The 65,721-nt window shown below is 51.5% G+C and overlaps 3 protein-coding genes and 1 long non-coding RNA gene across 17 annotated transcripts; 2 read left to right on the top strand and 2 right to left on the bottom strand.

Annotated features, from left to right (window-relative positions):
* Window positions 1–4,478: 4,478 nt before the first annotated feature.
* Stoml1 (stomatin like 1) lies at window positions 4,479–13,419 on the bottom strand. Its single transcript, XM_021647657.2, has 7 exons — window positions 13,181–13,419; window positions 11,744–11,850; window positions 10,073–10,222; window positions 9,642–9,845; window positions 6,453–6,660; window positions 5,831–6,043; window positions 4,479–5,358 (listed from the first exon to the last, which is right to left on the bottom strand). Exons 1-7 carry the CDS (start codon window positions 13,311–13,313, stop codon window positions 5,165–5,167), a joined length of 1,209 nt encoding a protein of 402 aa, XP_021503332.1. The 5' UTR covers window positions 13,314–13,419; the 3' UTR covers window positions 4,479–5,164.
* Window positions 13,420–15,812: 2,393 nt separating this feature from the next.
* Pml (PML nuclear body scaffold) lies at window positions 15,813–45,598 on the top strand. 5 transcript variants are annotated; one of them, XM_021647702.2, is made up of 10 exons: window positions 15,814–16,076; window positions 17,599–18,062; window positions 28,048–28,628; window positions 29,698–29,762; window positions 32,345–32,482; window positions 32,821–33,079; window positions 33,459–33,511; window positions 41,702–41,852; window positions 42,818–43,577; window positions 44,092–45,598. In XM_021647702.2, the coding sequence occupies exons 1-9, from the start codon at window positions 15,948–15,950 to the stop codon at window positions 43,573–43,575; spliced, it is 2,598 nt and encodes an 865-aa protein (XP_021503377.1). In that variant the 5' UTR covers window positions 15,814–15,947; the 3' UTR covers window positions 43,576–43,577; window positions 44,092–45,598. The 5 variants fall into 5 exon arrangements, with proteins under 5 accessions (XP_021503379.1, XP_021503378.1, XP_021503377.1 ...); XM_021647705.2 differs by having other exon boundaries at window positions 42,818–45,598; XM_060374902.1 differs by lacking the exon at window positions 44,092–45,598 and having other exon boundaries at window positions 15,815–16,076; window positions 42,823–42,965.
* LOC132650054 (uncharacterized) lies at window positions 33,505–37,169 on the bottom strand. Its single transcript, XR_009588411.1, has 3 exons — window positions 37,047–37,169; window positions 36,073–36,178; window positions 33,505–33,995 (listed from the first exon to the last, which is right to left on the bottom strand). It is a non-coding gene; the product is annotated as an uncharacterized LOC132650054 (long non-coding RNA).
* An 11,623-nt stretch (window positions 45,599–57,221) lies between the features above and the next one.
* Islr2 (immunoglobulin superfamily containing leucine rich repeat 2) lies at window positions 57,222–65,097 on the top strand. Of its 10 annotated transcripts, XM_060374941.1 has the most exons (4): window positions 59,061–59,620; window positions 60,271–60,362; window positions 61,216–61,331; window positions 61,604–65,097. In XM_060374941.1, exon 4 carries the CDS (start codon window positions 61,612–61,614, stop codon window positions 63,853–63,855), a length of 2,244 nt encoding a protein of 747 aa, XP_060230924.1. In that variant the 5' UTR covers window positions 59,061–59,620; window positions 60,271–60,362; window positions 61,216–61,331; window positions 61,604–61,611; the 3' UTR covers window positions 63,856–65,097. The 10 variants fall into 10 exon arrangements, with proteins under 10 accessions (XP_060230951.1, XP_060230941.1, XP_060230924.1 ...); XM_021647673.2 differs by lacking the exon at window positions 61,216–61,331; XM_021647675.2 differs by lacking the exons at window positions 59,061–59,620; window positions 61,216–61,331 and adding an exon at window positions 59,685–59,734.
* The last annotated feature ends 624 nt before the right edge of the window (window positions 65,098–65,721 follow it).

Below are 65,721 nucleotides of genomic sequence, written 5' to 3'. Positions count from 1 at the left end.
ATGGGTTTGGGGCTTGGATTACACGTATGTCTGTGGATCACGTGCATCCTTGGTGCCCAGGCCAGAAGAGAGTGTCAGATCCACTGGAACTGGAGTTGCAGTTGGGAACTGCCGTGTGGGTATTTGGATCCTCTGGAATTGCAGCCAGGCTCTTAACCTCTGAGCCATCCCTCTAGCCCCGCCCCCCCTTTAACACCATGTGGATATATTAGCTATTGTGGTGGTTTAAGTGAGATGGGATACCTCCATAGGCTCGTGTATTTAAATACTTGGTCCCCAGTTGGTAGAATTGTTTGAGAAGGATTAGGAGGTGTGGACTTATTGGGCGGAGGATGTGTGTCACTGGAGGTGGGCCAGCATGCCCAGTGTCTCTCTCGGCCTCCTACTTGCTAAGATGCTCGGCTACTGCTCCAGCAACATGCCTGCCTGCCTGCAGTTATGCTCCCCACTGTGATGGCCATGGACGCACCATCTGAAATTATAACTTCCAATTAAATCTTTCTTTTATAAGTCAGTCATGGTGTCTCTTCACAGCAATAGAAAAATAACTGAGACTCCTATTCAAAATGTAAAGACTGACATGCATGTTGACATATGCCCAAGATCCCAGCACGGGCTGAGACAGTAGGGGGAAAGCTGGGGCTCAGCCTGGGATGCATATTGAGAACTAAGGCGGTTGGAGCTGTGAACCCAGAACTCAGTCTCACCATACAACGCACACGCACACACAGAGAGAGAGGGAGAGGGGAAGAGAGGGAGAGGACTTACTTTAAATGACACTAAAATACCGCATTATATTTACATATCAATTAGCAAGGAATAACCATTAATATTACTTACTAGATCATGTTGAGAACGAAACAGAAGTGTCTGCCCAGCGTACAGCAGGACATAGCCGGCACACAATAAGAGCTGCTGTCTGTTTCCTCAGGATCCCTGCGTATTGCCCTTGTATTTCAATTCCATCTACTCAAATTAGAGGTGCCAGCCTGTATCTTCCCTTCGTGCTTCCTACCCTGTGGACTGCCCAGTCTGCTCATTTTCCTAGCCCAGGGGCCCTAGAGCCTGTGGGCCACACCTCTGGAGTGCTGGCCACGCCCAGAGAGGCACCCATAATAGTTGGTGTAGGCCTTACCTACACATACGGACACACAGAAACTCCTATTTCCTGGAACAGGTAGGCTAATCTTCTCAAGTTCTCCTTAAGCTATGATCTCATCTTTGCTGCTGACACCTTCCCAGGGTACAGTGCCAGCCACCACGGTAGTGTGCATGAGGGAGCATGTAAAGAGGCCCGGGTGCCTTAGGTGCAGGGCGCTGGCAGGTGAATGCTCACAGGCGGCTCATGGCCCAGTGGGGAAGAAGGGTAGCATAGGAAAGAAATGGCTCCCACATTCATTGCCGCTCTATTCATAATAGCCAGGAATTGGAAACAGCCTAGGTCTCCCTCAGCAGAAGAATGGATAAAGAAAATATAGTACATTTATACAATGACGTATTACTCAGCTATTTTTAAAAATTACATCATCAGAGGTGGTGGCACACACCTTTAATCCCCTTTAATCCCAGCACTCAAGGGGAAGAGGCAGGCAGATCTCTATGAGCTGAGGCCAGCCTGGTCTACAAAGTGAGTTCCATTGACAGCCAGGCCTGTTACACAGAAAAACTGTGCCTTAAAACCCACTCCCCAGGGCTGGAGAGATGGCTCAGAGGTTAAGAACACTCACTGTTCTTCCAGAGGTCCTGAGTTCAATTCCCAGCAACCACATGGTGGCTCACAACCATCCATAGTAAAATCTGATGTGCAGGCAGAATGTTGTATAAATAATTAATAAAGCTTTAAAAAAAAGATTATCTTTAAAAAAAAAACAAAAAACCACTCCCCAAATAAAATAAATAAATAAATATAAAAATGACATCATGAACTTTCCAGAAAAATGGACGGAACTAGGGGGAATCATCCTGAGTGAGGTAATTATTGAGAAAGATAAACGTGGTATGTATTTGCTTGTATCTGGGTATTAGTCATTAAATAAATGATAACCAAGCTGCAATTCGGAGAGGTAAGGCAGAGAGAAGGGGACTAGAGTGGTCACACAGATTTCCCCGGAGGGGAAAATAGGATAGATATTATGGGTGGACTGAAGCAGGGGGTTCAGAAGACAAGAGCAGGAGGATCAGGTGGAAAGGGGAGGGGAGATGGGACTAACAAAGGGAAGAGGGGGAGAGGCACTGGAATTGATGGGCATTTGAAGGGTGATATGGAAACCTAGTGAAGTGGAAACGTCCTATAATAAACAAGGGCGATTCTAATAATCTCTGAACAATGGAGGACGTGGAACCCCTACTTGACATCTCTGTTACCAAACAAAGCTTCTAGTGAACTCAGGACTGGGTTTCACCCAAATGAGTTGTTGGCCAAAAGGGCCCCATAGTGTGGTGGTTTGAACAGGAATGGCCCCACAAAGTCATGTGTTTGACTGCTTGGCCATAGGAAGTGGCACTAGTAGGAGGTGTGCCTTGTTCAAAGAAAAACGTCATTGTGGAGGCGGGCTTTAAGGTCTTATACACTCAAGCTATGTCCAGTGTGGCACAGTCTCTTTCTGCTGCCTGGGGATCAAGATGTAGAACTCTCAGCTCTGTCTCCAGCACTGCATGTGTTAGCCTATATGCTGCCATGCTTCCTGCCATGATGGTAATGGACTAAACCTCTGACACTGTAAACTAGCCCAATTAAATGTTTTCCTTTATAAGAGTTGCCATGGACATGTGTCTCTTGGAAGCAATGAAACCCCAAGACACATGGAAATGCCCAAACAACCCAGGATGTTGCCAAGACAATAGGTTTCTCTTCACAAACTGACAGCAAGGCCCTATTGCTGCAGAAAAGAACCACAGTTCTTGTTAAACATGGAGAGGCCTACGTAGCTGGGGTCTAGTTCTAATGTCTATGACATGAAAAGGTAACAAACCAACCACAAGACCGTTGACCTATAATCTGCCCACCTGTGAAATATGCTCGGGCATATTTACCCTGTGAGAGTAACCAACCACGTCTGATTGACTTAATGTCCACTCCACGAGATGGAACCCATAGCTGACACTGCTTGGGTGACCAAGAACTGGAGTCTAGATAGCCCAGAGACTTAGGGTAAAAGCAAGGGCAAGACCACAGCCAGGTATTACACGGAGAGTGAGACCTTGGAATACACAGCTGTAAATGGGATGTCTCCACCAAATCCTCCCGTCAGGGCCTAGGGAATACCATGGAAGAGGAAGAGGAAGAGGAAGAGGAAGAGGAAGAGGAAGGAGAGGGGGAGACAGAGGGGAAAAAGGACACCAGAAGAGCAAAGCTTGCATGAACTCACAGAGACTAAAGCAGCAAGCATAGGGCCTGCACAGTTCTGCACTAGGGCCTCTGAAAATATACTATAGCTTTCATTTAGTTCTTTTCTAGGACCTTTGAATGTATAAACAAGTGGGTCTCTGATTCTTGTATTTCTTTTGGGGTTCTTTTATTTTTCTGCTGGTTTGGCTTGTCCAACTTAGATTTGATGGTTTTCATTTTACCTTAATATATTTTATTTCGTTAAAAAAATAAATTCTAGTTGTTTAAAAAAATATAGTAACGATAGCTGCATTCTGTAAAAAGAAAAGAAAAAGGAATGGTTCTGTAAGAGCTGAAAGAGAGCTCAGGCAGGAAGGAAGGCTCTAGGGGCCACCGGGCAGCCAGTGGGAGAAAGCTTTAGAATACAGCCCCAGTGGGAAAGCTTTAGAGCGTCCAAGAGAGCTCTCCAGGAGAACAGAGACAAGGCCATATCCTCAAGAGATTCTCCACTGTCTGTGGGGCCCATGCTGGCCCTGGGAGAAGTGCCCAGGCCAGAGAAACGACATACAATAATACAAGACAGTATCTGGCACTAGAAAGGACAGAGGGACACACTGTAGGCCTGGTACCAGTAAAAGGGCCCGGGGGAAGCACAAGGCAAGCTGAAGGATGTGGGTTTGCTGGTTCGTTTGTTTTTTCCTCTACACACCTCTCGGAATGTAAGATTCACTTCTTAGCCTTGAGTTGGGGCGCTACCAGTGGAGCAGAAACCAGCTGAGCCCAGAGCCAGGCCTTCAGCTGGGTCTCTCTCATCATCCACAGAAGCAACCGTATCTGAGTACAGCAATAGGGCTGCTCACAGCGGCTCTGACTTCACTCCTGAACACATCAGGAGCCGCTCATCACACTCTTCAGGAAGTTAGTGGTTGCAGTTAGGCCCTACTTCCCCGGGGAATCAATTTCCCCAAATATAAAAAGAAACAAGAGAACAACCCACAACTACCTCACCCTGACTTCCGGGGCTTAAGACACCCAGGAAGAATTGCTTCAGATGCTCTGAAAGCCTGTGTCAGTCTCCAGCCTTGGCCCTTGGCTAGGCATAGGACCCTCCCTTGCCCACCATACTCCACAGCCAGCTGCACTTCTCCACTCCACATCATAAACGCCACATTTATTTGATGGAGGCTCCAAGCCTCTAGTAAGCACAGACAGTAGGGCTCTCCCTCATGCTGCCCTGAGCCCAGCTCCTCAAACATGCAGGCTGGAGCTGGTAGATGAGGCCACGTCTTCAGGTGCAGGCACACAGGAAAAGCAAAATGCTCTGTCCCATGCCCTCCCCCCCTAGCCTGTCTGGCCTGCCAATAGGAAGGTGGGTCCGCCTGTATCCACTGCAGTAATCCCTTCTTGGGGGCTGCACTCCCTTCCCTTCCTTTCCCTCTGATCTCCCTGGATCTCAGAGCCATAATCCACGTGCTTTGGTCCTTCACATGGGTGCCATACAGGCTGCTTCTGTGCTTCTCTCCAGTTAGGTTATCAGCTGGGTAGGGCAGGCCAGGCTCTGTCTGTCTTCACTGTGTAGCGAGCTCAGGACTAGGCACTTTGGGGATTGAAAGAGCAAAGGCCTGTCTAGAGAACTACCACAGGCAGAAGGACAGGACACCTGACTGCACCGTGACCAGTCGCAGATGTCTCCTGGCCTCCCGGGCTCCTGCTTGGACCTGAAACATCTTCCGGCCTCAGTTTTCCATGGCCTGAACCAACACCACCTCCTATCCTGAGGCTTCTCTGGCTGGGCACCAGGTTCAGGGTTAGGTGATGGATGGACAACAGATACTGCTACTTCAAGGCCTTGAGGACAGCCTCCAGCTTCATGACCACGGCTAGGTCACCCTTCACCTTTAGCCGGCCGCTCATGTAGGCCCCCAAGGGCCGGAGTTCCCTGCACAACAAGGCCTGTAGGTCTGCCTCAGCCATCTCCACCACCACGTCCGGGATGCCATCAGGCACTCCATGTCCCACTCTGCCTTGTCCTGTTGGGAGGTAGCATCAGCATCAGTAGGAGGATGCTAGGTGAGGAGGGGAGGGTAGCACATCCCCACTCACAGTAGCAAGCATTGGTTAGTTCAGGTTCTAGAGCTGTGGGTGTGGTCTAGATTAACTCCCCCCACAACACACACACACACACACACACGCACGCACGCACGCACGCACGCACACACGCACGCACACGGTGGGGTTGGGGCAGGTTCTAAGATAGTGACAAGCAGACAGGAGTGCTCAGTGCAGTGCCTGGCATGCGATAGGCCTGCTATGGCTATGTATGAGGGTTCCTGGTTATCTGGCTGAGCTGTCCTGCTGATCCCAGGGAGCCCAAAGCCCGGGTTGTCATTATGGGTTCATCATTCCAAACAGCTGTCAGGAGCAGAGGACAGCCTTTAAGGGACCACAGGGAAGGGCACAAGCAACCTGAGTGGGAAGGGAGAGCAGGGAGGACAGCCGCACCTGTAGTAAGGTCCAGGAAGTAGGTACTCTGGGTGCCACTGGGTAGGATGACATTGAACTGATAGCAGGCCCCCACCTGGCTGACCAGTGCCTCTGACAGGAAGGGTTGCAGGGCAGTGAGGAGCCCTTCGGCCACCGGCTGCTTCGGGCTGGGCTCAGTCACAGCATGAGAGGCAGGTGGCTCCACTTCACTTATCATTTCCAAGGTGTCCACTGGTGGCCAACAGGGTGGAGGGGGAGGCAGAGGACAGGTCACGGTTCTGCAAAGGTCAGGAGCACCCCATCCCTTTGCGAAGTTTCTTCTTAGAGCCCTTCATGCTCTGTGCAGTGGCCTCCTCTCCGGAGAAGCTGACTTTCGCCTCCCAGCAAACACCTCAAAGAGTAAGTCTAAGCTACTCTGGCCTGGACACACAACCCTTCTTCCAGCTACTCTTGCGGGACTGTAGCTTCTTCTCACAGAGGCTAGCTACCTAGGGCCTCTCCAGACTTGCACACTTGGGCTTTTCTCCATGAGGCCTCAACTCCATGGTTGGCTCTAGAAACGGGGTAGGCTGAATCAGCTCAGCTGAAACAACCAGAAGCCTGCTGTGTGACGAGCTGGTGAGCATGCCACACTCCTTACCTGGCCCTGGGGATGGAACTCCTCCTAGCGCTGTGTTTGCTGTGTTCAAAGTGCTTCCCCCCAGCAGGTGGAGCGCCAGCTGCTGGAGGGTGCTTTCTGGGCCGGACACAGCTGGGCTGTCTTGGGGCGGCTGAAGCACAGCCTCCACGGCTAGCTCCACGCGGTCCACCTCCAGGCCCCAGGCTCTGGTCACGTCATTGATCTCCAGCTGAAGGCAGGGAGGGGAAAGGGGAGTCATTTCATAAGGGTTCCCTGAACACCTTCTCTGGGCAGCTCGCTATTGCCACACATGGACATGGAGGTCTAGACATATCAGAGAAGCACCAACAGCTTGGCCAGCCTAGAGCTGAGCCGGAGAGGGAAGTGGGACTCTAGGTAGAGGAAACCCTCTCAGCAAACCCCAGAGAGTAGACCCTAGAGAGCTCCACTTAGATTCTCAAGTATGGATTGCGGCCCTGGTGAGACTGAGGGTTCCAGGGAGCTTCTTTTTGCTCAGTTGGATTTGTTCTGAGACAGCAAGGAATCCCAGAGAGTTTGTAGACATGGAGTTGGCCAACTGAGCAGACTCCCTTTTTAGAGAAAGATCCTCCTAGCTGCGTGGACACTGTGCAGGAGAGGATTGGGAGTAGAAGAATGGTTTCACACTGCACACAAGAAACTACAGGGGCTGGGCAGACAGCAGAGGAGCATGGCATGGCATGGAGAGACAGATGCGGCAAGGGAGGCCTGCCTTGCAAACTCTTGAAAAAGTCACAGGAGAGGGAGACCGGATACACAATGAACATAGATGGCACAGGGGTGGAGGAAGGCAGGCTCCTGGCATGGTTTCCTGGGCAGATCATGATGGCTTGCACCTGCGGAGGACACACAGGTGTGGGGAGGGGCGGGATAACAGCTATTTTAATACTGTCAGTTTAGTAAGGATGGTTTAGGAAGTCTCCAAAGGATAAAGAGGAGCGGGGTGCACAGGCATCAGACTAGAACAGTATTGCTGGGGGCCCTGGAGTGAATCCTCCCGGGGAAGTAGGGTGTGTGGGGGGGGTATGTGCCTAAAATGAGAAGGCCAATGACAGGGCATCGTAGTGCAGGAGACCAAGCACCTTGGGGGCTGTGTGCGGGCCAGAGAGATCCGAAGTAGAAGAATGTTGCCACGAGATGAAGTAAGGGAAGGGCTGAGAAACACCCACTCATCAGACCAGAGGGAGGTCACTGGTGACAGGCAGAGCTAGCTCATAGGTCTGAACAAAACCCAGGCTAAGAATGGAGGGAGAGAAACAGAACCTTCTGGAAGTTAGGGGGAAGCTAACTAGGAGAGCTTGAGTGAGAAGCTAAAGAGAATCCCTGGGACCAGCCAGGGACCAGCCAGCACAGGGAAGAGCCTCCAGGAGGGAAGCAGTAAGTACACAGTTAAGCAGAGGTGCAGAGGGTATGAAGCTTCTGTGTGGAGTCTCTCAGTGAAGAGGCAGGGTGGGGCAGAGAGCAAGGGCTGAGGAAGCTGCAGAAGAGCAGTGGAGGGCCAAAAAGCTGTTGGCCAGAACGCAACTGGGGAAGCAGGAATGTCTTGTGTGTTGTATGGATGTAGCCCCTGTCAATAATAGGTCTGATGGCCTATGGGCAGGAAACAGGAGATGAGACACCTGCACGGCAGAAAGAGTTCTGGGATAGAGGCAGGTGCAGGAAGATTCAGCCTGCAAGATGTGTAACTGTGTGCTTACTGCTCCCCTCCTGGAGGCTCTTCCCTGTGAAGATGATAGACACACGGTACCTGAGCCCAGGTAACCAGCCATGCTGCAGAATGCAGATTAGTATACGCGTTATTTGAAGTTATGAGCTAGTCACACAAGAGCCTAGGTATTTGTTTACTATTTAATGAGTCTCATGAGTTGTTATTCAGGGATTTGGGGGTCGGGAGGACTACTACAATGGCAGGCTAAGGAAAAGGTGAGAGGGGAGTCTACAGCCCTTACGGATGGGAAAGGAGAGTGGGAAGTGTACACTTCTCTAGCCAGGGCTTGAGAGACAATAACATATGTCCTGATAGTTCCTTTCAGCTCAAATGCACCAAGAGTCTGTCCGGGTAATGGGTCCTAATGACTTTTACATCCTATATGGACTTTCTCCTAACTGTTCTTCTCATACTTTGCTTAAGATCAATTTTATCCTCCTAGAGATGAATTACAATGGGATGTGCTTGTATGAAGAAAATCTGTTAGCAATGTATTACCTGAGTTGTGTTAGCTGAACACTGGGTTAACGGGTAGGTGCAGATGGTCTGGCTCTGGTCCAGCACTGCCCTTAACCGTGAATGGTTCCAAGAACCAAGTGGAATAATTTCTGAGCCTTGGTCCCCCTCCTCCATTAAAACAACAAATACTGGCCCTCTCACAATAAAAATGGGAAGCAGAGATATTATTGGGCAGGTATGAGGAGTCTGTAAGCCAGAACATGCTGGGCCTGGGGCCAGTGGGCTCAGTGGCAGAATGCTTATCCTGCATGCTCATAGCCCCGGGTTCCATCCCCAACTGGCATTGCCCCAAAACAACAAAACAACCACTGGGCCATGAGGAGCACTGCTGTGGCTCGGCCCTACTCCAGAGTGTGCGTGTGTGTGTGTGGGGGGGGGGGCTAGATGAAGGTGGATGACGTCAGGCCACACGGGACAGGAAGCACAAGCTGGATACGGGAGGGACATGCTACTGGCACATGTAGCAGACAGGAAAGAAGGTAAACTCTAGTGTAGCTAACTTTTCATACATGTAGAGCAAGAGCCAGGAAAAGACTCAATGCCCCCATGTCTCTGTTCTGCTCCAAACAAGAAAAAAAAAAAAAAAAAGCCAACAGAAATGCATGTGCAGGAATCTCAAGCACCTGGGACATCCAGAGGGCAATGTTCCTCCCACCCACCAGAACGGAAACTACAGAGGGCTCCAGGCCCAGGGCTGAGATCATAGCAGCAGTGAGGGGTAACAGCGTAGTAATCATAAGCAGGGCCCAAAACTCTCCCCTAGAGCACTTCTCCTTTTCAGAACATATGTGCTCAGGATGTGTAGCTCTGAGCCACCTTCTGACCCTCAACTTTGGGTCTCACCCACATTCTCCTAGTGTTGAGACCTAGTGAGCCAAGACCCAGCAGAGAAAGCCAGGCCCTGCTGCCGGACCCTGAGCCACATGTTGTAAGATGGTACCTACTAGGAGCTGGTCCCCGATCTTGAGCTTCTCCATCTGGATCTCTTGCAGTGGCCTCCTGAGCAGAGCCTTGGTCATGGCATTGTGGGCCGTCATGCGAGTGGCTGTGTTGAGGTCCTTCACAGCCATCACGGATAACACTGGATCCCAGATTCGGAACTGGACGTCAGCTCCCACAGATAGCACAGCCCCATCCTTAGAGGCCAACTGTTTCAGAAGGCCATGAGATAACATACAAAAGGCCAAAGGTTACTGGGAGGTCATACCTACTGAGACTATACAGCTTGCCCCACCTGTCTGGCAGCTCGCTCCTCAAAGGCAAAGTGGTATCTCCAAGTAGGTGGTCAGGTGTGGGGGTGAAAGGCGAGGTATTCCCACAACTCATCATACGCATGCCCCATTCCTTCTGTGCAGGGCAACAGAAAGCCCCTCACCTTGCAAGGAGGAACATTGAAGGCTCGGGTCCTCAGATCCACCCTCTGGAAGGAGTCAATGAAGGGCAGGAGAAGAACCATGCCAGGCCCCTGGGGGGTACGGATCCGGCCCAGTCGAAACACAACCATCCTCTCATAGGTGGGTACGATCTGGTCATGACAGCAAATGAAATGGTTTAGAAGTGGTTTGCCTAGGCTAGCCAATGTCATTTGCCAGGTCCCTCTCTGCTCTCCCCACTTCACCCTACCAGTCAAATATCCTTTGGTGTGTATGATGTATGAGCCACTTCCTGCTTTCCTTTTTCTCTGCTGTGAGGTGAAGGCCTTCCTGTGGTATACACCCACCACTGTGCTGCTCAGCCCAAACACACCAAGGGCTGACACTTCTGATGCTGAGAGCCAAACTAAGCCTGCCCTTTTAACTCTTTGCCACAGTGACAAAAATACTAACACACTTAGCTGCGTTTAGATGAGTGAACAAGGACTTGGAGACACTGAGCTCAGAGGCAGGCTCAGCACGACCACATAGCCCCTCAGTGAAAGGGGCATGATCTGAACGCTCAGTGGCAGGCCATGTCTTAGTCACAAGTACTTGATCCAGAGATTTCAACTCTATGGCCTGAAGCTAGTCATGACTCATTCCAGAGAATTGTCTGCTCTTGGGTGAGTTGAGGAAAAGGCCAGCCACTCTAACGAGTACCCGGAGAAAATGGCTTCACCAGCTTCAGATCCCTGGAGCCCCTCAAAAGGTCATTAAGACTAAATTGAAAACTAAAGGCTAGAGAGGCCAAGCTACATATGCATGGTCACAGGGCTTTCCTTTCAGTGGAACTATAGAAGCAGGGTCTGGGTTCATCTCAGTGCTCCTTTCTAGACCACAAAAAACAGAGGCCATGCAAAAGGGAAGGCTTGCCTGGGCTTCCCTTGAAGCAGTGCTCAGGCCTGCTGCTTGATTCCAACTGTGTCTCTCATCCTTCTCTATAAGCACCGCCCCTTATGAGAAATGACACATGAGTGCCTTACTCAGTTCTTGCTGAATATGCTGGCTGCTTTTCTTTCAACTGGTCCTGAGCCAAAGGGAGGATGAAGGTCCTTTGGCAAAGGTATAGGTCCAGATTCTGGGACTCAGAAAACTTATTTCTGTTCCTTACTGGCTCCCAAGATGATTTTGATTATGTCTGGGCTTCAGTTTACTCATCTGAAGGATGGGAACTGTCCTAGTTTCTCCTGTTGCTGTGAGAAACACTGTGCTCAAAAGAAACTTGGGGAGGAAAGAGTTTATTTGGCATGCAGGTTACAGAAGGAAGCTAACTTACTGAAGGAAGCTAAGACAGGAACTCAAGCAGGGAACTGGGGGCAGAAATAAAGTAGAGACCATGGAGGAATGATGATCACTCCCACCCCCACTGATGCTTGCTCAGCCAGCTCAGGCCTAGCTGTGGAGGGGCTGTGCCCAGGGGCTGAGCTCTCCTACACTAATCCAGCAATCAAGATGCTCCCAAAGATGTGGCTGCGGGACGGAGGTAACTCCTCAGCTGATGCTCCCTCTTTACAGGCATGTCAAGCGGAGCCATCAAAAAAAAAAGGCCTATTTCATAGAGGTGTAACAATATTTACAGGCCAGGGGCCAAATATGGGATTCCACCTCCCCACAGCATCCAGCCAGCTTACCTTCAGAGCAAACCAGCCAGAAATGGGGAAGGTCAGGAGCAGCACCAAGAACCCCAGGAAACTGATGAGGCCATGGCAGAGACAGGAGGGCCAGCTCTCCGGCGCATCTGGGAACAAAAGAGGCAGAAGCAACCACAGAACACCATGTCAGCGGACCACGGGTGCAGTGGGCCATGTGTATACCTTCAGAGGTTCCCCACGGGTAGCTCGGGGCCTCCATCACAGCCACCCGTACAGCACCTGACACGAGGCTTTTCGATCCTGGGTATCCTGAATCAGAGGACACCATCCATGCCATGCCCTCTTTGCTGGATGTAGCATGAATCAACAGCTCCTGGTCCAACGTGTTCTGCCCACCCGAACCTGGAGCCCACCACTCATGCCGGGTGGAACCAACGCGGTACTAACACATTCTACCAACAGCCCCACAAGTGTGCCTTCGGGGTCCTTATGGAGAGAACGCCTCAGCTAACAAGGATCAAGCTAATTGCTCGTCAGTAAGAGTCGCAGTGGGACTAAAGAGCCCTTTTCTAGCTTAGTCCTCATTCCCACTTTTAATACTCCAAAAAAAATGTATGTGGATTTCAATTCAAGACATTGGGCGGGAAAAGCTGGGAAGATGAGGCTAAAGCCAAGGATTTTGACCCCTGAAGAACCAAGGATCGAGAATGGGTGTTGAGCAAATAGCCCTTGTATTTGGGGTGAGCTTGCTCTCTGCTCTCCTCCCCAGTCTAGACAAGAAGATGACAAGGGTGTGTCTGTGGTATCTTTCAGGAGGCCCCTGCCTGAAGGGCTCTCTAAGTCCCAAATTAACTCCTGATCTCTTCAGAAAAGGTATCCTAAACCTTGGTCAAAGGCAATCCTAAATACAGGGGCCAGAATATGAGGGATTCATTCATCAATGCCAAAGCTTTCAACGTAGTGAAAATACAGGAGAGCCGCAGAGAGCCCGACCGCTCCAAGGTCAGGCTGAGAAATGTGAGCCAGAGGAGCCACGGAAGGCTTTAGAAAGCCAAAGCAAACAAGCTGCGCAGTTTGCAGGTCTGCCTTTCTGTTCTGTGCGTCTGCACCAGTCCTCAGGAGACGATGGTCCCCGCGCTGCTACCCTAGGGGGCTCTTTTTCCATTTCTCTGCAGGTGCCTTTAGGTTGCTCGTGGCTTCCTCTGCCTGGGACCCTGTTTTCTTCCTATGCATGATGGGTTATCCTAAAAATAGTAACGTGGTGGGCTGAAGTTCGGGGAGATGGGGCTGCGCTGGTTCCAAGGCTGCAGCTGGTGGCCCTAGTGAGGACAAATCAGTAGTACCACCTACACGCCTTATTTGACACCCACCCCACATCCTATCCCCTTCATGCTCCCTCCTCCTAGGAGCAGACAGTACAGGTCTGGGGGTACTGGCCAGCCCCTCTCCGGTCCGCCGAACTGGGGAGCCACTCACCGGCCCCCGGCCCCACGCCGCCCGGCTCTGGGGACAAGCAGCCCTTTTGCGAACCCAGAAAGCCGAAGCTCGACTGCTGGAAACGATCAAAATCCCCTAAGGGCAGTGCCCGGTAGCCGGACCGGCCGAGCATGACTTCCGACCGGGACACGCCCCGAGCCTCCAACAGACGCCAGCACTGCCCAGCCTGCTGCAGCTCCGCCCCGCCTCGTCCTCCGCCGCTTCCGGCTTCACTTGCGCCGCCGGGAACAGAGGCTGCGCAGGAGCAGGAATCAGCCTGCCTCCATACCCGTCTCCCCACAGCACCTCTTGCGCTAGGAGGACAGAACTGCGGTCACACGGTTTTGGAATGTGTCCTTGGGTGTACTCTTGAGGGGTCCTGACCACCTCCTTCCTGGTCTCTTACTTGGCCTTAGGAAAAGAGGAGAGAAATTTGACTTTAAAGGAGTAGTATTACAGGAGCCATTTCTCCACTCCTCCAAACTCAACATACTGAGGGATGTGCTTTATCCAGATTTAGACTTTCTTCTGGCATGGTCAGCAAATTGGTCTTGTTTGACCACGGCCCAGAAAACAGAGCTTGTCATAGAGAGTGATGTACTTACTTGCTTAATGATGGCAGATCCAAGTCACTGTGGACAAGGTGAAGTCAGAGGGCCTGAACTTTGGTATAAAAGTGAAATTCAACGTGCAGACACCTCAGGAAGCATGGTAGGATGTGGTAGCGGTGGTGGAAGCAGAGACCACGGCGGTGGCAGCGGTGGTGGCAGAGGCGGTAATGGGTGTGGCATTACAGGATGATCACAGCATTATATCAGACTCCTTATACTCGAGGTTACTTGTCTTCCCTGGCCTTAGAAAGCCCACATAAAGGTAGCAAATGTACTCCAATAGGAGGCTGGGGAGGCTGGCAGGAGGGCATTTTACAAAGCAAGCAAAGGGTGAGGCTTTCCCAATCTTGCCTCCCCGGACCCCTGCCCGTGACTGCTATGCTGGCTAATTTTATGTCACCTTGACACAGGCTAGAGTCGTCTGAGAGGAAGAAACTCCAATTGAGAAAATGCCTCTATGAAGTTGAGATTGATGTGGGAGGCAGCCATTGTGGGTGGGTCCACCCCTGGGCTGGTGGTCCTGGGTTCTATAAGAAAAGTAGTCTGAGTAGGGGAGCAAGCCAGTAAGCAGCAGCCCTCAACAGCCTTTGCAGCAGCTCCCTCCTACAGGTTCCTTCCCTATCTGAGGTCCTGTCCTGGCTTCCCTCATTAATGGATTACAGTGTGGAAGTGTGAGCAAAATAAACCCTTTCCTTCACAACTTGGTTTCTGGCCATGGTGTTTACTCACAGCATGAAAAGCCCTAAGACAAGTTGGTACCAGGAATGGCTGGTGTCTTAGCTAACTCCAGATGTAGTCAAGCTGACAATCAAGAATCCGCCATCCAAGACTCCCCCTTATCAACTTGACACACAATCACATTTCCTTACGTCATGATTAATTTTCAAATGAAAACAGTAAGCAAGGCATAGGAATGTAAACATAATATAACTATCCCACATACAATTGAAAGCACATTGTATAGCCAACCATATCATAATTACGCCTGGTAAGATATAACTATCCCTCATACAACCGCAAACATAAATTTAGAATAGGCGACAACTTCTCTTGAGGGATATTTTTTTAGTATCTCAAACTTAAATGTGATAACCACTGATATGCTCTTAATTGATGTTACATCACATGATACAGAAATTAAGGAAAGAAAACACAAATATTGCACAAACACATTCTTAACAAAATATGATAGACACAACCGTCCACCGCATTTGGCTGTTGTTAGTTTGATGGCCTCATTTTAAAGGCCAAGGGATACTATACTGGTGAGCTTGGAAGTACAGCACACTTTCAAGGCGCGGGGACAGAAATAGCGCCCTTTTTGAGAGAGCTTCCAAGCCACCCGAAGTGGACACTGCAACCCAGTATTGGGATGGGTCTTCCCGGAAAGAGATTTCTTTAAAGAAACAGAAATGTCTTCTTCTCCAGTATTATTTTTCAGGAGCCCCACCTCAAATCTGAAAACGGCCCTGACTGCTTTCCAAACAGGCTGTCCTGTTTTAGACCTCCACTCCTTTCCACGTGCTTGTCTCTCTTTGAAGCGTCTCCGCAACCCTGAGTCCCCGGGGACCCTCCTACAGCATGTTCCATTCTCAGCTGAGGGATGCCTTTCCGGGTGGACCCATCCCGATACTGGGTCGGAGTCTCCGTTTGGAAGCTCTCTCGAAGAGGGCTTTATTTCTGAACCTGGCCCTTTAACTGGGGAGATACAAAGCTGTGCGGTGAGTCGAAGGGCGCACAGACAGATCTGGAACAGGGACACGCCTCTGTCAGGCGGTCCGCTCTGCATCTCTCCGGGTGTGCACGCAGTTTGCGTGGCGGGATCTTCACAGAGCGGTCAAACCAGCGATCTTTCTGCTACAGAACCTTGCCACTCCGCCGGGCTTGTTTATTTGCTTGTTTGGTTAACCTCTCCGGCTCCACCCGAAGTGGCTCCCCAGCTCCCCATCCTTTCTCTTCTCCTAACTCCCGAAGGTTGACTTCAGAACTCCGCCCCTAGACCCGCCCAGCCCTGTCTCACTTCCTCTCGGGAGGCGGGCCCTCCGCGGGCACCTCCCCTCTGGACAGCTCAGGCTCCTCAGTTTTCTGGCTCAAGTCTAAGGTTCATTTCCCGCCCTCACAGACCCAATTCCGAAATCGAAACTGCATCGGTCTCCATGCAGAAGGCGCCCGCATCCTCGGGATCTTCCTGCCTCCAACGAGACCCTGCCCTGACCCCCACGCCCACCATGCCTCCTCCAGAGGACGCCTCCGAAGACCATGAACACAACCAAAGCCCCGAGGAGGTACTACTGGGTTAAGAGATGAAGTTCTGTTAAGGTTTTATTGGTTTACTTTGGTGGGGAAGTTGATAATGGAGAAGATCTTTATAGAAAGGTGACTTAGTATCCTAAAGTGACACCAAGGTCCTGGCTGGGAAGGGGTAGAACTGATAAAATAGAATTTTAAAAGGAACCAGGATGAGTTAAGGTAGCCCTGGGGATAGCTGGGTTGTAATGGGGTGCGCCACTCCTACGCCTACTCCCTGGAGCTTTGCATTTAGCTCCTGCCTCAGATGAAAGATCACATACAGTCCAGGGAGAAGGCCAGTTGTCCCCTTTGCCCTGGCCTGGAGCTAAAGGCATGCCCCAGACATGGCAAAACTATACAACACACCACAAACAAAATGTGGCTCAGACCAAAGTGCTGTCTTGGCTAAGATCAACACGACTCATATGGTTCTTTCTCTTTTGATTTTCATAGATTTATTTTTACTTCATATGTGTGAAGTTTAGGGAATTGTTTGTTTGTTTTCCTTTTTTGAGACAGGGTCTCACTCTGTAGCCTTGACTGGGCTGGAGCTTGCTCTGGAAACCAGGCTGGCTTCAGACTCAGAGACCTGCCTCTGCCTTCTGAGTGCTGGGAGGAAAGGCATGCACCGAGCTCACATAGCTTCACTTAAGGAAGCCTGGTTCTTGGTCCTCCTGGAAGTTTTGCCTCAACCTTCCATACCTAGCTGCAAAGGAGCTACCTCAGGCCTCTTCCTCATTTTTCCCTTCACAAAAGCACAAACAATGCCACATTGCCGTAACTTGTTAGCATTACATAGCTAAGAATTAAAAAGGCTAGTTAACACTTATGGGCACGTATCAGGTGCCAAGCACTGTGCTGAGCACATTGTGCCCTTACACGACAGCTCTACTTTCTGTTTCTATGAACTTAACTAGCCTTGATATCTCGTGTAAATGGAACATGCAGTATCGCTCGTTCTATGCCGGGCACATGTCACTGACCATAACGTCTCCAAGGCTCATCCATGTTTTTGCATGTATCAGGATTCCATTCCTTTTTGAGGGATGTTTCATTATATTGCGCAGACACATTCTGTGCTAATTGACACCTGTGACTTTTGTGGTTAGTGCTGCTAGGAGGCACGTTAGCATAGCAGTATCTGCTTGGATCATTCTCCCCAGTTCTTCTGGGGTATATATGAAAGGTGGAAGCTCTGGTCATATGGTAGTCCTATTTATAACGTTTTGAGGCCCACCCCCAAACTGTGCTAAGGTCTTTATAGCGAAGTTCGATCCCTTGAAGGCAAAGGGCCTACTAGGAAGTAGACAGCTCCCCGTAAATTGAGCAGTGAGAGCTGCAAGGCTGGAGTAGATGAGGAACTGGGGTGCTGATGGGCCAGGACATGATCCAACGACTCCCTGGAATGGAATGTGAGGTCCTAGCCACTCTAGCCTCTAGCTGAAGGGATGGGCGGCCAGTCAGGGGACAGGACTTCTGCGGTTTCTCTAGGCCTCATTTCCCTCCTTGGTTCACCAGCAAGCCATGAAGGAAGAATTCCAGTTTCTGCGCTGCCCGGGCTGCCAGGCCCAAGCCAAGTGCCCCAAGCTGCTGCCTTGCCTGCACACGCTCTGCTCGGGATGCCTGGAGGCGCCGGGCCTCCTGTGCCCCATCTGCCGAGCGCCGGGGCCGGCCAGGGCTGATGCGGAGGCCCTGGATAATGTGTTCTTCGAGAGCCTGCAGCGGCGCCTGGCGGTGTTCCGGCAGATCGTGGACGCGCAGGCTGCGTGCACGCGCTGCAAAGAGTCTGCTGACTTCTGGTGTTTCGAGTGCGAGCAGCTCATGTGCGGCAAGTGCCTCGATGCACACCAGTGGTACCTCAAGCATGAGGCCCGGCCCCTGGCCGAGCTCCGCAGCAGCTCGGTGCGCGAGTTCCTCGACGGTACGCGCAAGTCCAACATCTTCTGCTCCAACTCCAGCCACCGCACCCCTACGCAGACCAAGTGAGTGAAGCATCCGGGAGCCAGGGGGTGGGAGCTCTAGAGAACCTGTCGCTCGAAATGGGTCCCGCTGGCTTGTAGCGGTTTCTAATGCCCTCTCACCCCCAGAAATACACAAAGCTGCAAATCATCCTTGATCCCTTTTCTAGTATGTCTTTCTAAATTTTTTTATATTAGTTTATTTACTTTGCATCCCGAGGGTGCCCCTCCCTCCCTAGTATGTCTTTAGGATAAAAAAAAGTCAGAGTGCCATTGCAAGTGAGGTGTAGAAACAGTACGCCTTAGTTCAGTCACCACAGTACTTTAGATGTCATTCGAGTGGACTCTTCCTCCGGGGGCCCCATGACTGGGTGTTAGGAGACAGGGCAGGTAAACAGTGTTTAAAAAGTCCAAACTATAGCATGGGCGAGTGGTGTCAGAAAGTGTTCACACGAAAGAACAAAGAAAAAGAAAAGAGGAATTCATTTAAAATTATTTTTGTTAAGCAGCATATTTTAGTTTCATGTTTATATAGGAAATATATTTATAAGACTCGCAAACAAATTTATGCTAAATAAAAGAGAGTGCTGTCTCCATTCTATTCCCATCTGCTTGGTTTTCAACACTTTCCTTCCCCCACAGAGGGCAGTTGCAGTTACTAATTTTGAATGCTTCCTCTCTAAGTTTCTTTGTGAATATACATGCAGGTCGGGTAACCTTATAAGGGCTTGCTTCCTCCCTTCTAGCCAATAAAATAGTATATGACAAACAAATTTCTGCCCACTCAGAAGTACATTGCTTGCATACAGCTTTTCCTAGTAGGGGCTAACAGCTTCTAAGAAATCAAAGGCAACAGAAAGCATTTCCTCATTTGGGATACCCCTTAACCTACTAACTCTGGACTATAGGCGCCTCCTTCCAGATTCTCACAAGGAGAATGCTTGCTGGTCCCTTGCTGGGTTCCTCTGCAGCATATATTGCTGCTTAATTTGCATTTCATTATGGACTGTTAAGATCAAATGGCTGTTCTGTCTGTTTATTGGCCCTTGTGTTCCTTTCTTTGTGAATTGCCTGTTCGGATCCTTGTTTTAATTTCCTTTGAAGAGCTGGTCCTCTGTAAGAAACTGTTGTGGTATTATTTCACTTAGTGTGTGGTATTGTGTATTATATTTAAAATAACTCTTTAGTTTTAGGCAATCAAATCTCTCTCTTTCTCTCTCTCTCTCTTTCTCAGTGTATGACTTTGAATCTGTCAAAGGAAGAGCTCAAGCCTATGTTAAAAATAATCACTTATATGTTCTGTGGTCTTTTTGTATGATAAATTAAATCAGTCTTTTCTTTGAACTGGATTTTGGGCCTTAGAAGAAAAACTCAACTCAGATCATGATATACTATTAATTTTATTCCTAGCTGGGTTACATTTTGAGATATTTTAATTAGGCTATTCTCTGTAACAGGAAGTGTATTCAGTTTAGGTTGCAGTGTGTATGTTTTTTGTGTTAGGTTTTCCTGTCTGTTTTATAGTAATCTCTTTAATTTGTAATCTTTCATTCATTTAATCATGATAACGCAGGCCTCCATCATAACAAAGGGGGTGACTGATTTTCCCAACCCCCCAGAGAAGTGCTCATCTACCTGCAAACTCCAAGCCACTTCAAGATTACTCATAATCCAGGATGCATTTGATACCAGCACTGGGGTGCCAGAGGCAGGCAATTCTTTTGTGAGTTTGAGTACAGTCTAGTCTACATAGCAAGTTCCAGGTCAGCCAGTGCAACAGAGAGAGACCCTGTCTTTTTTTTTTTTTTTTTTTAATTTTTTTCTTTTTTTTTTTTTTAAGATTTATTTATTTATTATGTATACAGCATTCTGCCTGCATGTACACCTGCACACCAGAAGAGGGCACCAGATTTCATTATAGATGGTTGTGAGCCACCATGTGGTTGCTGGGATTTGAACTCAGGACCTCTGGAAGAGCAGCCAGTGCTCTTAACCTCTGAGCCACCTCTCCAGCCCCCGAGACCCTGTCTTTTAAAAAAAAAAAAAGGCGGGCTGGAGAGATGGCTCAGAGGTTAAGGGCACTGGCTGCTCTTCCCAAAGGTTCTGAGTTCAATTCCCAGCAACCACATGGTGACTCATAACCACCTATAATGTGACCTGGTGCCCGCTTCTGGTTTACAGACACACATGCAGGCAGAATACTGTATAAATAATAAAAAAATATTAAAAACAACAACAAAAAACAGGTTTTAAAAAAGTCTTATAATGCTAAAAGATATAAATATTCTATAAATAATTTTCATACTTTAATATTGGAAGTAATGATTAAAAAGTCTGTACAGGGAGGGTGGAATTGGGAGGGTGGAATTGGGAGGGGAGGAGGGAGGGGCTTATGGGGGGATGCAGAATGAATAAAGTGTAATTGATGAAAAATTTAAAAATAAAAGGGGAAAAAAAAAGTCTGTACAGGTACAATATGGACTGTGTGCGTGTGTGCTTTTGAACATGGAGGCCAGGGGACAATTTTGGCTGTTGTTCCTTTGTCACTGTCTTGGGTTGCTTTTTCTTTGTTTGTTTTTGTTTTCAACTGGCAGTCCTGGAAATGCTCGTTATTTTTTTTCACCAACCTTAGCACCATAAATAACCCACAATTTCCCTCTGGCCACAAGTCAAAATAAACCACCCTGGCCTCTGTCATTGAGCTGACAAGTAGCCTACCCCCCCACCCCCCACCCCCCCTACCCCCCGTGGAAGGAAAGAGAAAGGTCAGAAGGAGGAAGGCTTTGTGTGCAAGGTAGAGCACTGGAGAATGTGTGAGCTTTAGAAATTGCACTATACAGAGACAAGAAAGATGAGCTGGGGTCAGACAGGTGGGCTTGTGAGAAGTTATGACTCTTTGTTTGTTTGTTTGTTTGTTTGTTTGAGACAGGGTTTCTCTATGCAACCTGTCTGTCCTGGACTTGCTTTGTACACCGTGCTGGCCTCAAACTCACAGAGATCCACCTGCCCCTGCCTCCTGAATGCTGAGATTAAGCCATTTGCCACCATGACCAATTGAGATTGTGAGTTTATTTCATACTTTCCAGAACATTCAACCCGCTCAGCTTGTTCCTGTTTTCACACATACACTCATGTCTTGTCATTGAATAGCTGTAGCGTTCATGAGACAACGCAGTGCTTGAACTCATGGCTTGCTCCTCTCCTTGCACTCTGGTTCTTATCTCAAGTAGGCAGCGTTGGCAGCTGTAAGGCCAATATTTATTCATTTAGCTGCATTCTTGCTTTTCTTTCACCCTTGTTCATAATGATTTTGACAGGACTTATTGCCATATGTCTGATATGTTCAGAAACCAAAGTGTAGAATCTGGAGGGGAGAGGAAGCCCCTTTCTGCCCTGAGTCATTTCACATTCTCTGTTTTTTCTTCGAAACATCACAAGGCCAGGTGTGTATCAGGAATCTCTTATACTCACAGTATCCTACCAAATGGACTGTGGCTATTACTGGGTCTGAAACCAAATCTCCTGGGTAAGTGCATTCAAAAACTGAGAAAGGGGTCATTTGCTATCCTTTCTGTTATGCTGTCCAACCGCTGGCAGTAGCCTATTTTTCTGCCATGTGGTGGTGCTCCTTCCTGGCCAGAAATCCATCTTAGTTTGAGAAAAATTGAGGTCTGTGGGAGGAGGAGGGGAGGCGAAAGACTGGTCTCACACTGTCAGAGCCCATAGGACCCAGAGGCTCACCCGAGAGGCCTTTCACCCGTGAGTGACAGGGATCTAGGGATCTCTGTAGTTGGATGTCAGAGCCTAAAGTTTGGTGGGTTGGGGGATGGGAATTCATCCACAGCCATCAAAGTCAATGGGAGGTTACTATAACCGTATGGAGAAAATAAAAGACTTATTAATCAAATTAAAGAAGATCGATGGGATCAGAAGACCAGGGGAAAGTCTCCAGGATGAGAAGCTGAAATGGCTGGCAACAGGTGACAGAAAGGCAGCTCCAGGTGGCAAAGCTGTGACAAAGCCTGGAAGAGCTGCCTACTGTTAAAGGGCATGTGCTGGTGGTTCCGCTTAGCATGGCGACTGTAGCGGGCAAGCCAGGCGCCAGGCGTACAGACCTGAAGGAGACGCCCACCTGTCTGGTCGGAATTAACCCTCAGGCAGAATCTACCTCAGCTCTGCACCCTGGATGCCTTGCTGCCACTTCCTTCCTAGCCCTGCCTGTTCCCACCCTTACTAACCAACAACCCACACGTCTCTATGAAAGTTAGTGCATTGCATCTTCCTGGGGCTCAGTGATGGTACTAGGACTGATTTCTGGCCAGGACGAAGCAGCGCCACATCGCAGAAGAAAGGCTGCTGCCAGTGACTAGACAACATAACAGAAAAGATAGCAAATGACTCCTTTCCCAGTTTTCAAACACGCTTACTCAGGAGGCTTGGTTTCAGACCCAGTAATAGCCATGGTCCATTTGGTAGGCTGCTGTGTGTATAAAACATATTCCCCTACACACCTGGCCTTGTGATGTTTCAGAGAAAAAAAAAACAGAATTTAAAATAATTAGAGGCAGGATTAGGGCTGGGGAGGTAAGTCCCTGGAAAAACTGATTGCTCCTCTGCAGCGCTGGGTTTAGCTGCTCAGAGATGAGGCGTGATCCCCTGGAAGGCGTAAAAGAGTGGTTAACAGTGAGACTTAATGTTTTAACAGGCTTTTCTCATTGATTCCTAACTCATAAAATGAAGCTAACTGGAACCACCTCTGTCTGTCTGTCTGTGCACCCACTGAACAATCAATTAGGGCGGCAACAGTTTGCTTCATGATGGGCGCTAATTGTGACGGGATTAGGCAGCCTTGATAAAAAGAGACAGTCTTTAATTCATACTTTGGAGAGGTATGTTGATCTCTGTGAGTTTCATGAAAAGCAATTTGTAAAAATGAGAGAGAAATGTTTAACTAGGTTCTGGAGTGTAAAATGATTGATAGCCCATTTAAGCCAGGAAGGTGGTCAGGCACCTGACCCGGGCCTGGTAGATCCTGTCACAACAGGAAGGCTTTGCATTTCTGTGGCCTAGCTTTCTGCCAAGGCCACTCTATCTACAAAAGCTTCTCTCCTCAGGGCTGCAAGAGAATTGCAAGTGCTAAAGAGGTTACATAAAGCTAACCTTGAGTCCTGGGGGGGTGGGGACAAGAAATTGTCGCACAAACTCAAAGCTGAGGCTCAGTATTCTCTCCAGTGGGTCAAATTATCTCCTTGAAAAGCTGCTCGGAATGCCAGGGGCTAACTCAGTTTGGCCTGTGCCAAAGTTGTGGCTGTATCCTCCCTAAAAGGAAGGCCGATTCCATACTGTTGTCAGGAGGGGAAAATGCCTTTACTGTGTCTCAGAAAAGTGGCTACTGCAAAGGAATCAAAGAAAATAAAGTTCCAGGTATGGGCAAGAAATGAGGGCCAAGGACAGGACTGTAGCTGGCATCGGGTAAAGCACCCGGACTCCTAGGAGCCCTTTCCAGTGGAGTCGCAGAATGGGGTGTTGGGTTTGATTCCACCTTCCTTCCTCCCACAGTACGGCATCCACACATCTTCTGACATGTTCTCTATCCCTGACCCTCACTAAGACTGTTTCCACTGCCCAAAGGAGAATGAAATCGGAGGTCATGTAGTTCTGACCTAGAAGGAGGGCAGTCCCACCCCAGGACAGGACAGAATGAAGGACTCCTGACCGCAGTGTGGACTCTCTCGTCCTCCAGCCTGCAGCTAGCAGAAAGACCCTGCAGGTTGCTTGTCTAGAACCCAGGGTATGTTTTCCTTTAGAACTGCACTGTTCAAAGGAAGCATGCCACTGAAGCAACGTAAAGTTTCATTTTTCTTGAATTTAACAGAAAAACAAATTAGACTTGCAAATTCAAAATATGCGTGGGGGCTGGAGATGTAACTCAGTGGTGGAGTATCAGCTGAGTTGCATGAGGGTGTGGCTTCAACCTCCAGTCACCAAAAAAGGAAGACAAAGAAAGAAAGACCAACCTTCCAAAAAGATTCCTCCAAGCTTACCTATTTTAAACCTCTGTGCCTAGATTTAAAAAAAAAAAAAAATTATTAGAGGGCTGGAGAGATGGCTCAGAGGTTAAAGAGCGCGAGCTATTCTTTCAAAGGTCCTAGGTTCAATTCCCAGCAACCACATGGTGGTTCATAACCATCTATAATGAGATCTGGTGCCCTCTTCTGGTGAGCAGGCATAGATGCAAGCATAATAATGTATAAATAATAAATAAATCTTAAAAAAATTATTAGAAGGGCTGGCAAGATGACCCAGTGGTAAGATCACTTGCCCCCAAGGCTGATGACTCGATCCCAGAAGCCACATGGTAGAAAGACAGAAATGACTCCTGCAAGTTGTCCTCTGATCTCCAATCTGTGTCCCCTCTCTCTCTCTCTCTCTCTCTCTCTCTCTCTGTATGAAAATGTATGTATGAGTGAACATATGTGCAAATTACATGGTTGTTTGGGTGAGCATGCTCATACATGTACATATGGAGGCCGAGGTTGACACTGGCTGTCTTCTTTTGATCTTCACCTTACTTTTTGAGGTGTGGTCTGTCTGATCATGGCGCTCATCCTGTCTATTCACTCTTATACCAACCTTTTTACACAGGTTCTGGGGATCCAAACTCAGGTCCCCATGCTTGTACAGCAAGCACTGAGCCATCTCCCCAGCATCCCCTTTTCTGCCTTCGTGCCCAAAGATGTTTCTTATTCTCGGAAATTGTTAGTTAACCAGTGTGCTGGCTAATATGTTAACTTGACTCAAACTGGAGTCACTGGAGAGGAGGGAGGCCCAGCTGGGAAAATGTGTCTGTGACATTGGGCTGTGGGCAAGCCTGTAGGACATTTTCTTAATTAGTGATCAGTGTGGGAGGGCCCAGTCCATTGTGAACCCAGACCAACCCAGGCTGGTGGTCCTGGGTTCTATAAGGAGGCAGGCAGAGCAAGCCATGAGGATCACATTACGTAAGCAGCATCCTTCATGGTCTCTGTATCTGCTCCTGCCTCCCGGTTCCTGCCCTGCTTGAGCTCCTGTCCTGACTTCCTTCAGTGATGAACAGTGCTGTGGAAGTGTAAGCCAAATAAACCCTTTCCTCCCCAAGTTGCTTTGGTCATGGTGTTTCATCACAGCAATAGAAACCTAACTAAGACATCCAAGCTCTCTTGATGCTGAGCATTTTGTATCAGATTATTCTGGAACAATCTGAAACTTCTGTTTATTTCAGTGGTGTTTTCCTACATTACTCTTTCTCCTCTTCTTCCTTCTTATCTTTTTTCTTGCTTTGATATCATTAACACTACACCTTTTACTTTATTACTTTTAAGTGTTCTCTTATTAATCACCTAACAATATCACTATGCTTTGAAGGGAACTTACTTAACATCGTTTGAGTGGGTAACAAAGATTAGAACTACCATATACAGGTAAAGCCACATACTAATCATTTTCATAACTTACTTGATAATTCCAGAATAGCTTGTGTCACATAGGGAATCACTGTCTATTTTGTATATCACCAGATTCTGTTAACGTTTTTAAAAAATTTTCTGTTTTCATTTTTTGTTGTTGTTGGGTTTTTTTGTTCTTTTGGTTTTGGTTTTTGGTTTTTCAAGACAGCATTTCTCTGTGTAGTCTTGGCTGTTCTGAACTTGATTTGTAGACCAGGTTGGCCTTGAACTCACAGTGATCCACCTGTCTCTGCCTCCCAAGTGCTGGGATTAAAGGCGTGTACCACCACTCCCGGCTCTGTTAACATTTAATGATGAATTTTGGTCATTGAATTTTATAACATTCCTGGTATGTCATAGCTTACATTTTGAACATATTCTAACAAAGCTATTAAGATTAGCATGGTATTTCAAGATGAGCATAAGTAAATGGCAGAGTTGGTTGTCTTTATTTGTTACTTATTGAATAGAGTGGCATGCTATTATTATCTTAGTCTCTTACTGAATATCCAACCCGTCCTTTTTAACCCATGACCTTAACTGATTATTTTGGATAGTCTATTTTGTCATTTCATTTAGTGAAAATAGATCAGATTTGAGAAAAATAACCCAGTCAATGTTCTTGTCTATAGAATAAAGCTTGTTTTATTTCTTTGTGTGCATGACTGTGAGTATATGTACGTGACTCTGTGCACAACTGTGTGTATGCATGTGTATGTGTCTTTGTGTGTGACTATGCATGTGTGACTGTGCATATGTTTACATGACTATGTTTGTGCGTAACTCTCTGTGAGTATGTGTACATGACTGTATGTTTGCATGATTGTGTGTGTTTGTAAACTGGAAGCTGATGTTAGAATCTTCTCAGTTGCTCTCCAGTTTATCTTTTAAGACAGAGCTCACTAATTCAGCCAGATCCCTTATCTTGCCCCTCTGGACTCCAGACATTTGAAATGGGTCTGAGGTTAAGTTAAAGTTGCAGCACAGTTTGGCTTCCTTGGCAGACTTTTGGAGACAATCCATTTTCCTGCTTCTGTGCTGTCCATGCTCCTTCAGACATGTTGTCCAAAGCCGGAGGGAGGACATCACTAGCCCACCTCCCTTTTTTTATTACAACTATTGAGCTAACACCCAGATAATTCAGAATAATCTCTCAATCTTAATTCTTTTTAAACACTTTCAAAGACTGGTTTGTTTATTTTATGTGTTTTGCCTGGATATATGTATGTGTACCACATGAGTACTTGGGACCATAAGAGACATAAGCGAGCATCAGATCCCCTGGAACCAGAGTTACAGCTGGTTGTGAGCTGCCATGTAGGTGCCGGGAATCAAACTGGGGACCACTGCAAGAACCGCTGAGCTCTGAGCTGCTGAGCCATCTCTGCAATTCCTATAATCTCAAGATCCTTAATTTAATCATACATTTAAAAGTCCCTTTACCTTGTAACATATTTAAAAACTAGCTAGAATGATTACAGTAAATTCTGTGGAAGTCTGTTAGCCTATATGCATATTAAATTGACTAATAAAATTATATATATATATTTATCATGTACACCATGGTGCTGTGATGTACACTGTAGAACTGGAAACATCCAACTAATTATCGTAACCATGATATTACATACTTACTAATAATTAATATTTTATGTGCATAAAACATTAAGAGATATACAATCTTTGATCTAGCAATATATTATTTGTGGCCTATTTCATAGAGAGAAAGGCATCCATACATTAGGCTGCTCAACATGGATGTTATGCTATTAAATCACGGTTCATGTCAGTCAAAAAATGAAAGAGAGAAGAAAGAAAGTTGCACAAATAGGAAATCTGATGAATGTTTGTTAATAGGGAGCCTGTTGAACTACACAATTGTCCATGTAGCTGTAATGGAGCTATTAAAAGAATACATTAAGTTTTCCCTATGGACCTAAAGGAATGCCCTGAATGAAAGATTAGAGGAGGAAGTGACCAGGTGATTGTAGCTGTGTTTCTTCACCCGTGAAAGAGAATAATAAAAATACCTGGCCAGTGCTTGAAAGGTGGAATGGCATGCGCCTCAGGTGCCTCACTTTGAGTGTGGAAGAAGCCATCCCATGTGCACCCGGGGCCTGAGTGGGCAGGGTAGGGTCAGAGCTAGGATTAGGGCATGTTAAGAAGCGGTGGACAGTGCTTTTTGTATGCGTCTGCATTGCTGCATGGGTGGAAGAATTGTTGCTGTGGTGGGTTTTTTTAAACCCTTTTTTTATGTGTGTATATGTGTGGGCGCACATGTGCTATGGCACACGTGTAGAGGTCAGAGGACAGCTTGCAGAAATCGGTTGTCTCCTTCCACCCTAAAGGTTCTGGGGATCAAACTTAGGCGCTGCGAGCACCTTTACTCAGTGAACCATCTGGCTGGTCCTGTAGTATCTTTTTACTATGTGGTATTTTATGGTTAGATCTAGTACCATAACCATAGACACTGAGTGGGAAAAGCGTAAGCTGAGAAACAGCATATGGGTCTTATGTGTCCGCAGCATCTACTGCAGAGGCTGCGCCAAGCCTTTGTGTTGTGCATGCGCGCACCTGGACCGCGGCCACAGCAATCTCCATTGCGAAATTGGTGAGGAGATCGAGCAGCGGCATGAGGAGCTGGGCACCATGATTCAGGAGCTACAGGAACAGGACAAGACCTTCGACAATGCTTACGCACAGATGCGCACAGCCATAGGCCAGCTGGACCACGCACGCGCGGACACCGAGGCGCGGATCCGCGCACGCGTGCGCCAGGTAGTAGAGCATGTGCAGGCACAGGAGCAAGAGCTGCTCGAGGCTGTCAATGCGCGATACCAGCGCGACTACCAGGAAATAGCCGGTCAGCTGGGCCGCCTGGAAGCGGTGCTGCAGCGCATCCGCACTGGCGGGGCGCTAGTCGAGAGAATGAAGCTCTATGCCTCTGACCAGGAGGTGCTGGACATGCACTGCTTCCTGCGCGAGGCGCTCCGCCGCCTGCGCCAGGAGGAGCCCCAGAACCAGAAAGTGCAGCTGCGCACCAGTGGCTTCGAGGAGTTCAAGACGTGCCTGCAGGACCTCGTCTCGTGCATCACCCGGAAGACTGGTAAGTGCTGAGGCCACACTCAGAGGCAGCTGGTTTGTCACTTAAAGCAGCCCCCGGGGGAAGGTGAAACAGAAAAGAGAGGTGAAAGACAAGTATCAGCTCTTAGGATCCAGAAGGCAGAAGAAGAGGATATGCTGATCTGTGTGGCAGGCACCCAGAGGGGGCACTTTGCTAACTTGTAGGAAGACTGTGGAGTAAACGTGACTTCAGGGAGCATGTGGAAATTGAGAAGACGCAGAACTGGGTTGAGAACCGGATGTGGTATCATTGCAGCCCACTCTAGGCGTCTCTTAAGCCCCCCACCCCCACCTCATGTCCAGGAAGAGAGAAGTCAGCTGGGATGTAAGGTTAGGAGAGGAGGTGGCTGGGAAAGCCTAGCCGTGAGGTACTTGGTCAGAATTCCCCTTGGACCTAAGACAGCCTTCAGGTCTTCGAGCCTCTGGTACGGGGCTCTGGTACAGCAGCGGTAGACTACTCCCTGACCTCAAAAGTTGTCTTGTCCAACTGGGAGAGGATTCTGGGCCACTCCACACAGCTAGAGACATGCTTGGCTCTGAGTCAAAATCCAGGGGCTGCGTCCTGAATGGGCTGTTGCATCGAGGGCTTTTCCGGAAAAGACCGTGCTTGCACGGGCACACCTCCAGGGCTTTTGTTTATGTCTTTATGCTGGAAGGTTAGCTCTGAGCAGCTATTGAGGGGTGCCCCTACTGCTCCTGGAAGCTTCCAAGGATGGGGTCTCCCTCCTCGACCATATGAATGGTGGGCTCATAAAAGGATGGTTCTAGAATGGAGATAGACTTAGATCTTCCCCATCTAGACAGATTCCCCAGAGATGAAAAGATACGAATTTGGGATTTAAAGCCAAAGGTGTGACGCAGTGCTATCACCCCCTCTGCTCTATCTGGGTCCATGCCTACAGCAGTCAGCTCCAGCCCCTCTGTGGAGATGTGCTCAATAATGAATACCCAAGAAAAGTAACAAGGACCTCCTCCCTGTCACTGTCCCAGCCCAGAATTCTCCTGACTAGAGTACCCTTGTGCTCTCTCTGTTTTTTTTCCCCCGGATGCAGCTGTAGCCAGGAGAGCCAGCCCAGAGGCAGCCAGCACTCCCGTGGCCTCTTTTGACCTTGAGCAGGTGAGAGGGGTTTGATGTGTGAAGAGAGGTGGTTGGGAATCCTGAGGTCATGTGGCTACAGGGAGCGTGCCCGAGAGAGGACAGCGAGTGGCTGGGCTGTAGCTCTCAGGAAAAGAGTGTTAAGGAAGGGTTGGCTGGCTGGCGCAGGGTCAAAATGCCCAGGTAGTTCTTGATGGGCCATGAGCCAGTTCAGGAGGGGTCAGCTCCGAGGTGACGGAAGTAAATGTAAACAGTGACCCTGTTGCATGTGACACTGGGTATTCCTGAAGCTCACCCTAAATGTATGAGCCATTTTTTTTGTGGCTGGCATAAGTGGACCTCCACCCTGACCTACATGGTTCTTGGATTCAAGGCTCAGAGTCAGAGCTCAATCCCACAGATTACGGAGCCATCATATACCCTGCAAATACAATTTCTCAGGGTTAGAAGACATCCTTAGGTAATCTCATGTTGGTGTTCCCTCTGCTGCACCCTTGAGGGAGTGGCTTTCAAGCACGCACCTTTGGAGATAGAAGTTCATTCCTTCTTGAGGTGGTACCCCCTGCTCAGATTGCTCTGACTTAGTGCTTCCTAGAGTAGAAATGCACAGATGTCCTTCCATTGTCCCCCACCAACACTTATAGGCATGGCACCCCTGAAGTAGGATATGCTCTCTCAGTTCCTTCCTGCACCTGGCATCTTTCCCCTACCCAGCCTGGTCACTCTGTTGTGTGTGGCTGCATGTCAAGATATGGGCCCAGAACAAGCAGATCTCCCGGTGGGCAGCAAGGATGTTAAGCCTTTCTAGCTTTGCCTAGACCCATGGGAAAGAGATGGCTGTGGGCTATATAGGGAAAGGCTTCTGGGGGGAGGCAGGACTTTGAGAATTTTAGAGCTGCAAGAGAGCATGGAGTCAAAATCCTCTTTCAGGGATGTAGTTAAGACCCAAAGAGACTCAGCTGTGAAGCAGTTTGACCTTGAACTTGGGCAGTGCTCTTCTTTACAGAACGTTCTGCTTTTTCCTGTAGTCACCCCCTGGGGGCTGCAGATGGGACTCAGGAAAGAAGTGGGTAGCAGTGTGTGGGAGCAAAGGTTATGCAAGGGGAAAACAGACCTCCCTTATGGGAAATATGGCTGCATCGTTGGTCTTGTCAAGAAAGGCAGCTCTGGCACCTCACAGCACTGCCCAGGAGGGAAAGTATTTATGATTTTAAAACTCTAAGATAACTATAAATCAGTGTGACTTTCCCCCTTATTATTCTTTGCTTCTTAATGCTGGTGAGTGGTATTTTGTGAGAACAGGGGCAGAGGCACCCAGCCTTCCCTACAGGCTCTTCCAGGCCTACGCAGAATGACAGCCTTTTATATGCCGGCAACTGCAGAGCCATAAAGGCAAAAATAACATGGTCAAACATTTTGGTCCTGTTCTGAAGATCGAATCCAGGGCTTGGTACGTGCTTTACCACTGAACTGCCTGCCCAGACCCATGTACAAGTTTGCATTTGAGCATTTACATTTGGTCCTTTTGAGCTAGTACTAGGAGGAGACTTGGTAAGCCATGTGGTAATTCTTTCATTTTAAAAAGAGATTTATTTACTTTCGTTTTATGTGTATGAATGTTTTGCCTACATGTAAGTGTACCATATGTGTGCAGTGCCTGCAGAGACCAGAAGAGAGTATCAGATCTCCTAAAACTGTGATTACAGATGGTTATGAGCTGCTGTGTGGTTGTGGGAACTGAATCCTGGTCCTTTTCAAGAGCAGCCAGTTCTCTTAACCTCTGAGCCACTTCTCTGGTGCCTTTTTCACCTTTGAGGAACTGCTCCTACTTCATTTTGTGATAGATAAACAAAACACTGACCACCAAGTCTGACACGGAGTAGTAATCAAATCAAATACAATGCAAAGTATTGTATTCATTAGCCATCCTCATCACCCTCACTAATGGACTCTGTAAGAACTAGTTTTTGTTTTGTTTTGGTTTGGTTTTGATTTTTCAAGAGAGGGTCTCTCTGTGTAGTCTCAGCTGTCCTGGACTCGCTTTGTAGACCAGACTAGCCTCGAACTCACAGCAAACCACTTGCCTCTGCCTCCTGAGTGCTAGGATTAAAGGCATGTGCCACCACGCCCAGCTGAACTAGTTACTCTGACAGGCATGTTGATGGCATTTGGTGCATTTCATCCACATTGCTGTATGAAACAGTTGTTATTATCCCATATTCTGGAGGAGACTGAGGCCCAGTGGGTTTAAGTAATTCCAGCTTGTGTGCTGGACTTGGGGGTAGAGGCGTGCTCATAGGAGGTGGAGCTCAGAGTTTCTCTTTGCTGACGGGGGTGGGGTGGGGGTGTGTGTGCTGCTTCCAAAAGCAAGCAGCTTGTCCCTAGAGGAGTGCAAACTAGGCTGGTTGTCAGGCATGTTCTGAGGAGTTGGGTGCTGGGAAGTGGTGCCTAAGTACCAGCAACCCAAGGTCAGAAGGAGGTGACATCATGGGGGGTTTGGGGAGAACTATTTCTTCCATTGTGACCAAGAAGCTTACAACTGAGGTGGGTTGTAAGCCCAAAGTCCTTGGTCACTTCTTACTCTCTGTTGCCTGATTTTGCAGCCTAAAGAAGTACAGAGAGCACAGGCTCAGGCCCTGGAGCTGTCTGAGACCCGAGCTGTGGCTGTGGTAAAGTCAGTGCCTGGAGCACACCCTGTGCCAGTGTATGCCTGCTCTATGGCAGCCCCCACCTACAAAGAGGTAAGCCCCCTGCTCAGTCTTGCCTCAGCTGGAAAGACTGAGACTCCAGCCAACAGGAAGGTATGGCTGGGTGGGACTCTGAGCTTCCCTATTCTCCATTGCTCTGGGATGTTCCCCCAGGAAGCTCACAGTAAGCTTGAGCCACTCTCAAGCTCACTCTCTTGAGCTCAGCTGACCAGTGTTCATGGCAACTTGAGAGAGCTTCCTGTTTGCAGAGACATGGTTACCGAGGCCAAAAGAACGGGAGCAAAATCATGCCACAAGCCCCGGGCGCTCAGCTCAGGGTCTCAGCCCAGCAGAAAAGGTACCTGACTCCCCTGTAATTCCCCGCTGTGCAGGAGGCCTCTCAGACTCAACTTCCCATGAAGAGGAAGTACAACCACACAGATTGCTCCAGGAAGATCATCAAGATGGAGTCCACAGGGGAGAAGGAGGACGGGTTGGCCACAGGCTCTCCTGAACAGCCCAGGCCCAGCACTTCCAAGGCCATCTCACCTCCCCACCTGGATAGGGCTTCCAGCCCTGAGAGCTCCATCCTGGAAACAGAGACCCTCCTGCCCACCAACAACCATGTTACCAGCAACACAGGGGAAACAGGTAGGAGGGAATCACCTGGGTAAGACCCTCATGCTGCCCTCAGACATCTGGACCACCCCTAGGCCCCGCCCCACATTCTGATCCCACCTGGGCACTCAAAGCCACTGGGATTCCCATGCTTATGTTGCTCTGAGTAGGTTGATTTACCCTGTACTTGGCTGTGGGACACCTGAGGGACTGTGCCCTAGTTCTGCCTCCTTTCCTCCAAAACTCTGCCAGTGCCAAACACTGTGCTTTGTGGATGTATGCACTCCCTCTCCTCCTAATGCACATCCATCGCCCTCAGCCCGTTGGCTTACAAGGATTCTCCTGGATGGTTCACCCAAACCAGTGGACATCCCAGGAAGGATTTAATGCTGTCACTCATTCTCTATTTCAGAGGATCGAATCGTGGTGATCAGCAGCTCGGAAGACTCAGATGCCGGGAATCTGGTGAGTAACTTGGAGTTCAGCCTAGGACTCCTTCCTACCCTCACTCAAGATCCCAAAGACCACAGCCACTGCAGGTGACTCTCAGGCTCACCTGGCACCTGGGAATTTTCCAGCAAAGCAATAAAAACCTAAGCTGTACCAAGGACAGTCTGCAAATACCAGCACCATGCTCAGTGCGCCCTGGCCCTTCTACTGCATCAGGCAAGAATGCTTGCTGGGCTGCTGCCCCCAGGGCTGGCTAGCCTCTGGAATAGCCAAAGCCTTTGCCTAGAGCTTCCTTATGTATTTGCAGTCTGCTGAGTTCTCCGTGAGGAAAGCTGGATAAGAGTTCATTTCCTGGTTAATCGATGAGCTGGGCATGGTGTGGCTCACACCTTTAATTCCAACACTTGGCAGAGGCAGGTATGGATCTCTGTGAGTTCAAGGCTGGTCTGGTCTACGTAGTGAGTTCCAGGATACCCAGGGCCGTGTAGTGAGATTCTGTCTGAAAAACAAAACAAAACAACAACAACAAAATCAGTGAGTGAAGGGTGGTGATGGATAGTGTGTCCAGGAAAAACAAATAATGGACAGGAGATGTCTTATTTACTTTTCTATTGCTGAGAAGAGACATCATGACAAAGGCATCTTGTAGGCACCAATATCCTCTTCCTAGATGTTATTGGGATTTATAGTCAGAGGGTGAGTCCATGACCATCGCAGCAGGGGCATGGCAGCCATGGTACTGGAGCAGCAGTTGAGAGCTCAAAAACTCAAGTTTGTCATCCACAAACACAAGTTCCAAAGAGAGCTACTAAGTGGGAATGACATGGGCTTTTGAAACCTTAAAACCTGCTCCCAGTGACACACCTACTCCAACAAGACCATGCCTCCTAATCCTTCCCAACCAGTTCCACCAACTGGGGTCCAGGTATTCAAACATATAAGCTTATGGAGAACATTCCCATGCAAACCATCACAGAAGCCATATGCAAGATTTTACTTCGTGCTAGAAAACTTCTTTGAGGGCATCTTATAATGAAACCAGTGACTCTTCCGTACTTGGAGGTATGTTATCAGAGACTAGGCTTTTAAGTGTCCAAGGAAAGGAAAGCCTGAGTAGAATGAGAGTTTAGACTTGGGGTCGACAAGCCCACAGCCTGATATTCCTCATTGGAAAGTGCGCAGAGCTGCTGGATACCACTACAGTTCCCTCTTCACAAGCACACTCCTCCCTGCTGAGCACCCAAAAAGCTGCTCACCTTCATTGGACCTCTCACCCCAGCAGGGCCCGCAGACTTCACCAAGGCGCCTGCACCCACCAGTTTGGCCCTCTCATCATCCCACTGAGCAAGCTGCCATCTCTGACACAGCATCTTCCAGCCAGCCTACCGCTTGCCAGAAGTACGCTACCATCGTCTCTCAGATCTGCATTTTCTTAAACAAAGCAAGGAGAGCCACCTGCCTTCATCGTGCCCTTAGGGGCCTGGCCCCTGGGGTTATTACGCTCCGAGGCAGGCCTCCTTTTGTAGCTCAGGTCATCACCCCTGCCACCACAGTGCTTCCCAGGCATCCTGCTAGTGCTCACACACAGAGGGGCATCAGTGCACTCCTGGATGCGCGGAGCCTTCCGGTCCCTTGGGCACTCCCCCCAGGGCTCCCCAGATTTTCACCAGTAACTATGCAACTTACTTTCCCTCTCTCCTCCATGGCTTCTTGGCCTAATGCTTCTTCTGTGGGTGCTGCTCATGTAGATTCTAACAAAGATTCTAAAAGAGATTCTGACAAAGCCCCCATGGAGGATTCCCAAGTTCAGGGCCCACTTTGAAGTCTTTGAAATTTTATTACCATCATCCTACCTACCCCAAGAGGCCATATCCTTACCAGTCCAGGCCTGGACCCTCTCTCTATCAGATGGGCCTCTGAGAAGCTGAGTTCTTCCTTCCTCCATGGCTGCTTGCCATCCTATCCCACTCTCTGCCGTCTTGTGGCTGGATATCCCTGCCCATGAATGCAGATATTCTGTCCATGCCAAGGCCAGGCAGGTATGACTGCTCAATAAATACTTGTTAAATCATCTCCATTGTGAACCCTTATTCCATGGCCTTTGGATACCAGGTAGGATCTTTCCTGCTGGGACATTTGTCTTCTCCTACAAGAAACTTCGCTCTTCTCTGGGGGAGACTGTGGCTTTCTTCCTTCCACACTTATGAGCATACACAGTGCTAATTAGAGTAAGGCCTGCACTGTCACCTGGTAGCTTTGAGGTGCAGCTCCTTCTTAGGGTGTAACCCTATCTCCCCAGTTTGTCTCCGACATCTGCTCACCCACCCCCCACTCATGGAGGGAAGATAAGAGCATCTGCCCCATAGATTCCTTCTTCCCTGTCATGTCTTGCGTTCTTCCTGGTTGATTTCAGCACCTACCATGTAACCTCCACTCCTTGACCTCTCAAGGATCTTCAGCCTGTCATTTCATCTGCCAACCAACCATCTGGCCGCACCGTGTGCCTGGACACCATCTCTAAATGGACTGTTCTGACTCAGACCACAGCCTCATGTTCCTTGAGCACTCAAACTTACCATCACCTCCCTCCAGCTCTTCCTGTTTCAGTCATTGTCTCATGGAGATCTGCTGGCAGAAACAACCACCCAAAGATTTGGGGCCCTGTTGACTCTTTGCTGCTCCCTGGAGACATGTTGGAGAAAAACCACAAAGGAAGGCAAAGAGCAAAGAACTTCTGTCACACCCTGCTGTTCTCACTTGGCTCCCTGAGACCCTTCTCCTCTGGGCTTCATCCTGATCCTCACGCTAACCTATTGACTATACATCCTGCTTCTGGGAGGAAACAAACTCTCTTGGCATCTGCTATCTAAGTACAGGTCTGCCTATAATTTGCTGTCACTTCCCTTCATCTTCCCTTCTGCTTACTTGGATGGGAAGTTGGCCTGCCTCTAAGACCCACACCTATGCTAACCCAGCCCCAGCCCTGTGAGAAGCCTCACTATCTCAGCCCAGCCCTGTGTCTTCTGATTAACCACTTCCTTCTTGCCAGTCTCTGCCCACTCCCTGCGTTCCCCCTTAGCCCGTGCTTTACATTGCATCTTATCCTACTCTCTGTACCTCCCCACCATGCCTACACCGCAGACCATCAGCACCAGGCTTCTCAGTACAGTGGCCCTAGATAGTTCATAGCATTCTTGACTGGGTCGGCCTCTCCCCAGATGTCCGTTTTCTCTTCGCATCTCTGGGTGCTTTAGTCTAGGTCTCCTTGCTCATGTAAAGGTTGGCATTCTGGCTTTGGTTCTGGGCTTTCTTTTGCCTATGCTCTGTACAATGTCTGAGTAAGTGCAGCCCACTCTGATAGTTGTTGCCCAGAGGTTGCTGATGCCCATGGACAGCTTGGCTCCTGTCTGCTAGACCAGGGCCTCCCAACAGCTCTGCCTAGAAGCCTCGTAGGTGCCACACACATTCTCTTTTTCTCTCCTCTTGTGTTATCACTTACCATCTGCTTACAAACTGAGAGCCCTGGGCACTCCTTTTAATTATTTCTCACCTCCAGCCAAAATTTGATCCTTGCCTCTCCATGGCTTATATTCTTCTGTTCCCTGGACATTTCTTTCTCTCTCACCATTCTTGGTAAAGTTCAAGCTACTGACCCTGGATGGAAGTGGAAACCTAGGAATGAACAGTGGAGAAAAGTATTTCAGTAGTTTCCTGGATATTGTGCATAGTTGAGCTCAGGAGATGCCACCAGCAGTATAGTGGGTCGGAAGAGGAAGAGGGGTCCGAAGAGGAAGAGGGGTCCAACCCCACCATCAGTGGGGCATCAGGGTCACCAAGGGAGGAGGGAGATACACATTTCTGGTTAGGAAGTGGTGACAAGCTGGAAAGCATTGTTTATTGTGCAGAGCAAGCCTGGGGAGCAGAAAAGAAGAATCCACTACTTTTGTGTATACATGTAAAAACTTACAAGAGCCCCAAGCTTAAAAATGAAGTCGGTCCCTGTATGCATTTTACTCTCATCTTCTAGGACCCGTCCAAGCCCCTGAGGCACTGTAGCATACCTCCCCACAAATCCCCACTTTGCAGCTACCCATCCAGGCTACCCATGCCGGTATACTCTGTGTAGGGCCTTTGCTCTGCTTTGCAGTGAAGGGCTCTTCTATAGTACTGGCTTGCTGAAGTACCACCTTTTCCAGATGATCCAGTAGAGGTAGGCCTCAGTGTGGTCTGCAGCTCTGTCTAGTGGAAGACTTTCCTGTCTGAGGGGAGAGACTGAGCAGGTAGGCATGTCTTAAAAGTGTCTTGGGTGAGGCAGCAGGGTCTCAGGTTTGGAGCAGAAGGCAAGTCCTAGTCTCTTGTAGAGTCCATGGGACAAAACTGTGCTTAAACAATGGGAGGGCAGGTGAGCCCTGCACCTTGCTGGTTTGAAGAGTCAGAGCAAAAGAGATAGTTCTTCTCGCCCATTTTTGTGACAGATGACCAGAATCTGGGCAGCAGCAGGACCAAGCAGGGAGGGGTCCAGCCAGGGGGCTGCAGCCTATGGCAGACCCAGCAAAGATGGCTGGCAGAGGAAGAGAGGCTCAGGGGCAGTAGCTGGAGCAGGTATCAACCATGGTTACAGAACGTGAGGTGGGTGCTTGGCTGAGAAGGTGGGAACTGTTTGCCTAAGAGCAGAGCTGCCTGCAGAAGGGCTGGAGCAGCGGGCCCATTAGGTGGTCCAGTTTGCCGATATATGTGCTGTGTCTCCACGGCCTGCAAGACTGCAGGAGCCACAAGTTTGTGTCTGTAAACCCCAGAAACACGCAGGTGTCTTGCTAAACTGAGTCCAGCTATAGCTGAAGCATGGGTGCTGAGAAAGTTCCTCGGGATCACAACCCTTGATAGAAGATACTGGATGGCTCCTCAAGCTAAATGCTGGCTTCCCAAAAGATTTGGCTTATGTCTGTTCAGCTGATGATCAAACATGGAAAGAGTGCCCGTGTAGACCAGGGTTTCAAGCCTGGCTCTGCACTGAGGGGGTTTAAGCAATTGCACATTGCTGGATCCCACCAGTACAGATTGTAACTGAATTGTCTCATATGCAGCCTGGACTTCTATGTTCCTAAAAGTCAAGCACCACTGAACTGGGTGATTCAGTTGTACATGTGGGTGAGAGGGAATGTTCCTTTGTTTTGAAGGAAGTGATGTTTGCATAGTGGGTATGGTAGAAGAGGGACAAGAAAGGCTGTCTCTTGCCTCTGTGGGACAACAGAGAAGGGGAGAAAGTTTACAGCACACAGTGACATTGAAGTCCCCAGACTACTCCTTGGGCTGTCATCATCAGTCCACTCCACTCTTAGTATATGTCACCCCTCCCTTTGCTGTGCTCACCCCTGAGTGAGACCTCTCTTTTCTCAGCCCTCTCTTTCTGCCTCCATTTCCCTTTCCCCCACAAGCAAGTTTCTTAATCTATCTCTCTCTGTGTCTCTGTCTCTCCCTGTTTCTGTCTATGTGTATCTGTTTCTCTCTCTCCCCTCCCTCCTCCTCCACACCCAGCTACTCTGATTTTTGAAATAAGATGAAGGTGTGAGGGCTGCCAGTGTGACCACAGAGGTGATCCAGGAGGGAAAGTTGGCTAGTGCCGGATCCTCTGTGTGCCCTTCCTATAGGCTCTGTCCTTAGAAATGTCTTGGTCTATTATTGCCAAGCTGGTTTGAGATTTAAGAGAAGAGGTGAATAGGGAGTTTCCAGCTGCCTAGTTTAAGTACACGGTGCTCCAGTGAGACCAGCCTCTGCCATGGTGCACGGCAGCTCCCAGCAGTGTCCAGGCTAAAAGACAGACCTAGCCTTTCCTCCAACCACAGCTCATCCTATGGGTTAGACGCCCACAGATTCCCTCAGAGAAGGCAGATTCAGAAATGGGGTTTCCTGCCATAAACAGTGTGGTGTGACGAGGGGGGCAGTAACCAGAAGGTACAGCCAAGTGGCACTCCAAGTGTCTTGCCCTTAAAACCACTTTCAAGGCCTGAGGGAACATAGCCCGAAGGAGGGAGTTGGGTGGAAGCACCTGGGACCACAGAGGGGCTTTTGCAGTAATGTTTGAAGCAAGAAGGAAGACCAAGGAAGAGGAAGCCCGTGGGTCATGTCATTGGTAGCAGAATCGACTGGCCGGCGACGTGCCTCTTCAGCAGCTGGCAAGAGTGAACCCAGACTAGAGAAGGACATGGCCAGGGTGGCTCATCTCTGCCTACCCGTCCAAGTGTGAGGATAGATACTCAAGCCTTCAGACAGAAACCCTGAGCAAAGGAACGGACACTGGAAGCCACAGACAGAAAATGGCCAGATTCTTCCGTGGAGAAGATGACAGAGTGCCCTGCCTTCAGCTTAGAAATAGGAAGATAGGATCAGATGAAAGGGGAGGAGGTCCTCCCCAATCAGTGGACTTGGAAAGGGGCAGGGAGGAGATGAGGGAGGGAGGGAGGGTTTGGGAGGGAATGAGGGAGCAGATACAGTGGGGATACAGAGTTAATAAAATGTAACTAATAATAAAAAAATAAAAGAAAATAAGAAAGAAATAGGAAGATGCCTCCATAAAGGTCCTCACAGGGAAGGCAAAGCAGTGTGGGGTCTCTGGGTGCAAGGCAGTCAGGAGTAAGTTAGGGTGCCTGGTGCGGGACTACGAAATGTAAGTTGAGTGAAAAGCAGCCTCCTGTAGGAAAGCCCAGCCCTTAGCTTTCTAGTGAGCAATTTGACTTCTCTTGGTGGAACCCTTATGGAAAGCAAGTGTTTTAGAAGGGTGGGTGATAAGCTCTATGGCCAAAAGCTATTTGGGCAGGAGAGGGTTTATTTCAGGTTACAGCTCGGTAGTCCATCATTCAGGAAAATCAGTGCAAGAACTCAAGGCAGGAACTGATGCAGAATCCGTGGAGGAGAACCACTTACTATCTCGCTACTCCTGCTGGCTTGCTCAGCCTCCTTTTGTATACACCCCAGGACCATCTGCTTAGAGGTGGCAGCACCCACAGTGGGCCTTGCCCCTCCGTACCAGTCGCTAAGTAAGAAAATGCCCCACAGGTTTGCCTGCAAGCCAATCTCACGGCAGCATTCCCCAAATTGTAGTTCTTCCTTCTCGGACAACTCGAGCTGTGTCCAGCTAACAAAAACAACAGCTAGGACAGCAGGTGTGCTAACTCTCTCAAGCCAGAGGCCGCAGCCCCACAGGTGATAACTCCATTGAGACCAGAGCCGTCTGTAAGAAGACACACCTGGGGCCTGATCTGCATTTTTTTTCCCCCAGCAATTCCCCCATCTGGCCCAGAGATCCTGTCCTGTCTCTTCCTCCTGGGCTCCAGCTAATGTCCAAGGGTGCTGTTTGTGGGGCATTCATCTGCTATGCTGATGCATAACTTTGTTTATTATCCTCAGAGTGTAGCCCCACTCTTGGGGAAATCTCAGGTAGAGAGTGCCCTTCCCATCCTTGAGGCCTTTGAAATGTTGGTTCCAGCCAGAACAGCCTTGATGCTGGAGAGCAGAGCCTTACTGGAAGCCTGGAGTGGGTCCCAGAGCTCCGAGGCTCCCCTGTGCAGCTGAGGTCTGAATGTCTCCAGGGTCTGAGGACCATCTCCCAGCCAGGGAGTGTGTGCCCACCTACATGTAGACTTCAGGAGGCCAAGCAGCCATTGCCTATACTGACACTGTGGGTCAGGCGGGCTTTCAGGACTAGGAAAGCCAGATTCCTCCCCTTCCAAAAAAAAAAAAAAATCACCTGGAGTTGTGGCTTAGGCTCCTTTCTCCTGTCCCCGCTTGTGCTGTTTCCTCCGAGGCTGCTCAGAGAGATGACACTAGGAGCAGGTATCTCAGGCCTTGCCCCTTCCCTGAGCCACCACAGCAGCCCCAGCCCCACCGCATCTTACACAGTTCATATCCACTCTCACACGTGCTTCCCCACATACACATCTGTACACGCCCAGTGCTCACCTGCATGGTCTTACCATTTCACACCTCCCCAAGCCGGTGCCCTAGTTCATGTGTGTGACCCTTACGTGGGACATGCCCAGTTCACACCTGCACACACGCTTTCGTGTCCTCACTAATCCACCCACTCTGTGCCAGCCGGTAACATCTCTACATCTTCCTGCGTGCACACTTGCTCCAGGGCGCAGGCTCACCTTGCCTTGCACCTTCAGGCCTCTGAACTCCTGACCTGTTGACCTCTTTGTGTTGCAGTCCTCCCACGAGCTGGATGACAGCAGCAGCGAGTCCAGCAGCCTCCAGCTGGAGGGTCCCAATTCCCTCAAGGCACTGGACAAGAGCCTCGCCGAACCCTGCTCAGAAGACAGGACCCTGGTTTTCTTTGACCTCAAGATTGACAATGAAAGTGCGTTCCCCAAGAGCCACCCTACCTCTTTTTAGCTTAGTCTCTGAGTCCCCACGAAAAATACAGGTAGGGTCAACTCTAAGTCTCCAGCCAGCCCCTAGTACTGGAGGCCATGACAGCCAGGTGGACAGAGGACTCTGACCCACCTGGGATGCCAAGTGTTGCCATGGCTGCCTGGAGTGGAACCTGAGCATGGGAGACATGTAACTCCATAGGTTCACTTCTGACAAAACCTTCTCTCTGTATAGAAAGAGGCTGAGAACAGTGTGTTGGCTCATTGTTGACAAGTAATCCACACTTGACCTTGGGCTGTGACCGCACACATTTCCTAGGACAGGGCCCATCCCACAAATGGATACACAGGGAGGCCTGCAGAACTCGGGTTGCAGAGAGTTGTGACTGCTTCTCTGGAAGCCTCTTGTCTTCCTGTCAGCCTTGCCCTGGCCCCTCAGCTCTGGCCCTGTACCCTGGCCAACAGGTACGGGCTCTGCTCTTGAGGCTAGCCCAGCCGGCCAGAGCATCAAGTATTTCCGAAATAGCACAAAAAAGCCATCTTCAGGCTCCATGGGGAGACTCCGGGCCATGTTCTTAGACAGTGCAGCCCAGAGCCCTGCTCCAGCCGGGACTGATGAGATTGGAGGTGGGAACAGAATAGAAGGCCCATAAGAAACACTCTGGAGTCTCTGTTGGAGGCAGAGGCAGAGAAAATACAAAAGGAGCAGAGTTCTAAGGGTTGGGCAAACTAGAGCAGGAGGGATAGGAGGAGTCAGCTGCCCGGCAGGGGAGCACCTCTGACTCCTCTCCGTCAGAGCCAGGCAAGAACTACATATGGAAGAAATTTGGTTCCTGCCAGCAGGCCTCAAAGTGGGATCTCTAGACAGTGGGTCAGCAGCCCACCCGCCCTTGCACCCACCCCAGTGCCTCTTGAACCTTGAAACCTCACCCTGCCCTTCTTTCCTGCCCAGCCCAGAAAATTAGCCAGTTGGCAGCTGTGAACCGGGAAAGCAAGTTCCGAGTACTCATCCAGCCTGAGGCCTTCAGTGTCTACTCTAAGGCCGTCTCCCTGGAGGTGGGGCTGCAGCACTTCCTCAACTTCCTCACCTCCATGCACCATCCCATCTTGGCCTGTTCGAAGCTGTGGGGCTTCGAACTCCCCATCTTCTTCCAGGCCCTGAATGACATTAAGAGGCTGCAGGAATTCCAGAAAGCCATCTCCGGTTTCCTGGCTGTGTTGCCTCTCATCCGGGAGCGCATACCTAGCGCCAGCAGCTTCAAGCTCAGGAACCTAGCCAAGACCTACCTGGCGAGAAACATGAGCGAACGGAGCGCCCTGGCGGCTGTGCTGGCCATGCGAGACCTGTGCTGCCTCCTCGAGGTCTCCCCGGGACCGCAGCTGGTCAAACACATCTACCCTTTCAGTAACTTGGAGTGCTTTGCTTCCCTGCGGCCCCTAGTGCAGGCGAGGGTCCTGTCCCAGCCCCAGGCCCGCCTCTTGGCCCTCCACAACGTGAGCTTCCCGGAGTTGCTGGATGTGTACCACAGGCAGGGGCAAGAGGGGTTGAAGAGGTACCTGAGCCTGCAGAGCACCTCATGGGCTCCCGCTCACGCCCAGCTTGCTCAGTATCCGCAGGCTCTGAGCAGCTACATGGAAGGACTGTTGGAAAGGCATGCCCCGGCCAGGGCAGAAGGCAACTCTGCCAGAAAAGCCTCCCAGCAGAGCTGAAAGTAAGGGGTTCCTGGATTAGTTGGTGGGCACAGAGGGTGGGGCATCCCTGAGCCAGGCCCTACCCTTTAATGCATTCCCAGGTCCTGGTCTCTTACAGAGCTGTCATTTAGTTCAGAATAGGTGCCCTTTCTCTGGGACCAGACTCTCTTTCTCTAAAATTCCTGCAGCAGACACCAAAGGCACCCCGGACCTAGACATCCCTCTGGAAGCCAGAATCATGGAGACTTGAGTAAGATAGGCATGGCCTCTGGACTCTCTGATTGGCCCTCATATGGCCCCACTCACCACCTGCCCTACCACGGGTGGCCTTGCAGCCCTTCTCCGATGCTCAATCCAGGTCCCAAGTGACCTGGCTATAGCCCACAAGTGATACTCTTAAGGTGACGCTGACCACTATACCAGCAGCCCCATGGGCACTCAAAGTGCCTTTCAAACCAAATTGCCCTCGTGATTTGGGTTCTCCCAGCCCCCACTGTCCAGAGGCCGACTGTATTCACTTTCATTTTTCTCAAGGAACTTTCATTCCAAAGTGGCCTTCCAGCAGCAGAGAGCTAGAAGCTGTTGCTCCATCCATATCCCTGTTTCCACAGACTGACCCTTCAAACTGTCTACCAGGCCATCCGACTCCTCCTTGCACTCAGCCCTTCCTAACGCCATCCAGTGGAGCAGCGGCATCGCGAGCTTGGGAAGGGGAGTCCGTGTGCTCTGCTGGAGGCCTCTGAACTAGGCCTGTAGTGTTAACACCTTCTCCAGGCAGCTCTGTATGCTCAGCTCTGAGCATCACTGCTGTCACAGACCACAGTCACCCCAGAGCGAAGCAGACAAAGCCCCTGGCTGTGTCCGTTTGAGTGTGGTTCGGGAAAGGCCAGTGTTCTGTGAGGTGGGCTAGCCTGTGTTAGCATCTCAGGCCCCGGCCTGTTCTTCTAGCCTGGGCTTTTGGGCACAGACAGCAGGTTACTGGTGCAATAAGAAGCATCCTTACTATGAGCCCTACCTCTCTTTCCAAGCCTTCAGTCCCCTACTTTATGGTCATCTTGGAGGTCGCCGTTCCCTGGGGTGGCCTGAACTGCTGTTGTCACCTCCTCACCCTGACCCACCCCTACTTCCTGCTCCCAGGGTGTTTTCCAGATAGCCCCGAGTGCCAGCCTTGACGGCCCGATGGCCTCTACTTTCATAGGGTAATGGCTGCACGCCCACACCTCTGACTCATCCTAGGGTGTTCTAAGGCAGAGGTTCTCAATCTTCCTAATGCGACCCTTGAATACAGTTCCTCATGTTGTGGCCCCAACCATGAAATTTTATTGCTACTTTATAACTATTTTTGCTACCTATTCTGAATCATAATGTAGGTATCTGGTATGCAGGAGGATATCTGATGTGCAACTCCTGTGAAAGGCTCATTTGACCTCCCCACAAAACGGTTTTGACCAACAGATTGAGAACCTCTGCTCTAAGGCATTCTACAGAAGCTCATTCCTACCACAGCACCTCTGACAGCTCTCCACCAGTGCTCTCGTTCTGGGTGGGGCTGAGGATGGGAGAGGAAAGGAGGTCGAGACTCTAGCCTGGCTGTGCCAGCAAGACAGCGTGGAGCCTTGCCTCCAGTCTGTCCCTGACCAAAATGGGGCTCAGCTGAGGCCCAGCCCCAAGCTGGCTGGAGAGAGGCAGGAGCCAGAGACCAGGACCTGCAGGCACTTCACTGCTGGGTCCTCTCCTGTTTTCACGTTTCTAGAACATATATATATATAATCCTATAAATTGGAGGTGAGAGGCAGCATAGGAAATTGGTGACACGTGGTTCCCCTGTTGTCTTTGATATCCTGGATGGAACTTAAAACTTTCAAAGCTTCATCGCACAGCATCTCAGATAGTGCTCCCTGACTGATTGCACAGCCAGGTGGCAGGCTTGTTCAGCAACACCACCATTATCCCCACTTCCTGTCTGCGTGTGCCCAAGTTCCTCGCCCAGAGCTTTAGTCTCAGCTTGACACCTTGACCAAAATATATCAAAGTTTAAATATGCTGTGTGTGCTACATTTTAGAATCCTGTCAAGATTTACATGCCCCTCACACACACTAACCAAACCTATGGGTCCAGAAGTTTTAGAATGCTGGAATTCAGTTCTCAGTAGCCTGTGGCCCACTGGGCACTGTTCACTCCCTGGTCCGCTGTAAATAAGATAATGTGGATTACATTTTTACTTCCTGAGATCTCTGGGATCAATCAAAAGATCAGGTTTGTGACTTGAGGTATTACTTTACACACAAATGAGAGTTACCACTTCATAAGAGAACAAACAACGAGTCTTAGCAAAATAATAATAAACACTGTGTTGGGGGAGGAGAGTCTAGCTCTGTGGAAGCCAAAAAGAGCCAGGCACAACCTTGTGTAAACTGAGCTAGAGCTCTGTTCCTGACGCACCAAATGGGAGAATGAGCTCCCCTGAACTCAGGGTTTCCTTCTCACATTGTCTCTTTAGTCTCCGTTAAGGGAATGGCATGGCCAATTACCCTAAGGTCTCTGGCTGTGGTGCACTGAACACTGAGTCAGGACGCTGAACCAGCCCAGACAGATGTGGAGCCAAGCTCACGCCACTCCCAGGTTCTGTCAGCAGAGGGCGCCACAGCCCGCATGTCTGGCCAGAGGTCGGCAGCCTACGCATCAAGTAGCCCAATGCTTTGTAGTGTGCTGTGTGTTCTTCCAGAACTACAGGAGGCAGCTTTAGGTAGCTGACCATGGAGAACGATTTTCAAATGTTGAGCTCTTTATATTTATTTGAACAGCTATCAAAAACCAATATTACCACTTCTGTAGCTTTCTGATGTACGGTTGCTCGGAATGGTGCTAACATGGAATTCTAACGTACTTATCACCAATATTAGGTAACTATAATCCCAGCAGGGACACAAGCATAGCAAGCCTGAAAATGAGCAAGAATGTGGAAGAGTGCAGTCTCGGTTTAGGAAATGTTGGATAATCGGTGAGATTAGGATGATGACTATGGGAGGATGAGAGCTGAGCCAGGTTTAGGGCCCAAAATAGAATGGGGGGGGCGGGGTTAAGCTAGTTTTCAGTGGGGAGGACTTGACCTACAGTCCACCTGAGGGTCAAGTGTAAGATATGGAGTTAGGTCAGACTCAGGGTCGCGTTTGGAGTGAGGGTTAGGAATCCAGGAAAAATCAGAGCCAGTCACTCTTTAGTCTGTGACTTCAGCAACAGAGGAGTCCCTGAAGCGTCTAAGGAACACCTGCTAACGTGGCTCCCCAGTGCACGCTGCATCTTTTTCTGGGACCATCTTTTAAAAGCATCTAGACAGGTCTCTGCTGCAGCTCACTGAACCCCAGTGGGGCCAAGTCCCACCAAGCATGGGAGGGACTGAGGCATGTGCTGCTCTCTCTAGGGGCAAGAGCCCAGGACCTCCAGGTGAGTAGTCTCCCAGCTCTCAGGAGGGAGCTTGCATGCCAGACAGGCCTTACCACTAGCACAGAAAGCTCCATTGCCCCCTTCATCCTGCCAGTGGACGCAGGGAACCTCAAGGCCAGTCCCTTGCTCAGGATCAGCTGTCTTGCCCATGGCAGAAGCAGAACCGCCCCCACAGGAGGCCCATGTCTGGGCCAGCACCATATGTGTGCCCCAATGCATAGGGTGTGTGGCCTTGAGCTCCGGGTAGCTCCAGGGGCTTCCAGATTGTCCAGTCCCAGGCGATGAGAAATGAAGGGCCTTGAAGCTCCTGTCTCCTCCCTCAACTTTCTGTTCCCACTGCTCAGGTTTATCCTAATTCTAATTTTCTTCCTTTTTAATTTTAGGGCAGCATTTCTCAACCTCATTTTGTTTCATTACTGCCGACCCCTAAGGAATCTTTCAGGATAGTTTTGTCCTATTTCCACATTCCTCCAGTGAGGTTTAATACTAGTTATGCTGTGCTTTCTCTGAAACTTCCAGATTCATGACCTCTAAAAAGATAACTCTCTGTTTTTGTCTTTCATACACAGTTTTGCTTATGGGAAGGAGCTGTTTGGACAGTGAGAAATAGCAGGGGTGACTTCTGTGAGGGTGTCAGCTGTCCGGCAGGGACCAGCTTCCTTCCCCTTGGGGGATGCTATCGCTCTAGAGAGTGAGCGGTTCCTGGAGAAGCCACTTACAGTGCATGTAAGAAGAGGTCACAGGCCTCCTCAGCCTTCTGTGGGGGCAGGGACAGCTGGAGAGAAAGGAAAGAAGACACAGGTGAGCTCTCTGAGGACACAGGGTTCTCCCTCAGAGTGCCTGAGGTCCTAGTCCTACACAAGGGCCACGCTGAGGCTGGGGCTCAGCGAGAGTAGGCCAGACCATCATTTGCTTTTGTCTCTGAATACACGTGTTAGCTCCACACACACTGGCCCTGAATGAAGAAGGTGCCTGACGAGAGAAGGATCTAGACTTTGCACTCACTCTCTCCATATAAAAATATACACGTCTCTGTCTCTGTCTCAACCAGGAAGTTAGGAAGTCCTTATCCAACCATACAAAATGTGTTTGTTGTCAAGCGAGGGGAAAAATTCCTTCAGTCTTGGCTCCGAGAACTTCCTTAAACTCATCTCAAAGGAATTCTCTCTCTCCGACACCAGCTGCCTGGAGAACAATGCAGTTCATACATGTTATAAACATCCTCACTTGATAGCAAGCAAGGCTGATTACAAAACCCAGCTAGCTAAGCACAGAACACTTCCAGAAAGCCAGCAAGTCATACCAGAGTGATAAGACCAGTATAAAATGGAGTTGCCTGTCTGATTGTCTAAAACTGCACCCATTGTGTGCAAATTAAGGGTGATTATACATATTATATCACTTCCAAGGACTAAACAGGTGCTAACCTTTAACAAACGAGCAAGGCAAGCAGCACAATGGGACATCAGCCACCTCACTAAAGAAGCCTGTGTGCTGACCTCAGGACAAACAGGCTTTCGCCCCCGCCCCAACACCGTCCTCTCCTCCTTTCCCCTCCCTTACCCCCTCTCCTCTCACTTTCCCTCTTCCCTGATCCCAGTGCATTTAGAATTTAGGTGGTCCTATCCCCACTTGTCCAAGCCCCGCTCCACAATGTCCTTCACCCTGATGGGGTCACCCCCTTGTTGGCAGGCTGAAGGGATTTATAGCCGTTCCTGCCTCCTGGCCCCCACCTGGCTAGAAGACAGACATCAGCAGGAAGGTCACTTTCTCAGTGCTGGCAGACCCCCTTACACACATCAGAGCAAATAAATACATCAAGTTTGCAGCTGGGTCCGGAGATAAGGACGGAGGGAGAGGAGGCACACATGCTCACAAGATGTCCACACAGGGAGCTTCCCCTTTCCAGCCTTTTGTTGTCTTCCCAGCGAAGCTTATTTGAGGCATTTGAAAACGGTGTGTGCCTCCGGGTGAGGTTGTCTCTTGGGGAGGGACTAGGCTGAAGGACTCTCCTCTGCTTGAATTGTGTAGGAACTGACCCAAGGGGGGAAAAAAAGAAAAGAGTCTGTTCAGGTTAAAAGGTAGGAGGAATACTTAGCACAGGAGAGGAAAACTGAGGCCCAGAAGGAAGGCAGATTTTCCCCAAAGTCTCACAGGATTTTAGCTGAAAGTAATCCCTGCAGAAGTAAGCTGTAAAGCCCTGATCTTCTCTGACGGTGAACTATGCCTGGTGGTCCCCAGGGTACGTGCCCACTGGAGCTGACCTTGCCTGGATGCAGAACTGGGGTAGTCTGTAACACGGCCATCCTCCTCCAGCAAGCCTTTCCTTCCCTCATACCACGGCCTGACTAGAGGTGCCCCTCTGTGAGGTCCAACTTGACATTAGGGTCCCCCTGTAGATCTCCAGCAGGAGAGAATAAGCTGTCTCTCCCAATGTCATGGCTCTGGTCCCCAAGCTCTTGAACTCTGGAAGGGAGTAGTGGGGACCTTATGGAGGGGCACCAGTCCCCTTTCAGAGAGTCCCCCTGGAGAGGCCTCGTCTGAGTAGCTTCTCCCAAGTAGAGGGCTGACCCTTAGCCACCAAGCTCAGCACATCTCTGACATGGACTGGCTCTGGAAAGGGAGTATCTCAAAGCTGCCACGTGCTTGCCTTTCCTAGCCTCCTCTGCTGCTCTGTGTCCTCTCTCAGATGCAGTCTCCCTTGTTCAATAGGATAAGAACCAGGGGATAGGTGACCCCAGGCCTCTGATGATGTCTGGGGACATGGGGGACTTTCAGCCTGTCATCATAGCTCCATGGCAGTCCCTCCCCTAAGATGGCACAGATCTTACCCAGACTTCCCGAGCTACTAGAACTGCATGCAGGCGCAGAGAGGAGAATGCCTAAGAGTATCTAACCCCTGGCCCTCCCCAGTCATGCCTGAGGCCAAATCCCCCTGACTCTCTGGAGGTAGGAGGAGCTATGGGGAGCTGTCTGCCTGGGATGCAGATCCAGAAACCTCACCACTGTCTCACTTCTCCACCTGGCCTGCTTTTCCTTCTTCCCCTTTACTGCTGTCCTCTGGAGTGTCACTTAACCAACCACTTGCACACAGAACAAGAGGAAATATGGTTTTGTCCCATCCATCTTCGTGTGCTCTGCCATGCACAGTTCTGAGCTTTGATGGGGTGAGTGGATGGGAAAGAGCTTTGGAGCTGAAGAATAAAGGACAGGGTGACTCCCAGGTTGTGTCCTGGAGAAGCTGTAGGGGAAGGAGCTGAGTCCCTGTTTACTGTGGCCCCTCCCCCTGTGCTGTGAAGGTCCAGGTGATGGCGAGCTGCTGAGAAGAAGGCATTCCTGTTCCCCCTGCCCTGGTGGATGCCCCGTCACCTCAGCTATTCATGGATCAGATTCAAACCTCGGGAAGTGGTTCTCCCCACTGCTTTTGGGACTCTCTATGCCCAAAGAGCAATGTGCAGTATTTTTTTTTTTTTTTTTTTGTGGTGGGGGAAGGGATAAGCTCGCCAGGTCCCAGTGTTTCCACCACTTTGAGAGACAAATCAGGCTGCAATGAGAAGGCAGGGGAAAGGCTGACATTGCTAAGGCCGTGAGGGAAGAGGTTAGGAATTTTGGACTTGTGCAGGACAACCTCTTTCTAATAACAGTTTGCCCCTAAGAAGTCCAATGCAACCTGAAAACCAGCTGCTCCTAAGGCTGCGGCACCCCCCAGAGGCAGGGCTCAGTAATGGTGGCACTTGAAGGACCTTGGATGCATCTGATTCATTCTCCATGTTAAATTTCTGAGGTAGCTTGAAGAGACAGAAAGAAGAAAAGAGACTAGTCTGGCCTCAACAGTAGAGATTGTTTACTTCAGAACAATGAAGGGCACATACTTCATGCAGGAAGAGGTGCCTGCAGGAAGGTGAGGGGTGCTGAGAGTTTATATCAGACAATTGGGTGATGGGAAGTTAAATGCAGCTGCTGGGGCCCTGGGCAAGCATACTGTGTCTCCCTCCATCCAGACAGGCTATCTCGGGTCATATACAGGCTATCTTAGAAAAAACTTTCCTCTCTAGGGCCCACTGGTAGCAGTTTTGAGCAGAGTCAGCTATAACTTTGTAAGAATCCCATTTTTTTTAGCTGTGGCACCCCAACACTCTTGACAAGAGTAAACAGCCAGAGATTGTGGGTGTAGCTCTGTTGGTGGAGTGTTTGCCCTGCAGGCACGAAGTTCCGTTTGATCCCCAGCACCTACCTAAACAGGTGTAACCATGGCCATCCAGGAGACAAAGGGAGGCGGGTCAAAAATCACAGGTTATCCTTAACACAGTATAAAACTTGCCAGGTGCTGGTGTCTTTAACTCCAGGACTTGGGAGGCAGAGGCGGAGGTAGAGGCAGATTGTGAGTTCAAGGCCACCTTGGTTTACAGGGTGAGTTCCAGAGCAGCTAGGACAACACAAAAAAAACCCTGTCTCGGAAAAATAAACAAACAAACAAAGGGTTAAAAATTTAGTGTAAAATGTGAGGTCAGAGTCCTAATTACTTTTCTGTCTGTGATAAAACATCATAACCAAGACAACCTATAGAAGAAAGTTTCTTTTGTCCTTTGGTTCCAAAGTGTTCCTGTTAGATTTCTGAGGTAGCAGAGGAAGACCATGGGTCTGACCTCACAGAGGAGACTTTCTTTCAAATAGTGAGGGCCAGGCACTTTCCGGTGGGAGAAGAGGCACCTGCGAAGGGGCAAGGCAATGCTTGGAGTTTATAGAGGAGGTCTGGTGAAAGGGAAGTTAAATGAAGTTTCAGGGGCCACTCATCAGTCCACAGTCTCTGCTTCCTGAATTGAGTGTCCAGACAGGGCTGATTTCTCTTCAGAAACTGCCCTGCCCTGGCTATCATGATGCCGGTGGTTAGTGGGTAACTGAGTTAGGTAGTGGCAGTGAGGGAAATGGCTGTATTTCCAACGTAGGGGTGAGGAAATCCAGCACACCTTAGGGGAACAGAAAGTTCCTTGGTCAGGGTCCGGCATGGTGTGTTCAAGGTTTACTCTGACAGTTAGGATCCATGGTGGCAGACAGAAACAGCAGAGGAAGGAGAAGCCCAGAGCTCACACGGGGAACCGCAAACAGGAAACAGAGAGGACACTGGGGACGGTGTGAGTCTTTTGAAACCTCAGAGCATGGCTCCCAGTGACATATTTCCTCCAAAAGGCCACACCACCCTAATTCTCTTCAAATGGCCACCAACTGGGGACCAAGTCATCAAATGCCTGAGATTTGGTGCACTGGGGGTGGGCATCTCATTCAAACCGCTACAGCCAACCTGGGCTGCACAAGACTCTCTCTCAAACCAGCAAACGAAAGAGTGAAAACCCAGAAAAAGCAGTGGCAAGCCGTGGGCTCCGAACCCAGAGACATCTTCACAACTGTCTGCTTCCTCCAAGTTTTTCTTGTGACCACCGTGCATTCCTCCTCCGGTTGTCACCCAGTGGTGCAATGTCTCTTTTCTCTGCCATGGACGGGTGACAAGCTTAGGATGTGAAGTCATGCAGGAACATCTTTGAGCTCATAAACATATCCTGCTCATAAATATACAGCGTCTGCTGCTACCAAAATAGCTTTGGCTCCGGCACAGGCATTTCCAAGAACAGACTCCCCTGCTTTCAGGGATTCTGTGAAAGCAGAGGGTCCTCCGGCTTGCATGCCCAGCAAAGAAAGTTCCCCAAACCTGGTTACACACACTGCCCTGATCCAGACCCTTACCTGAGCCTTGCTGCTGGTCACAGACTGTGGACAAACCAGCCTCATCTCCATGTAAATACTGTCTCTAGCTCATTCTAGCTATAGTCAGCCACTGCAATTCATTCTGACATAATCTTAGCTGACTATCAACATGCAAAACTCTGACTTGTCTGATGAAAGGGAATCCTGCTTGTGGGGAAATTTGGGACTGACCCAAGATTAGGTTAGTGACCACTCATCTCCCTGGCTAGGGAATGTTTTAGAGATGGGACTTCCTAGACCACTGTGTACCAATAGGATCCAAAGAAAGGCATGGCTTTGGGATAGAAAACCATCTTCTATTCACAAGCCCACGGTTTCTGAAACTTTATACTCATATTTTAATCAGGAAGACAAAATTCAAGTATGTATGATGGATTTACAAATCAAACATCATTCTAATTGCAAACCAGAAAGAAATTTATCTTTAAAACAATTCTTTGACACACACACACAAACAGTGAAAGATGGAAGCAAATTAACTTTCATGCAGATGAGATGAGTGTGCTTATTTATTTTTACATAAAAACTTAAATCTTGGCCAAATATTTGACACTGCAGATAATAGGGCATCTTCAGTGTTTTGAAGAGTTCACTGACATTTTGATTTAAATCACCAACGCTGAGAACATCACTTTGCATAAATACACAATACTAGTGGCAGAAGTACATTCAGGCCATTTCCCAAATTGTGCTGTCTTAATCCCAAGCTGAAATTCATTTAACATTTTTTAATGCCACTCAAGTTAGGAATTCAAACAGCAATCTTAGAAATCAAACATTCTAATCTAATACAATTCAAATATATACTAATTTGATACCTGCACACTGGGGAGTGACTATAGAAAAATATTGTCTTTGTCTTCCTGATTAAAATATTATGTTTCTCTAAGAGCAGAAAACTTCATATGGATAGTTTAAAAAAAAAAAAAACTTGCAATCTGTAGCATAAAACAGTTCTCACTGTGAGCCAAAGTGTCTCTGGTGGCTTTTGTTCGTGTTGTGTGCCACGACAGCTTGCACAGAGCAAAGTGTTTCTGTTGTGGATTCAGAACCAAGCTGCAGTGGCACTGCAAGCTACAACATGGACAAGCCCTGCTAGAAACGCCTCCTCTGGCAGAGGCATATTTTGAATTCATTGTGATCAGTGCACATTCAGAAGCCCTTTACCGTTGCCAAAGCTCTCACACAGTCAACCATGCCACCCCATGTGAGGTCACAACCTACAGCTTCGTGAGCTGAGCACCAGAGTGCCCACGGTAAGCACACGTCGGTGCCGCTGTCGGGATCCTCCAACAGCTTCAGTGGGCACAGCCAGTTATCCTTCTAAGGGTAACAGAAGAGAGCAGGACCAGCGCTGCTGAAGTGGCAGAGGTGAACCAGCCCTGGGCAGCTGTGCTTCCTGCCTGGTAAGATGACATGGCCACTGGTCATGGCCCTTTAAGGTGGCCTTTTACCATTGGCAAAGGGGCCACGTGCGGAACTGTGCCCCTCCACCAGCATCACCCTGCCCCGAGCTCCCTTAAAGAGGATCTATGTTAATCACATGTGCATCTGTGCGTGGAACTGTGCACGAGTCATGGTACCCCCAAGGACGATCTCCTGGAGCTGGAGCTACAGGCGGTTGGGACCTGTCCAATGTGGGTACTGGAACAGGTCTTACTCTTAACCTGTGAGACATCTCTTCAGCCCCTAAATTCTTTAATATTAAAAAAATTTTATTTGTAAATATGTGTGTGCATGTAGGGGATAGGGGACAACCTGACATTCTGCCCTTCCATCATGGGAGCCCTGAGGCTCAGTGGAAAACACCTTTAACTGCTGGACCATCCTCCATCACTCCTCCTACCCTTCCCTACTCTGGATCACAGAGTCCTGCCTTGGGAGGCTGGCACTTCCGGCTGTCTCCGTGGGAAGCCAGCCTGCACTGGTGGAGTGGGGCAGCTAAGCATCTGTGTCTTGCATGAGGAATGCTGCCTCTCCCAGGAAGGAGTCCCCAGACTCTGCAGCACAAGTGCACACCCAGACAAATGACATGAGCTGCTGCCAGAAGAGCCATCGTTAATTTTTATGGCAACAAATGGTCTTGCCAGCATGTTAAGCTAATTTAATGAAAGCACCGGGAGGAAGGTCGTGGGCTAGATCTGGGTTTGTTAATAATGTCAGGCTTCATTTGAACCACTCCGGAAATTCCTCCCCATGGCCTCCAGCTACCTGCCACAGGTTGCTCTTTTCCTCAGAAATCAACAGTCCTCTCATATACTAATGTGGACTCTCTTTTGTTTTTCTCTAGAAAATAATTAAAGTCCCGGAGCTCAATAAATACTTAAAGAGAATGTGGTTTTAATTAAAAACCTTCTCCGATGGTGTAGTGGCAAGCCTCTCTTCCCAGGCAGGCATGCTGGTGACAGCCACATGCATCACAATCTGCTAAGGATGTGAAACCAAAAACCTGCACAAACAATAACGCCTAATTCTGACGCTTCCCAGAAGGGACAGGTGGTGAAGAAAGATGTCCAGGGGCAGAGCCAAGCTCTTCTCCCTGTGGGATGGGCAGGGCCTAAGCAGCAGGAGTGCACGCGGCCGCGTGCTCATGGTACACAGACCCGAGTCTTTAAGACGACAATCGTGGCTGGTTCTATCCAGCTACTGGTGAGAAAAGGTACTGCACCAAGCACCAAGCACCAAGCACCGCAGACCAACTGCTTTGCAGTGTCTTGGCTCACTTAATCCCCGCAAGGAAATTCTCCTGCCCTTTCTAACAGTGTGTTTATTTTTATTTTATGAGTAGGGTGAATGCTTGCATGTATATGTCCATGAACTACATCTATGTCTGGTGCCTGGAGAAGCCAGAAAGGGTGTTGGATCCCCTGGAGCTAGAGTGGCAGCTGTTGTGAGTTGCCGTGTGGGTGCTACGGGTCCAACCCTGGCCTTCTGCAAGAGCAGCCAATGCTCCCAACCTCTGGGCCATGTCTCCGGCCCCTGTCCTTTGTTTCTTAGAGATGCAGGGCTGTGAAGCCAGGGGGAAGGGGGCCGTGGCTGGTGAGTGATAGAGCCTGGTGCTGGGAAGAGAAGTTATGGTGTAGAAACAGGGTTTGGCTCCCCTGGGGAGTGACGTTTCTGCCAGACGCTGTGAGGTGGGAGGCAGTGTGTTCCAGGGCTTCTGGCTGGAGGGCAGCTGTAAGGAAGGTCTCCTGAGTAGCTGCTGTGCTGGGGATGTTTGAACGTTTGATGGCCAGGCTTCCACTTCCTGGAAGCTCTTCCCACACCCCTTGGCAAGTCCATCATATCACCCACGTGCTACATTAAAACACAGGGGCACATGACTGAGCAGTTGTCGCAGAATTGTGCACACATTACCTGTCTTAACCGTCAGCCTATTACTTCAGGTTTCTTCTCCCACTTCCACCCCCTTAAGGCTAATAAGTTTCCTTTGTCAGTTCAGAGAGAGTTTGGAGGCCTCCAGCAAAGTAATGAGAGGCAGGGATAGGTCTGCAGGTGCAGATGCTCCAATACAGCTGAACTCGGAGATTGAGACTGAACCAGGAGAAAGGTCAGTGTTGGGAACTCAGTGGGTCTCAACTGGCCAAATCTGATCGCGCAAAGAGGGCCGGTTGTGTTTTTAGGGGGGCATGCTGGGGACACCGAGAGAAAATTCCTTGGTTTTGGTTAAGTGTGCCCCATTATAGCGTTGCCCAGCAGCAGCGGAAGCCCCAGGCAGAGCCCTCCCGGGTGCCCAGACCCACCAGCACAGTCCCTTCAAGGTCAAGGCCTCCTGCAGGCAGTATCCAGCAGGGGGCGCGCGGGGACCAGGGTTGGACCCCAGATGTTCTCAGACCTAATTCAGGGAGCAAGTCTTTGGGGCCGTCGGTTTCAATGCTCCCACCTCTCAAACCTCCTGAGCCCTCAAGGCTGAAGTCAATCCGCAAAGGAGTCCGGGGGCTTCAGCTCTCGGTCTCTGCGTCTGTTTAAGGTCAGGACTGCAGCTCGGCGAAAAGCTTGCTCCTGAAGTAGGCAGATTCTGGAGCCCTCTGCTTTCGAGCTTGGAGATTTGTGGGGCTCCTTTCTCCCAGTCTACCGCACTGACCTGATTAAATACTTGTTCCTGTAGAGGTCAAAACGGGAGGGTAGGGGGAGGTGGGCGTGTTTCTACGCTGGGGCCCACCCGGCTCTTCTTCCCTAGGTCACTGGGGTTTTTTGTTTGTTTGTTTGTTTTTTGTTGTTGTTGTTTTTTGATAGTTTGGGTTTTGTTTGGGGATTTTTGTTGTTTTGATCACCCTCCCCCCCTCGCTCCCCAGACAAGGTTTCTCTGTAGCCCTGGCCGTCCTGGAACTCACTCTGTAGATCAGGCTGACCTCAGACTCACAAATCCGCCTGCCTTTGCCTTCCAAGTGCTAGGATTAGAGGCGTGCGCCACCAGGCTGGTCACTGTATTATTAACATTATAAGCAGTAGAGAGCGATTCTGGGCGGCGCCAAGGCGCTGCCTGCCGTCAGCTGAGCTCAGCGGTTGAATCAGGAATTACAGCTCCGACCCCCTAAACCCCGCGGACGCTGCTAAAGGCGACTCCGGCTGGCCTTGTCTGGCCTGGGTAAGGTCTTTCTTCTCCCTGGTCCAAAATCGGGCAACAGAAGCATTTTCCGCGAGAGTAGGTGAGAAGCCTGGGTCCACGGGAATCAGCACCCCAGCCAGTGTGGTCGCCATGCCCTGAAGCTGTCCTGTGGGTGCTGGAACCGCCCTCTCCACCCGAGTCCCCTGATTTCTGCCTCCCGTGGGGAAGAAGCCAGAGTCCCAACAGCTTACCGGAGACGCACCTGCACCTCCTCGCGGTCCGAGGAAGTTCTGAGGGAGAGAGCCTGAGCCCGTTCTCCCTTCCAGCCCTCGGCCCCTCGCTCCACCCAGGTTATCTATCCCTCGGCCAGCTTGAGTCCCTCCAAACTCAAAAGAGAGCGAACTGGAAGTGAGGACCGGATGAGCGGACGCCCAGTAGCCGAGGAGCGTCCATGCCTTGCCCCTTCTTCTCCCCGGGCCAGCAAAGTCCCCAGGTCGCGCCATCCCAAAGCTGCCACGCCCTCTTCCATGCACGCCCCCTCCCCCTCACCCCCCTGGCTGCTAGGACGTGATCACTACAACACGACATCCCTCTTGCTTTGCAGACAAAGAAATCGGTGCCAGGGCAGTTAGCTGTTCCGAACCTCTGCGGCCTCGGCTAGAGTCCTGGGCTGGCCCATCTCACGGGCAGGGTCCCAGGTAGAGAGGAGTCAGAATTCTCTCTCTCACACACACACACCCCTTCCCTTCTCAAAGACGTCTTCCCTGGAGGGCTCAAGCTCCCTCTTCCTGGATGTCTGTGGAGCCTCCAGGCCTGAGCAAGTGTGATGACGTTCTCGATTCCGAATTTGGCTGCGTTTGTGCTGGTCCCAGCAGCTGGTGGCCGAGAGTAGGGAAGAGAGAGGGAGCAATGTGTACAGGCACCAGTGTTCATACTTAATTTACAAAGGAGCCTCGGAAAGGGTGTCCCTTTAGACGCAGAGCTCTTCCTGCATCTCCCTACACCACCCCTTCCCAGCTCATTAAAACGCTTAACACTCAAATCGATCTCTGCAGAGGCCCCAAACACACTGCCTCACCCCCCACAGAAGGCTGGTGAGGGTTGGGGTACCAAGAGCACCCTAATATTACAGTGGATATGAAAGAGCGAGGGGTGGGGACTCCACGTCTCTCTCTAAACCTGTGCCTGTGCCGTAACCAGTTCTCTCTAGCAGCTTTGTCTCCTGGGATGCCATAGGCAGAGGACCGAGATGTAGCGTTTTAGTCAAATGCCTAGACTCTCCTTCAAGCCCTCCTGCTCGTTGCTAAAAGAAATGCCCCGGGTTTGCCGAAGAGAACAGTCAGTCCAGAGTCTGCTGAGGCCAGCTGTTACCCGAGGGCGTGGGGCGGCAGGGCGGTGGCTGCTGCCTAGGCTTCAACAGAATGGAATAGTGTGTGTGTGTGTGTGCGTGTGTACACACGAGTGTGCAGGGGCTGGTGACATGCTTGCTAGAGACGCTGACGGATACAGGGTAGAGGGCTGCAGGAAACACGCAGGGGTCTGAGGTCCCTAGTCCACAGTTCTCAAGAGAAGCAGACTTATTTTTTTATATAACCTCCCCAGTCCCCGTCCCCAGCGTCAGTGGCAACCTCCATACCCTATCAGCCCACAGCAAGCAAGAGCAGAGTGAGACGCTTGGGTGAGTCCAACCTAGCGTTTTAGGGGCTCAGAAGACAGCCACCCCGCTGTGGACACTCTCTATTCCCCCCGCCCCCGGCAGTGGAGTGCTCGCGTTGGTTTGGCCACAAAAGACCTGGCCGTGGAGTCCTGGCTAAAGGGGTTGGGCAGGGGCTGCGAGGGGCGAGGAGTGCGCGGCTCTTCCCCGCGCGCCCCGCGGAGCCGCGCCTTCTCAGCGGGCCAGTTGCTCTGGCAGGGAGCGGGGGTGGAGGGGAGCCAGGGTTTGTATCTGCCCAGAGCCAGGCAAAACTGACAGGGAGGGCGAGGCACTCTGCTAACACTATCAATTATGCATCGTGTTGAACGAGGCTTCGGGGAGGGGGAGGCCAGCAGCCCGCAGGAGGGGAAGGGTCCGAGCGAGCCGGGCACCGCCGTTCCGCCGCCCCGCTGGAGCGCTTTCTGCGCTACCGCTTGCTTTTGGGTTTAAAAAAAAGAAAAAAGTGTTTAAAGGGAAAGACACACCCCTCCAGCTCTCTGCTTTCTTTCTCCCAAATTCCTCAAAGACGGTTTGTCTCACGTGTTGCGGGGCGTAGAACGACTCGCATTCAATTAGCAGCAAAGCTCGCGGGCGCTTGACGGGCCAGGCGCGGAGGGTGAGTGAGCGCGGGCGTCTGCACGCGTGCAGAGGGGACCGGGAAGCCGAGCGGATCGCGCTTGGGAAAATGTGTGCAAGGGAGCGAGAAGGCGCGCCGACGCCATCAGCGCAGGTTGGCCGTAATTCTCACCTGCGAAGGTCAGGTTGAGAGGCTGCGCGCGTGTGTGCGCGCGCGTGTGCCTGAGTGTGTGTGTATGCGCGTGTGTGCATGAGTGTGTGCGTGTGTGTGCATGAGGGTGGAAGCCTGTGTGTGTGTGTGTGTGTGTGTGTGTGTGCGCGCGGGCGCGTGTGTTGGGGAGGGGTTGGAGGCGTAACGAGTAGCGGCAGTGTGGAGCTGTCGGGAGAGATAGGAGCTTGACTATAGGGGTGCAGTGGTCTGGGGAGGGCCGCACCCTGGGCTGTGGGCACCCGGACCCAGGTGAGCCCGACCGGACTCAGTCTGGGGTGGGTGGGGGATCTCGACGGCTTTAACAAACGTAAACGCGGCCCGAGGCGGGAGACTGTGCGCGTCCCCGCCGAGCCCGGGGCGCGCGCGGCGACTCTGCGACCCGCGAGGAGTGGGCGAACAGATAAGAACGGGGAAAGCCGAAACGGGACCCGAGGCCAGGGAGTCCTCACAGGCCGCCCCTCTCTCCCCACCCGCCGCAGCAACAGATGCCCGGCGCCCCCCGCGGCCGTCCTCGGGGCCGGGAGAAGGGCTCGCAGCCCGAGGTGGCACGCGGCAGGTCAGAGGGCAACAGGTAAGCCGGGGGCGACCGCACCACCGCAGCCCGCGGCTCGCTCCCGCCCAGCGCCCCGGCCCGGGAGGACAGCGCAGGGAGGCGCCCCCTTTAAGAGGAAGAGGGGGACCCCGTAATCTCAAAGACGGGGTGCAGGAGGGTCCTACCAAGACGGACAGGAGCCTCAAGTTGGGGCAGGGAGGCTGTGCTCACACATTCGTGTGACTAGAGATGGGGGTTCGCTCGGGCATCCCTGGGGCTCTGGAGAGAGGTGGAGCCTCGACCCTTCTCCCCGCTTAGCTAGAGGCGGTCCCTTAAGCCCCCGTGGGCAGGGGGTGCCACCCGGGCTGTGCGACCCAGAGAGGAAGCTCCAGCGACCGTCCCCACAGCGTGGCCGCGGGGGAGGGTTTTTTTCCCAGATGGAGGGGTGGCTGAGCAGTGGGGGCTCTCCCCTGAGGGGAGCTGCAGCCCAGGGCGGGAGGCAGGAAGGCTGAGGGGGTGGAGGCTGCCAGATCCCCCACCCCACCGCACCGCACCCCACAACTTCTCCAGGTTGCACATCCCCTCCCTCCGGTCTCCGAGGAGGGCAGCGTGGCGTGCAGGTCCCGCAGTGGGCGGGTTCGCGCGAGGGCTGTGTCTGTCGGCTCTCACGGTGAACGGAAAGCGCTCTGCTTCGCGGTGGAGGGCCCTGTGGCCAGGCTGCGCCGAGCTGAGAGAACAATGAGCCCTCCAGGGCACACCGTGGGGGTGTCGGGGTGCCTGGGTCTTCGCGTCTGCATAATTCACTGGGAAGCCCCCAGGAGTCTTGGGCCCCTGTAGTTGGCCGCTGCGCCGAGATGCCCGAGTTTTTGTTTGCGCTGTTGTTCTCTGCAAGGAAGTGTGTGTGAGTGCTGTGCGTGGGACAAAGGATTCCAAAGAAGACAGTCTGTCCCGAACGAAATCTTTCTGCATCTCCGTGTCACTGGGTTAAATGAAGGCATAGAAGGAAAGGTCAGTCTGGGGCCCGCTGCCGAGCACAGCATTGGACGCTTTGGAGGGGCCGCTCCAGCTGAGGAGACAGGCTGGAGGGAGTGCTCCATGCCCTCTGGAGAAGTGAGCCAGGCTCCCGAAAGCAAGCGCTGACGAATCTGTAGGCTTTTTACTGGGCTTCCTTCGTCCCGGAGGCTTCTAGAGCCCGCAAAGGTGTAGGAGTTAGTCAGAGGGGGAAGAAAGCTGTGGCTCAAGTGACCGACTCCCCTTTTCACCTTGACTTCCCCCTGCAGGAGCCGTGATGGGGCCCTTTGGAGCCCTGTGTTTGGCCTGGGCTTTGCTAGGAGTGGCCAGGGCCTGCCCTGAGCCTTGCGCCTGTGTGGACAAGTACGCCCACCAGTTTGCAGACTGTGCCTACAAGGAGCTGCGCGAGGTCCCGGAGGGGCTGCCGGCCAACGTGACCACGCTGAGTCTGTCCGCCAACAAGATTACGGTGCTGAGACGGGGGGCCTTCGTCAACGTCACGCAGGTCACCTCGCTGTGGCTGGCTCACAGTGAGGTGCGCACCGTAGAGTCGGGGGCCTTGGCAGTGCTCAGTCAGCTCAAGAACCTCGACCTCAGCCACAACCTCATCTCCAGCTTCCCTTGGAGCGACCTCCGCAACCTGAGCGCGCTGCAGCTGCTGAAGATGAACCACAACCGCCTGGGCTCGCTGCCCCGGGACGCCCTCGGAGCGCTCCCGGACCTGCGCTCCCTGCGCATCAACAACAACCGCCTGCGTACGCTGGAGCCCGGCACGTTCGACGCGCTCAGCGCGCTGTCCCACCTGCAGCTCTACCACAACCCCTTCCACTGCAGCTGCGGCCTCGTGTGGCTGCAGGCCTGGGCCGCCAGCACGCGGGTCTCCTTGCCGGAGCCCGATTCCATCGCCTGCGCCTCGCCTCCCGAGCTCCAGGGAGTGCCGGTGCACCGCCTGCCCGCCCTGCCCTGCGCGCCGCCCAGCGTGCGCCTGAGCGCCGAGCCGCCGCCCGACGCGCCCGGCGCCCCTCTGCGCGCAGGCTCGGCTTTCCTGCTCCACTGCGCCGCCGAAGGCCACCCCGCCCCCCGCCTGCAATGGCAACTTCAGATCCCGGGTGGCACTGTCGTCTTAGAGCCGCCGGTGCTCCGCAGGGAGGATGACGGAGCAGGCACGGCGGAGGACGGCGAGGCTGCCGGAGACGAGGACCTGCCCACGCAGACTGAGGCGCCGACTCCGGCTCCAGCGCCTGCTTGGCCAGCGCCCCCGGCCACCCCGCGCTTCTTGGCCCTCGCAAACGGCTCCCTGCTGGTGCCTATCCTGAGTGCCAAGGAGGCGGGCATCTACACATGCCGCGCACATAACGAGCTGGGCACCAACTCCACGTCAGTGCGGGTGACGGTGGCTGCCGCGGGGCCGCCGAAGCACGCTCCTGGAACAGGGGGAGAGCCTGATGCCCAGGCTCCGACCTCTGAGCGCAAGACCGCCACTAAAGGCCGCAGCAACAGCGTCCTGCCCTCCAAGCCTGAGGGCAAAACCAAAGGCCAAGGCCTGGCTCGGGCCAGCACCCACGGGGAAACCGAGGCGGAGCTGGAGGAGAGCGATGAGGGCGAGGGCGAGCCGGTGGGGGGCCAGCTCCCCGAGGAGCCGCTGGGGGAGAAGCCCTGCGGCCACGGGGACCCCTCTCGCTACGTCTCCAACCATGCGTTCAACCAGAGCTCGGAGCTGAAGCCTCACGTCTTCGAGCTGGGCGTCATCGCGCTGGACGTGGCGGAGCGCGAGGCCCGGGTGCAGCTCACGCCTCTGGCCGCGCGCTGGGGGCCCGGGCCAGACGGCGCGGCCGGAGCGCGGCGGCCCGGGGGGCGGCCCCCGCGCCTGCTCTACCTGTGTCCCGCGGGGGGTGGCGCGGCAGTCCAGTGGTCGCGCGTGGAGGAGGGGGTCAACGCCTACTGGTTTCGCGGCCTGCGGCCGGGCACCAACTACTCCGTGTGCCTGGCACTGGCGGGCGAAGCGTGCCACGTGCAGGTGGTGTTCTCCACAAAGAAAGAGCTGCCGTCCCTGCTAGTTATCGTGACGGTGAGCGTCTTTCTCCTGGTGCTCGCCACGGTGCCCCTGATGGGTGCCGCCTGCTGCCACCTGCTGGCCAAGCACCCGGGCAAGCCCTACCGCCTCATCCTGCGGCCACAGGCCCCCGACCCTATGGAGAAGCGCATCGCCGCCGATTTCGACCCGCGGGCCTCCTACCTGGAGTCTGAGAAAAGCTACCCCGCCCGGGGCGAGGTGGGAGGCGAGGAGCCGGAGGAGGTCCCAGAAGAGGGCCTTGATGAGGACGCGGAGCCGGGGGACCCGAGAGGGGACCTTCAGAGAGAGGAGAGCCTGGCGGGCTGCTCGCTGGCGGAGTCGCAGTCCAAGGCCAACCACGAGGAGTTCGAGGCTGGCTCCGAGTACAGCGACCGGCTACCCCTGGGGGCCGAAGCCGTCAACATCGCCCAGGAGATAAACGGCAACTACAGGCAGACGGCGGGCTGAGCCCAGGCGTGCCTGCCCTCCCCGCCCCGGGCCTCGCAGCCTGGGCCGGCAGGACCCCCCGCGGGACCCGGCCCACCCCAGCCGTCAGCCGCCCTGCCCCCTAGCCCTCTGCAGGCGTCCCTACCAGCAGTGGGCCGAGTTCCGCGTCCCGCTCAGTCCCCCGCTCGCTCGGCGGCCTCGGATCCCCACCCCCACCCGAAGCACAGGCAGGCTCCTACCTCCTGCAAGACAGCGCGCAGGGGAGGCAGGAGACCGCCCACGCCTTCCGTCCACCGCGAAACCCACGGCGCGCCCACCCCGTGGAGTCTGGGGGCAAGGGGAGCGGCCAGCCGCTGGCCACACGCGCCCGGGGCCCCAGGGCAGGGCCCGCGCCGAGCGCTGTGTCTCCCACTTTGACCCCTCTCTGCCTCTTCAAGGTTGCATGTGCCAGGAGCCCGCTCATTTTTGGCCTCAAAGCCCCCTCCCCACGATGGTCAAGTCCGAGGGGCCCGTCCCTCCACTCCTGCCCCTGCCCCATTTCTGTCCAGTTAGGCCAGGCTGGGGCCTGGGGCGCCTTTCAGCCCAGCGCACTGATTTTCTTATTTTTCGTTGTTTTCAAAGACAGAGACATTTCTGGGTCTGGTGCTAACACGCCCTTCCCAACTTCCGGGAGAGCGGGTGTGAGCGTGTCGGGTGTGGGAGTCGGAGTCCGTTCTCTTCCGCCTCTCCTCGTTTCCAGCGCCGCAGGACCGCGCGCCCCTTAGCCTCACAGGGCGCAGCCTCGGTCCCCGGCCAGTTTCCATGTCAGTCTACCGCAGGTGCGGAGGCTGGTGCGAGCCGCGGTGGCTCTGGCGACTCCGCGGGATGCAGACCCCAGCGGGGCGCGGAGAGCGCACTGTGGCTCCACGGGCGCGGCCCCTCCCGGGAGAGCGGGGCGGGCCCGGCTGTGGCCCCCGCGTGGGCGGTAGACGTCTGTGTCCTGTGAAGTGTGACCGTGTAGTATATGGGGGAGGGAGAGCGGGCGGGCAGGTGGGCGAGGAAGGAGGGCGGGGGAGGGCGGGGACGGCCAGGGGGCTGGGCAGGGTCAGATTGTAGTTGTTTTAGGAAAGCGCCCGGGTAGGGGTCCGGGCGCCCGCCCTGCGCCCTAGCTCTGGGCGAAATGCAGCACAAGCGTGGGTGACCCCAGGGGGAGTCGACCTCGGGGCCCACGTCCTTTTCTAAACGCTTCTGTACGTGAACTGTCAATAAAGTCATCGATTTGAACAGGGCTCCGTGACTTTTTGTGTAGGGCGGGGCGTGTAGGGTGGGAAGTCGGGGCGGGGGGTGGGTGACAACAAAGGAAGAAAGGTGAGGGTTGAAGAGGGAACCCGCAGAAACCTTTGGGGAGCCCTTGTGCTGGGTGCTTGCCCCTGACTCCTGAGTAGGGAAGCCATACCACCCGGGGTGGGAGGAGGGCTCTCGGGGATCAAGGGGCTGGGGTGTGTGTATGTGTACATGCATGTGTCTGGTATGTGGTGTGTGTGTGTGTGTGTGATTGTGTGTGCATGCATACATGTGCCTGGTATGGGTGGTGTGTGTGTGATTGTGTGTGCATACATACATGTGCCTGGTATGGGTGGTGGTGTGTGTGTGTGTGCGTGTGATTGTGTGCATACATGCATGTGCCTGGTATGTGGTGTATGTGTGTTTCTGGGGTGGCTGGGAGTGAGGGTGATGTATCAGCAGCTGCCAGGGGTTGCTGAGGGGCTACAACACAGAATCAGCTCTGAAGCCGCACCAGCTTCATTGCTTACAGAGACTGACTGCAAGACAAGGGGAATCAAAACCAGGCAAAGGGCTGGGCTTCCTGAGGCTTTCAGCTGGGCCTGGAAAGGACAGGAAGTGGTT

The sequence above is a fragment of the Meriones unguiculatus genome, chromosome 1 (genome assembly GCF_030254825.1).
Source record: "Meriones unguiculatus strain TT.TT164.6M chromosome 1, Bangor_MerUng_6.1, whole genome shotgun sequence".
Taxonomy (NCBI): Eukaryota; Metazoa; Chordata; class Mammalia; order Rodentia; family Muridae; genus Meriones; species Meriones unguiculatus.
This window is presented reverse-complemented; position numbering and strand designations above follow the sequence as displayed.

Coding starts and splice junctions, on each gene's coding strand:
- Stoml1 (XM_021647657.2), bottom strand. CDS start 13,313: ATGCTCGGCCGGTCCGGCTACCGGGCACTGCCCTTAGGGGATTTTGAT. Junction 10,223..11,743: donor CTGGCTGGTTTGCTCTGAAG/GTAAGCTGGCTG, acceptor TGTCATGACCAG/ATCGTACCCACCTATGAGAG. Junction 6,661..9,641: donor AGATCGGGGACCAGCTCCTA/GTAGGTACCATC, acceptor CCCTGCCTTCAG/CTGGAGATCAATGACGTGAC.
- Islr2 (XM_060374968.1), top strand. CDS start 61,612: ATGGGGCCCTTTGGAGCCCTGTGTTTGGCCTGGGCTTTGCTAGGAGTG.
- Pml (XM_021647702.2), top strand. CDS start 15,948: ATGCAGAAGGCGCCCGCATCCTCGGGATCTTCCTGCCTCCAACGAGAC. Junction 29,763..32,344: donor CCTCTTTTGACCTTGAGCAG/GTGAGAGGGGTT, acceptor CTGATTTTGCAG/CCTAAAGAAGTACAGAGAGC. Junction 32,483..32,820: donor CAGCCCCCACCTACAAAGAG/GTAAGCCCCCTG, acceptor CCCGCTGTGCAG/GAGGCCTCTCAGACTCAACT.